This window comes from Gavia stellata, chromosome 6 (genome assembly GCF_030936135.1).
Source record: "Gavia stellata isolate bGavSte3 chromosome 6, bGavSte3.hap2, whole genome shotgun sequence".
NCBI classification, from domain to species: Eukaryota; Metazoa; Chordata; class Aves; order Gaviiformes; family Gaviidae; genus Gavia; species Gavia stellata.
Genome location: NC_082599.1, coordinates 18,274,735 through 18,346,823, shown reverse-complemented (window position 1 = coordinate 18,346,823; position 72,089 = coordinate 18,274,735). Strand labels below are relative to the sequence as shown.

The following is a 72,089-nucleotide window of genomic DNA, read 5'->3' as shown; positions in this document are numbered from 1 at the left end:
TGTCATCATGTTGCTCGTGAATCAGATTTAGCCTGACTGTCGTGGGATGTGAATGAATGTTGGGCTTGACTTCAGTGCCAGCTCTGCAGAACTTTGTAGCCATGAGAAAACATTTCTGCACTGATGGCCAGCCCTCTCCCACACCAGGTACTGCAAACACAGCAAAATCAGTGGGGACATGTAGATTTCCAGCCTGCCACGCACAGGGTGTGACTGCTTTGACTTGAAAAGATAGCTGTAACAAATGAAGCAGCTTTCCTTCATGACCGTATGCTTTCTGCTTTAATTTTTTGTGAGCAGTATTTTATATTTTCACATATATCCAGAGGCACATTCTAAAAGTCCCTTGGAAAAATGACACACATACTTTATTTCAGATTCAGTAATTTTATGTCACGCTACACAGAAACTTCAGTACTTTATAGCAACCGTATTTCTCTGGATACCTTTACCATTACTATTAGTAGGTTAGGGAAAGAAGAGTGAAGAAAGCTGGCAGGTGTAAGACTAAGAGGAATACATTTCAGAAGGTCTTTTTCGTACTACCAAGCAAAGTTGTTCTAGAAAACCTAATCTTCAGGCTAAAAAAGTCAGCATGAAAAAATTTCTCTCCCCTCACCTCCAACCTCCCCCAAAAAGCCCATCGTGGTAATTACTGCCTTTAACCTTACGGTCGGAGAGCTTTGACAAAGGGCAGCAGATTAATTTTAGATCTATCTACTCTGTCCTATCCAACAGCTCATAAAAAGTAGTTTCCTGTGAAAGCTCTTGTGCTCCCCAGCTCTTGGGCAGTTTTAGGAGGCAATATAACAAAAAGGACTAGGAGCACCTGTACTATTTCAGCAGTGATCGAGCCAGGTTTTCGGATAACCTGTTTGACTCACAACAAGAAACATGCCCTGAACCAAGCCAGAGCCCCTATGTTTAGCCTGATTGTCCACGTAAACTGATCTCACAACCGCAGAGCCACCCGGCATCTTCCAACCCGGGTGGCAACACAGGTTTTCTGCTGCAGCCTAACCCTTACAGCAGTGCCAGAGGAGCTGGAGCAGGCAGGCCTGCAGCATTCACACAGCGGCTGATTTATTATCCCCTGGGCACATACGCATGACTTCCACTGCTAATAATAGACACTGCTCACACAATGAGGGAGGATAGACTCCCAAACTGCTGCTGACATTCGCTTGCCTCCTGATCACTGTATCCCGCGTGCTTCTGTTGGTCTCCATCATATCCTGCTTAAGTGCTTTGCAGTCATTATGGGCTTGATTCTCCACTGCTTCTCACCTTGTGCAGTCATTTGCACCTATGTAAAGTGAGTGCAAAGTGAGTTTACATCTACTTTGCACAGGTGTAAATGATTACACTTCCATGGAAGCTAAGACTCTATATAGAAGCTGCTCTGGCCAGAACTTGCATCTCTGTTGAAGCATGAAGAATCCATAGAGGGCAGGTGATACAATTACTCAGTAGGGAGAATAATATATATGCCATGGAAAGAGAGTCCTTTTGTTTTAGTACGAGCTTGCCACATCTTACAGCACACAACCATAGTTCTCAGAGGTGCAATGGTAATACATAACATTGTATTTGATTTTTTTAAAGCAACTCTGACATTTGGTGTTTTGTTACAGGGGAAGGGAGGTCAAGCTGGAAATAAATTATGGCTAAAAGAGTTTATTGAATGAATTTCAATGGCTTGGAAGAATTTCTAGATAACACAGTTACTGCTAGCACACAGATGCATGTCACCTCATTTCGGAAAAGGACAGGTTCCGGCCTTGCCTCTGTTAGTGCTACAGAAAACAGGGTTTGACAGTTCTTTTTTGATGGGAAAAAAGTGAGTGGTAGTTCTATCAGCAACCAGTTGAATTTATAATGTAGATTAATTGATTTGAGGGAACCTCACATTGAGTTATGTAGGTGAAGAGGGCCTTTTAAAGACAATGTTATAAGTAAGTCTGCTGAATACTTACAGGCAAAGTTCATGTATGTTAATGATATTCTCGAAAGGTTTAAGTAAAAAACAAAAGTATTACCTTTTTGACCTGAGTGGTCACAACTCATAGTCCTGTAGGTAGGTGCTGTTAGGGAGAGAAATTGCTCACTAAATAATGTGGCTTTGAGTCTAGCCTCTTTATTCACAGTGATCATCCTAAGTTTTTTTCCTCAACACAGGAGGAAGGGGTCAGCAAGGGGTCAGCATTCTGCTCATAGTTCCTTGTCCCTTTTGCAGGACACTTGGCCAAAGACCTTTTTTTCTGAGCTTTTCACCAAGCTTGTTGGGTCAAGATACTTAATTTCTTGCTCTTCTGTTTCATTCTGTCCCTACTTCAGACACCCAAGTTTTACAAAATAAGACCAAGAGAGACTTTTCTTTCCATATGCACATATGTAGCGATGTCCATGTTTCATATGGAGGCTGTTGATGTTGAGTTCCACAAAAGGACTCAACTCCTTCCAGTTGAAAGGCAGCAGCTATGTTTAATCCATAAAAGCACCTTTGCTTCATTCTCACCAATGTCATGAATCTACAATGGCAGTAGTCTAAAGAGTATGTTCTAGACAAAAAGTAAAATAGTATCTATTATAGTCATATTTTAAGTAGTTATTGATAAATATTAAATTATTACATAATTATGCAACATCCTCTTGCCAGAGTGTTTTATTCCCATCCAAGCAGTAGTGAAGATATATAAATAAAACTGTTACCCCAAGGTGTGCTTCAGTAATACAATAAATCACCTCAGAGACCTGAAACTTTTGCTGCAATCAGAACACTTTCAAATCCTTTACGTTGCTGTAGCAATACTGTCTCTAATCTCTAAGTTCAGTATCTGTTAGCATCTGTTTCCTGTATGAAAGGCATTTTAAAATCCAGAAAAACAAACTGTGAATGGTCACAAGAGACTTTGTAACTCCACAAAGGCTAAATTGTGTTCTGGTGACCATTGCAATGGTTTTCTGTCACAAGCTCACCCAAGGTGTTGTGCAGTGACTGCAAGCTTAGAAGTAAACCTCTTGTTAGGAAACGAAGTCCTCCCTGATCCTGCACACCCAAGAGGAGTGGCTGTTTCTGGACAGCTCCAGTGTCACTGTGTCAGTGGAAATTCTTCCTTCACTCCCCATCTGCCCAAAACAAACTGCTTTTTTATTAGGAAATACTCTCTTTCTTTGGAGTTTTATTGCAGCCTGGCAGACTTAAGCTTGTCTCAGACCATCTGTAAACCCACCAGGTAGGGCCCATGGCTTTGGATGTGTGCAGCAGAACTGCCCCACCAAGGAGCCAGAGGAGATGGCTCCCTCAGGGCATGTCACCATTCCCAGGGTGATCTAGGATAGCCACAAGACAGATGCACCAGTGTCATGTGGAGATGCTTAAAAGCAGTTTGACTGTGTCTCTGCAGGGCTGTGCTTGAGGTATAACCCCTTGCCCCACGTCAGGGGGTAAGCAGCCGTATTCAGTGGCCACTGAGGGCTTCATTCTGCCACTGTGAAGCAGATCTTTCTACCGAGGTTCACAGCTGTTTGTCAGATCCAGAATGGAAAACTAGGCTGCAGTGTTCCTTGCAGCCTTGAACAGGACACGGGGCTGCCCTCCTTCCTCTGAACAACCAGTGAAGCCCAAGGTGATGTGAGAGCTCACTCTTGCCTTCCTGAAATTCCCAGCTGCACAGAATATCTCCTGCACTTGGCTTCAGTTAAGCAGTAAAGTGGCTGCTCCATGACCACCTTCCTATATTTTGGTCCTGTGCTGCTTTGGCAACGAGAGGGAGGACAACTCCAGGAACCTCAGCAGCAAAGGTTTGTAATCCATCCTCAGCACCAAATACCAAGCTCCCTGGATTTATCTCCACTCTCCTTTCCCTGATGGTTTTCTTCTCTATATTTACTACATATGTTTACTTCATTGTGCTTTCTGGCCCTCATTCCCTTTTTACCCCTTTTTATTTGGTCCTCATCAGAAATGTCTAGCACACAAGGGGGAACAGATTCCTGCTTCCAATATACCAACATGTGAGCAGCTAAAATCCCTTTGAGAACCTAGGTCTCAAAACAGGTTTCAGCCTCTGGGAAGTGATTTCTTTGGCTGGGAAGCTCCCATGGCATGTCACTTACAACAGTGCCATTCCCTGTTCTCTGCAAACCAGTTGTCTACAAATCAATTTGCTCACCTGTGCCACATATTTATAAAGAATTTTCACAGGCAGGGTCTATAAGACATGGTTTCCTGGCACTTACTCAGCTATTAGGCATAATGAAATCCAAACTGTTTATTAGCTCATCCGCTATCTGGGCTATCCAGAAATCTAGCTCAAATTCCAGATGTCCAATTTGCAAACCCAACTTTCCCAACTGTTGGACAAATGCACATTTCCCTGTCACTGTCTCCACTTGAGACCAATTAGTTGGTTTGCTTTTGGACGGTCTACTCCATACTGTTTTTAGCATGACTGCTCTATTAATGGTTATCCTTGAGGCAGTGTCCACTTTTTCCATGCATTTCACAGATACCAGCAGAAGATTTGTAGCCGGTCTCCTTCTGTTGTTCAAATGCGAGGATGTAAAGAAAAACCTGGGGCCTCATTTGCTTACCTCTGGGCTTCACTGACATAATGTGGTGTCCTTGCAACTCTCAGACGGGGAAAGAGGCTTTTTACTAGGCTCTTGTGACGTTTTGTTCTGGCCCAGCCTCCTATTATAACAAGTTGACGTTTTATAGCGAACTTTTACACTGTACCAGCACTTAAGTCAACTGCTTTCTTTAGTTTTTGCATTATTGCCAACTTCTCTTGTTTTACAAACCAAATCTATCACTTTTTCTAATTGTTCAAAAATGCCACAGACCAGACTAGAGTCACCTTTTCCATTTGACATATCTGTGCTTACGGGGCTCCTGGCAATTAATGTCCATCTTTCTTGCTAGCAGCTGCTTCCTTTCCTGGTTGGCTGCTGCAGAGAAAAACTCAAATGGTGGGGCAAATTCCCCAAGCCCTTGGGGTGTCTGATTTCCTTTTGCTGATTTGGCCCTGCAAGTTGAAGTCCAGCTAAATGTGTATAAGTTGTTCCACTGCCCATTTATCCTGGGAGTCCTCGTTTGCACCGGATTATGCCAAGAACAGGTCTTGATTGGTCCTCAGCCAGACCAGAGGATTCAGCTTTCCCCTTGCTGCTAATTCTCTGATCTGGCTCTTTCTGCCTGATGGCTGCCAGCATGCCACATCTCAACAGCTCCTGCAAACTCGGAGCGCTAGGTTGTCTGTCGTGGGCTGCTCTGCAGCACGGACAGAGCTGGCGTGCGGGGACTGGCTGCTGGAAACCTATTCCTCTTCCTAGCCACTCGCTTGGGTGAGACGCTGAGCAGAGCCAAGAAGCCTGTCAGGGAGTTTTCCCTCAAAGAAATCAAGTTTTGCATTATTTGAACTGGACAATCTCTCCTCTCCCTGATTGGCCTCTGAGGGTTACAAATGGAGTAGAAAATAGTTTTACTGAGGTCATTTGGCTCACCCACTTGTGCAGCCAGGTGGCTGAGTGAGGTGTGCTCTGACCTCTGCTTCTTTCATTGCTTTCTTGACACACTTTCTGAGATCTGTCATTCCTTGCTGCTGCTCACGTCTATTAGCAGGTTTTGGGTTGTCAAGACACCTTTAAGTCTCCCTGGCTCCATGGAAATCCTCCTCATTCAGAGCAGACAAGTCTCTGCTTCCAGCTATGGGGCTTCCCAGTCTGGCTAGACACTGTGTAGCTGTTGCTCCAAAAGCAATTTAATCTCCACCTACAAGTCATCTCTCCACCATTATCAAGAGACTTCTGGATGCTTCTCCCTTCTTTATTTGATGTTTTCTTCCTTAATGCTGCCTCACCCTGCTGACTGTAGGTCAAGGGAGACCTTTTTGCTGGGGGGAACTTGAATGAGCTCAAATGTGCTGGGGGTTGTCCCAGCCCTTTCCCAGCACCACGCCGGCAACACAGGTAACATTGACAGCCACATGGCTGACATGGAACAGCTCTGTCCTTCTGCCACTTGGAACTGTAGAATCAAGAGGAGTTGAGGGTCGAGGGGGAGAGGAACACTGGGGAGAGGAGGAGGCAGGAGTGCCACGGAGGGTGAGATGGAGGAGGGATGGAGGTAGAGCAAGGACTTTGGTTGCCCGCAGGATCTGCAGGATGCAGCTGCAGATCAGATGTAGCCTGTGAGGTCCATGCTTCCCACTTGGCTTTCAGATTTGCTTCCACCATGGCTGATTTTGGTGGCATCTCCATTACCCTATCTCTCTCGAGCTTGTGCACGTAGAGCTCCTCAGTTTCTCCTCCTGGAGCCTGGCTCTTGCTCCTGACATGCACAGTAATGCTTCGCACTCCAGGTTGCTCACCAAAACTCAGAGTGCTGTGGGCTGTGTTGATTAGGAGATCAAGGTGGTGATAGAGTCAGGCTTCTTTACTATGGTCCTCTGTCTACAAAGAATGTGCAGTGTGCAGTGTCCCCAGACACAGAAGGAATTAGGAGCTGTTTTTTCGTGTTACAATTGTTTTGTAATCAGCTTAGCCAAAATCTTTCTCTTCCCCCGCCCCACCTCTCTTCTTGGAGCCATAATCCTAATGTTTGTTTAGGCCCTGTCCTTGGCTTCTCTGTTCTGCTCTGCTTTCTTTCCATAAACACACAAACCCAATAACCAGTGAGATATGAGACACCTGTAAGTAGAGGTAATTTCTTGACACTATTTATGCAGAAATGCATGTCTCTATGTGGAGGCTGCTTTGTTTTTTCTGGTTCCACAAAGCATCTTGAAAGCTTTTGTTTCTTGCATTTATCCCAAAGGGATGGTGGCTCTTACAGTCCTCCTTGACTCCTCTGAGGACAATCTCAGGACTCGCCTGTCTGTGCAATTGCCATCTCACTTTAAAAGAAAAGCAGGGTTGTGGTTTTATAGGTTATTATCAGTCATTTAGCCTCAGTGTCACTAATTTGCTTTAGCACTAACTAAAAGGGCACAAGATTACTACAAAGTCAGGTATCTTCATAGTGGCCTTACTCTAGTCCAGTTAGACTGATGTCTGCAGACAAACCTCTGTCCTAGCTGAGAACCATCTTGGGACCATTACCAGAAAGTGACAGTCATGTGTAGGTCTGGGGGAAGGAGCACCCTCCTCAGCCTGTCTGAGACGGATTAGCACATCGCCGTCAGAAAGTCAGCTCAGCAGCTTCTTGTGCCTGCTGTGGACAGCAAATGGAGTCTTCAACCTCAAGAACAGTCTATCAAGGTACTTCTGCCAATGCTAAATTCAATCATTAGGAAAAAAGTACTCACTGGGGACCTGTTCAAGTGTGATGCAAAGCAGCATGGGTGGGGAAGAGAGGTAGGGAACCAAAGAGTGGTTGGACCAAAGCTCTGACTTTGTAATTCAAATGGAATGAGCTCAAACCCTTTGAAGGTTGTCCATTTGAAAATATTTCTGTTAACTTTTTTCCTCACATCAATTTGCTTATAGATTAATTTTTATAAGCTTTCCATGGGGGGAAAATTGATAATGTGACCCAAAATATTTCTCTTCCAAAAATGGCCAAGTTACAGTGGAAAAAAACAGTTCAGCCACATAAAGATGTGATAGTTATAAAAGCAATGTGAGGGACTTGCACAGCTCTCCACCTGCAGCAGCTAATTAAGAAGCAGTGGCTGAAGCCAGGTCTTTTCCCTTCCCCGGAAAGGACTCCTTCCTGTCCGCCAGCACGGCAAGATTTGGGGCTTGCTTCCGGGATTATCCACTGCCTCCAGCAGACAGCCAGCATGGAGGGACACTTAAAAGTCCTTTCCCAAAAACGACTGTTCTTTCCTGGAGGCAGCAAATAATTGCAGAATTAGGCCGTAATTCTGTCTTTCTTGTAGGGTTGCAGCTAGGTGAGTGATCAAAGCAGCAGCAGTCCTAGGAATGGGTTAGGTATTTATACAGCCAAATAAACTGGTCCAGCACCCACATGGATGCTGTTGTGTTAGGTCTTCTATTTCCATGTGGAGGGACAAAGCCAGAGCAGCTTGTCCTTGGCCATTGCCCTCTGGGGGTCGGTTCCTCCATCACAACTGCACTTTCTACAGCATCCATAGGGTACCACGTACCACAAGACCTTTCAACATCTCTGGCCACTGTCGATGGTGACCTCTCACTGACTCCCCTCCACATCTTGCTGGCCCTCTGTGCTCTGCCTACCCCATTGGGCCCATATCCTGGGACTCCCCAGGATCAGGCAAGGTAGAGAGGATGCTGAAATCTCCACTGAAGACTGGACAGCCACCAGTGGTGGGGTGCCAGCCATGCAGCTTGTCTCATTGCCTGGGGTACACGCCAACATAAGCCTGGAGCTTGACTAGCTGGGGGCCACAGCCTCTTCTGGGGTTCACGTTTGTGATCTCATTTTTGTAATGATTGATGCATGCTATATATTTGTTTATAGACCATGGTAGTGGTCAACATTTAATGATGCACAGACAGAGTGCTGGATTCAGAGACTGCAAGTGCAGAAGAGAAGAGCTGTGTGGCCCTCTTTAACTTTTCATTTACTGTACCTCCGTAGGCACGTGCTGGTGCCTCATACTAGTTTCTCACATGCCTTTAAGTTCCAAGCCAGAACAGGTCTGCATGTCTTTCCCCTTCTCGCCCTGCATAACGTACCTCAAGCTATAGCCTAAAGAAAGTCTCTGGGTACGATCACTGACTATGGAGTATGATGCATCTTCTTAACTCATTTCTCAGCCAGGGTGACTTGAAATAGCTGAGCTGAAAATACTTTCTAGCTCTGAGCACACCAAAACTTTGAGGAAAGTGTGCTAGTCCCAGGAGGAAGGCTGACTGCTCCTTCCCTCCCTGCTCTGGGTGTTAATATTATCTCTTGCTTCTGCAGCCAGCAGTCCTCAGAGGGCTGCTCAGCGCAGCCGGGCTTCCAGGGCTTCTCGTTGGTTTGAGCTGGGCAGTGCTGGCAATCCTCTGCCACAGGGCACTGGGCATGTCCTGTCCAGGGGACAGGAGAGGGCTGGGCAGAGCAGCCAGCGTGTGGCTGTGATCACAGTGATGCTGGAAACAGAGATCCTGCTGCCGCTGTGCTGTAGCTGTTATGTGTCTCTACGGGCAGGGTTTCACTTGGTGACAGACACCTAAATGGGGGTTTCTGAAGGTAGATGGCCACAGGTGTTTGAGGTAGAGGGGAGGTGTAGGCAGCGCAGCAAGGAAATTGTGCTTTAGGCAGGGCAGAATCTCTCTGCATGCTCCCCTGGCAGTTTCAATGAGATCTCCATCATGTCAGTGGGAGTTTAAGTGCCTGGCTCACATGGAAACCTGCATTTTGACTCCCAGATTTGGTGTCTCGAACTGAATCACGCCCGTAGGGGCTCAGCAGAATCTGTTCTCATGAAAAGATGCTCATGCACCTCTGCACTGGCTCATGGACATGTAAAAGCCAGGCTGCTCCCCACATCTTGCTGTCATCTTGCCTTTGTAACTCGGGATTGGGGTCTCTGCTGTCCCAGCTCCTTCTGGGCATGCTCCTAGGAAAAGCCCAAGGGAGCGTGCCTGGGTGGTGCTCTAGGCACTCAGTAAATGCCCTGTAATACCGGCTGCGGCGTCCCAGGGGCACCCCTACATGTTCCTGCGACTAAACACCATGGGAAGGCATCAGATCCGGGCTTGACCATTCCGCACAGGCTGCTCTACGTGGCAGACTAGTGCAGCTAAGACTAAAATCTGAGTCCTTTCCCTGCCTGAATCAAGCCACACATTTGAACCTGGCCTTCTACCGCCCGGCTATCTCCTGCAGCCATGAAACCCTGACATCAGTTACTACCTCTGTCCTCATCCCAAAGACACTCAGCTACCTTCAGATGGGGCCTCAAGAGGAAGATGCTAAGTGGTAGGCTCAGATATTAGGCTGAAGCTGAGTAATGTCCCACAGAGACAGCTTCAGCAGCTCGTCTCAGGGCTAAGTGTTGGGGCTGTCGCCAGCCTCTGCCTGGTGGCAGGAGAAATCCAAGTGACAGCTTCCTCCTTCCCCTTTTGGGGTTGAGCCTCAAGTTCACAACACACCCCTGAACTTAGAAAGAGAAGGTATTCCTTGAAAGTCCCAACTCAGCTGCAACAGCTGGGCATGAAACCAGTTGTCCTTGCTGGTCACTGTGGTCCGAGCCCGCAGCACTAGCGCAGGTTTGTTCTTCACTCCCTGCACACACTCTCCCAGTGCCTTCTGGTGCCTCGCACAAAACTAGGCATGACCTCTGCCCGAAGGAATTCAACCAGGCAGCGAGATGTCTAGCTGCTAGAAAATCACCTGCAATTATTCACACCCTCAAAATTGCAGGAGCAAAACGAGAGCCTGCTTTTCAAAATCAGGTCCATTATGTGTCTGCAAAGTATATAATCTCCACATAATTCATCAACACCATTAATCTAAACTCCTAGGTACTGAGCTCAATAGCGCATGTGTTTTCCATGTGTGTGTAATATCAAACAAACCTGTGTTTAACTTGTCAGAATATAATCAACTTCCATTAATTACTTCAGTATGAAGTCTCCAATACCAATGTTCTTCATATAATCACTCAAAAAGCTTTTATTGGGGAGCTAAACAGCTCAATAACACTAATTAATTGTGTTTCTTGGACAACTGAGATTGTATAAGTGGAAAGGTGGTTTTGGTACATTTCCCACTACATTGATTTTCACATTTCTGGAACGCATTTCCCCATAATAGTCATTAGTGCACAGAGAGAAGAGTTGGAAAGGTGCGGTAGAAGCACGGCATTCCTGAAATATGATTTGAGATTTGTACTGGATCTGCACTGTTTGCCAGAAATTCAAACCCTGGCAAATAACTTAGCCTTTCTAGGCTGTTTGCCCAATAGGCTGAGTGAAAAAAACAGCAAACCTAAAAATCTGCCAATATTTATGTACCAGTGTGTGATTCAATTGTTTTATTGCAGAGTAAAAGTGACAGAAGAAAGAGAGGACGAGGATGGAAACTCTGTGAGTCTGGGGGAAAAATATGAAGCATTTGAATGTTAGTGTTAAAGAATTTTAAGACCTTTAATTAAACCACCCCAAAACTCACAAGCTCAACAAAACTGAAAAAGAAAGAGAAAGAGAGCAATTGCTCTCCTGGGGCTTTCAGGGCTTTACTTCTACACATATTTTTCTAATTCCACATAGAGGAACAAAGAATGTGCTTTTCCCACCTGAGAAGCGTTGTTTGGTGATTCATGAAGCTTTCTCCCTTGTCTGAAGCAGAGATTTCTCAGTTACGTACCCCAGGGCTGCACCGTTGCTGAGCGGAAGAGAGTTGGCTGGGAGGGGGTTGCCAGTGGGGAGGGTGTGAGGCCTGCAGAGCATTTTGGATCAGCAGGCTATTACTTAGTGTCGTGTATGTATGTATTTATATATCGGGAGTAAATGAATTGTTGCACTCAATGGCATGGAAAGTAAATAAAAAGCCTCTCTCGGCTGGATAATGAATGCTGGTTGTGGGTTTGGATTCATGTTTCAAGGCTCCATTCACTGCTGCTTTTTATGTTTTCAGGCCCTCTGTGCAGTTCCAGTGTTATCTCAAAAGCACCATCTTTTTGTGTATACAAATACTCTGCCGCACTCAAAATACAAATCTTACCCACATGTTCATAGCTTCTTACCTCTGAAGTCCTGTTTCCCCCCCCCATCACAAAATACAGATTCTACTCAATGGAATTTTATGGGACAGCCACTGTCTTGGTAAATCAACATCAAAGTGTGCTTAAACCCTATGAGATTTTTTGTATTTAGTAGCTTATTCTTCGTTAGTAGTAAACATTGTCACAAAGAAGTCATCATTTAGTCCTCTGTCCTATTGAGCCAGGCTCTGTAAGTCAACCCATCCCTGGAAAAGCTTTGTCTACAAGATGGCAAAGATGTATTGGGAAGTGCGAGGGGGGAGGGAGAAAAGTTGTAGACAAATGTATTGTGATGGTTTAGGGCTTTTCATTTTTCATTGGTTTAAAGGGCAGAGTTTATTCCAACCTGTAATTAACTGAGGAATGAAGTCTGCACTTTAATTCAGTAGTTTGAAGAAAGTAATTAAATAATTAATAATAATAATGATTGTCAGGAACTGGAACATATACTCTGTGTTGCTTTTGCTGGTAATTTGAAAAATAGGTGGTCCAGCAATTCTAAGAAATAGAGAAAAACCTTGTCATTACATACGCCCAGACTGTAATTTCTTAAAAGATCAGTTATAAATTCTTGATGTTTCATGCTCTTTCATTCTGCCTATGGACTTAATACTATATTCTCCAGGCAGACCTGTCAAAGGCCATTTGATAAAAAGCCGGTGCCAAGAGACAGACAACAGTATCAGTATTATGTGTTGCTCCTGCGAGGATCTCATGAGACATTTCTGCCATTTCTGTAAGTAAGTATGTTTTCATAAGTTGGTTTTTGCAACTCTTGTTAAAGGAGCAGAATTTTAATACAAGAAAATGGATGTTGGCCTAAATAAAGAACTAGACTTGTAGTCTCACTGAAATATTGGCAAGTCACAATCAGGGTCTCTTTAATCCCTGGCACCAGGTGGAGGTAGAGGGAGGAATCCATGTTCTGTCGCTAACAGGTAATGTCCCATGTTGATCAGATCTTTCAGATCTAGGACATTTCACTGGTTTCCATCCTCCAGTGATCGGTAGTTTAGTTTGATAACTAGCTCCCATTAGCAGTATCTGTGATATGCCTCTTTCCTACCTTGAAAGCCAAAGCCTATTTCTATCATGCTGCACTTGGATCAGTTTCAGGTTTCATCATCCTCCTGAACATTTCTGACCACTTATGTGAGTCCTTCACATCAAGAATAGCTCATTCGGCACACACAAACACTTGGATTGTCAGTCTTTCCAGCGAACACCTTGTGAATCATGTAGCTGGCAAAGAAAGTGGATTGAAATTGCTATAGTCACTGGATCTGATACAATGGTAATAAAATTCTTGTCTCTTTTGTATCAAAAGTGATTGTGTGTCTCTTTGGCTAATGGAATTGCTGGTGCTTGCAAAAAAAAGATCTCTTATCATAATGAATATATGCAAGACTCTTAAATTCTGATTTACTTTCCCCCTTTCTATTTCTGGCTCAGTCTCCATCTTTGTGCATAGCTTGACTTTGCTTTGCCTTCTACTCCCGCCTCCCCATTTCCCTATCCACTTGTTTCTTTCTGAAGTGAGCTGCTCATACCCAGAAACATATTCAAAGTGTCCCTTTGAGTCAATATACCTAGTCTTTTCACTCCCAGCAGAGCCTTCCTTCTGAATGATCCATCTTGTCACATAAGGAACATTCCTGATATTTTTTTACACATCCTGCCAGCCTGCACACTCTCGCAGAGCAGCTCTGGGGATTCTCCGGCAGCAATTTCCTCGGCTTTGTGGCGCAGAGTGCGATTCCCCACTCGGACTACGGGCATTTGTTTTCCTGTTAGTTAGCCACATTGACCACAAACCAGCCTGTCAAAAAGGGTGTCGGCTAACATGTTCAGCAACCCCTTTTGAAGCTTGAGGCAAACTGTGAAATGATTTCTTCCCCTGTTGGCATCTTTTGTGAAACTAGAATTTCTCAGCAATCACCAGAGGCTCTGGAGCAAGTGTTATTTGAAGCAGCTTATAGGATCTGTTCCCGTGTTTTTCTTTGTGGTCTGTCTGCCTGTGTCAGGCTCCAGAACACAGTGAAAATGTTCAGTCTCCCATGACACTGAGTAGAGGGAATATAGGCTAATCCTGCAACGCAGCCTTCAGAAAGCTCGGTGCAGGAACTCCAGATTCTGCTCAAAACAAACATACCTTCTGGAGGGTTTCTGCCCAAGTATTTTCTATGGAGGCCAAAAGCACTTACAGAGCGCAGAGATCCTTCAGGAGTCATTCCATTGCACCTCACTGGAAATTTCCTTGCTTTCTTCTTCTGGCAATTTTAGCTTTCATGTTAAATGTACATCCCTCTCTGTCAGCTTCCATGTTTTTCAAGTCTGTTGTCTTCCATCTGGGAGCCACCTTTGTCCTTTATGTTAGGCTCTGAAAGGCTGGGAAAGTTAAACAGCCTCTGATGGATGGCTGCCCGGTCTCCTCCACTGGCTGGCTGGTGGGATCAGAACTCTCTGTCCTTCCCCTCCACTCTTACGTCTGGAATGTAAACACACCTCCCAAAAACAGAGGAATAAACCAGCTGCTATTCACTCTTTTAACCATCTATTGAGCAACAGACCTCCATGCCATGTTTATAAGGCAGACTGCTGAAATGGAAAATAAGGGTGGGAAGGCAACCTTGAGAGGCCATCCTGCCCCAAAGTAGGATCAATTACACCTATTTAATTCATGATTAATATGTCTCTAACTTGTTCTTAAAAAATCTTCAGTGATGGAAAGTCTACCACCCACACAGTCAAGATATTCCAGTGCTTCCGCATCTGATCCCCCTTCTTCTGTTGGCATGTTCTACCCAGTAACTCACCATCTCCTTTGCTGCAGTTAAAACCCATTATTACTTAACTGTACTATGGTACAAAGAACAGATTATTTCCTTCGTCTGTCTGCTGGCCACAAATACCTTAAGGTTGTTATCTTCCCTACACTTAATAACTCTAGATCAAGCAGTCTTTCCTTCCAGATCATGTTTGTCCCGATCTCCTTTAAGTGCAGCCTCAACAGAGCCCAGCAGAGCAGAAGACATGCACTTACATGTCAGATAGTCCAACACCTAAATATACAACCCAGTGTGTAATTTCTTTTTTTATAATAGCAGGATGGGTTTGGATCATCTTTACCTTGTGATCAGCTGCCATCTTCTCCTGCAGAATTCCTAGCTACCTCACCTCTGTGCAATTCATCACTTTTGTTCACAGGTCCTTGCAATACAGTTGATTAATTCTGTTATTTTTCAGGCCATTGCTCCAATGCATTAAGGTAATTTTGAATTCTAACCCTGGCCTCTGATGTACTTGCAAGGAGCACCAAGTTGACAACAAAAATGTAACAATATTCTGAACTATAACAGCTCCACTTTTTACTGCTCAAGACCACCATGAATAACTGCAGAGGCAGAGGGAGCACGCCCTGGCAGCAGCCGCCAGAGGCCTTTTCTGGGCTATATGCCCCCTAGGAACTAGTTGTATAAAACTAATAGCACATATCTCACAGCTGGGGAACCTCTGCTTTATTCCTTTAGCCAAGCTATTGATGAAAATACTGAACACAAACAGCCAAGGACAGACCTCTGTGGAAGTCCTCAATGCATACTTCCATTTTGACAATGAGTCCCTGATAACTTCTCTGAGTGAGTTTTCAACTTGTTTTATACACTCTTGATAGTAATTTCAGCTCCATGATATTTTCTCTGCTTATTTATGAGAATGTCATTTAAGACATTGCTAAAAGCCTAACTAGAGTCCCAGTAGCTGTCTAATCTACTGCAAATCTTGCATCCACACAGTTTGCTGTAGTGTTGCTGCAGAAAATCAAATTGGCTTGTTGCAATTTGTTTATGAGGAGTCCATGCTGACTGTTACTTCTAGCACCTTGCTGTCCTCTAGGTGCTTATGCACAGCTTGGCTTGGCTGTGGTTCCCTGAGATGTCAGCCAACTGCCTGGACTTCCCCAGTTCGTCCCTTATGCAGATGAGGAGCACATGTTTTGGAGAAGCAGTGGACACCCTTGTACAGTGCAAACAGCCAGATATGGGGCTACTTATCCTGCCCTACAGGATCAAGATCAGCTATGTCTCTTACTGCCCCACTACATGCATTACAAAGAAGGTGTGGGCAGGATCTGGGTGCAGGTGAGCCTCAAACATTTGTTCTGGTGTTTTCCTGGTTGATCTGCAGGGTCCAGAGAAGTAGGCGGAACACAGATGAGGGGGATATGGCTGCATCTCAGAGCACTTTGCCTGTGATCTCCCCTTCCTGTCTGGGTTGGTCCAGCAGTGCCTCAGGCTGGAGCAGTGTTGAATCACCAGTACCCAAGGGCTTGCTGCTCAGCATATCTCTGAGCTACAGCTTCTCTGAAGTGTACTTCCTACCTGAACAATGGGAGCCACCAAAACAAACTGCTGAAAGCAAGGCATCAAAGTACATTGCAATGATTCTCAGTAAGAGGTGAAGAATGGAGTCTCTGGGATCTTTCATGCTCAAGTGGAAACCAATATCAAAGCTCCATTGGTTTTGATGAAAGCAGAATTCAGTCCAGGGGCTGTGACATTTAAGACTTCACAGACGAAAAAGTAACGAGTGCTCCTGGTTCTACATGGGACTGTTTTTCTTTTCATTCTCAAAGAACAGGTTTAAAAAATTACACTTGGCGTTTGGTTTCCATGCTACCATTTTGTTGCTGTTGAGGGAATGCAGCAAGAGGTAGCGAAGTATTAGTTTACATAATAATGTTTCCATATGCCTGTATTTAATTTCCAGTTGTAAATCCAGGTTCCACCAAATCCTGCTCTCATGCTGGTACATGTCCTTGTGAAACAGATACAGGGAATATTTCATGTTATAAATTGGGTATAGAGTTCCCACCTCAGCTGCCCATTAGGAAATTGCAAAAAGATTGCAACCTTCTTGTATTTTTGATCCTGAAAGGGAATCTGATCGATGCTTCTTAGAAGATGTTTGATAATGACTTCATTATATGGAGATGCATATATAGTTATTTTCATAGTAAACAATTTTATGGCAAGTAGCCTTGTTTGAGACAGCAGTAACAGAAATGTGGTTTTCTGGGAACTAAGACCGTAAAGGAAAGTTTTTATTTAAAAGGTGAGAGAGGGTGGGTAAATATAAGTTGTAACTGTATAACACTTTACACACTTCAAAGTGACAAGAGCACCAGACTTCCCAGTCAGTCTCCTCCAGTTTGGCCCTGGGCATGGCCTGATGGGGTTACGCCAGCCTGGGCAGGCGGCTCTCAAGGAGACCTTTCTGCTGCCCACCTACAGGCACCCTTCTCAGCAGATGTCAGCTTCAGGAGTATAGTCAGGGGTTTAGAGGACTAGTAGTGACTAAGATTTTCTTTGCTCTACGTCTTGAAGCATGGAGAGACGCTGTTGGCTGATTGGTTTTTTTGTCACATTTTTTTTGCATGTGGTTTCACTGCCAGTGAAGTGTTGCAGCAGATCTTGGAACACTTTGAGTTTTCTGGTTGCCATTACATTGCTTACTGAGAAATGCATTTGTTATTGCTATTGCAGTCTCTTTTTAAGTGGTGGGGATGCCATCTTCAATCTGACACCCTTGCTTTCTCTAGCTTTCTCTATTATTTGTAATCAACAGGCACGAACTAACATCACAGAGGTTCTTCCATTACCAGAGCAGGTGTCTGCTCTCCAAGGATGAGGAGTACTAGCAAATGCTATACCCACTGTCGTCATTTTCCAGTCAAATGCAAATTCTTTTCATCTGGCCAGACAGCAGCAGAAGTCTCATGGTTTCCCTTAAACCCTGTTTTTTTGAAGGCAACAGGACAGTGCAGGTGACCTACAGCAAAAGCAGCATTGTGCTTGCTGAAATGATTCACCATAAAACCTAGTACTCTCAAAATGAAGTACTGAGATATAAACTTTTATATCCACAGATCACCATGCAAAAGTGTTCTCATTTTCAAAACACTGAGCATTAAAAAGTCTTCCATGCAACTCTGGGGGGTGTATTTTTCCATCCTCTGGAAATTTTTGAAATGTTAAAAATTTGTTTTAAAATGGGTTGGAAAGTATAAATATATAAACAAGTGGATAGGAATAACCAAAAGAACATTTTTAAAAAGTCAGTAAACATAATTTGGTAACCTCAATATTTTGGTAAGTTTCAATGATTTCTATTTTGGCTTTGATTCCAACCTTTTTTGCTACAATTATGTTACATTTCAAGACAAAAAAATTAATCTGGAAAACTAGACTTCATTTAAAAAAAAAAAAAATTTGGGGGTTTGATCATCTCCAAGCTTTCTTAAAAGAAATCCAAAGAAATTAAACACAGTTGTCCTGTTCCACACAATGTTTTCATTTTGCTGACCTCGCATTTAATTTGTAAAGATCTAGCTGAAATGCTGCTGACCACTTTTCACAACTACACTGGCTGCCATTGAGTACTTGGAACATTTTAAAATTCTGGCCACATATTTTGTGGCCATTTCACAAGATCCCCAAAGTTAGATTCACATTTTAACTGCTGTCCAAAGCATTTAGCCATGTATTTCAGTTATACACCCTCACTCCTCCCTGTGAATAGAAGGCTGGCTTCATTTTTCTCTGTATGTGGACAGCAAACGTGAATGGGAAGTTTACCATTGAAGAGGAATCAATCTGTGCAGTGCAGTGAAGACAATGAAGCCCCCAGCATGGTGTCTATGGGCCTGCCGTCCTCTCCCACCATGCTAGCACAGGGCAGGGTTGTCTCTTGTTGCATGACTTCTGGATTTCTTCTGAATGTGATGAGTACATTCCACAGTTTTCAGGTCTGGCTGACAATTTCTTAAAAGAGCACAAAAAAAGAGCTTAAAAGCCCTTAGCGTGAAGATTCTCATTCTCACACCAGTTAATATGAGGAAGATTGAACAGCTTTGCTGAACATCCCCAAGTCACAGGGATGGTCCTGAGTGAAACATCTTATCTTACACCTGAACTTCTACATCTACAAATTCCTGGACTGCAAGAAGTCTTTTTTAAGCTGGAAAGACACATTTCCCCCTTCCTAGGATGAGGTTTTCCAGGTGCTTCAGTGTGCTCCTCAGTTGATGTTGCAAAGGAAGGTAGGTAGTGGTGGCCTAAGCCCACCAGGTCTCTTCATGGTATAAGACCTAATGTCTTGTTTCTCAAGGTGTGGTTTGTCTTCCCTGACTTCAGCTGTGTCAAGTTTGGGCATCTGGTCTCAGTTAGTAGCTTATTCTCCTGTTGCAGTCAGTGAAGAGATGGAAGTGCTGCTGAAGGTGATGCCTGCTCTGGGACATGTGCCTGAGATGCAATCTTTAATTACGCTTAACATCAGATACCTACAGTCCCTTAAGTGCATCGAACTGAGTGTGCCACTTACAAAACAGCACTGGTGTCTCCTACCTTCAGAGCCTCATAGCAGCAGGGTGAGCAGTGAGGGACATCTTGTAGAATGGGATCCTCACCCCACATTCCCTGGTGCTTAGAGCATCCCAAGCAGGGAGAGACAGCTCCTTTGCATGGACCAAACCTGGGACAAGGCTTGCCTGGGCTCACACAGGAAGCCTGTGGCAGAAAAGGGCCTGCACTCCAGTTCTTCACCAACAAACGATCTTTCTTATGCTCAAGATAATGTGCCTTTACCGTAAAGAAAGAAATGTCCCTAATTTGTGGTTATTTACAGCACTGTAAATCAGGCACATGCCACGAAGTACCAATAAAAATTGTTTAAAATCAGCCTTAAATAGCTAAACTCTCAACAGCAGCTCATAAAATGAGACTTGGCAGTTCTTAGGTAGTTATGGTTAAATTGACAGTCCTTTTGGGAGTTAAGATAGCCAAAAGCAGTAGTAGTTAGGAGTGAAGTGATAGATGGTGGAGCTTGTTGGTTGAAGAGCCTCTATTGCACACACCTGAGACTTCATATATCCACTGGCCCTGGGCTGGGAGAAGGGAGATACCAGACTTTGTCACTGAACACCAGTTTGTTGAATTATACATCCTTCACCTATATGGCCCTAGAAACTGCAAAGCCAGAAGAATGAGCTTTGGTATGAAGGATCCCATTGCTGTCTGCATGTAACAGGAGACTTTTCAGACAGAAAGAAGGATAGGAGAACCAAGTCCAAAACAGGCTGAAAGGAAAGTTGAGGAAATCTGAAGAAGGGACCAACACCACGAATGAAAAAAAGTCCATCCATAAAGAAACCAGATCTCAGCTCCTTTTAAAAAGTCAGGTGTGCGAGTTACATTAGCCTCAAGCCAGGTCTGACTTCCGCTGCCAATAACCACTTCCACTGCCAATAACCCAAGCTGACATAACAGCAACATTAAGGAGGTTTGGGATTTTTTTTTTCTGTTGCATTAGGCATTCATGTCTCTTTTCCACTTCTTTTTTTTTTTTTTTTGTTCTTTTTTTCACAAGGTACTTGTGTTTTAGCCAACCTCCTCCCTTCTTGTTAAACAAGAGGAGTTTCAAGATGGGGCCCAAAACTAAACACTGGCTCAGCAACCCAGCAATGTTGAAGCTGTGGGTTTGGGTCTCAATTCTGCTGCTAATGGGGATCAAGCACACCCAGACACTGGCAAACTCTCATACAACATGAACTCACATCCAGGCTGGATTCCTGTAGCCTCCCTTGCAGTGTGTCAAAGCAGTGCTCTCAGGCAATTCATCTCTTTGCGTCATGCTTCATCTCGCTTTCCTGCCCTAGCTAACTAGGCTATGTAGGTATTTCACCAGAGCAGCTCCCAACTATCAGGGTCCTTCTACACAAAACAGCTCAGCCATGCAGAGCAGTATTATTGTCCTCTTTGAAATGCTGCACCAAAGCACAGAGAAATTTGAGGACATTGCTGTGGACAAGTGAAGGCATAGAACTAGCAATGTTCCAAAAGCTGCACTGACATATTTGTACCGTGCTGAGTCCAGTCCATGCTCTGCTGGGGACCTTGATGGAGCAGCTCAGGCTTGATGCCAAACTTGGTTACCCAGTTTCTGAACTAGACCACCTTTCTGTCCAGCCGGCTCAGAGCAGGCATGCAACTGTCTGCACTTGGCCATGGAAACAAGCCTTGGCCCTCGGACCTTCAGAAATGCTTGGATTTGTCAGGTTAGGAGCCTGGATCCCTTTGAAGTTCTTTCTGATTCTCCAAGAGTCTCACAGATTGTTCATAGTAACACAGGAAAAAAAACAGGGGTCTGTCACGCTTGAAGCTGTCACTGTGACCACTGAATTTGTGTCCACTGGACTTCAGAGCTGCTTGTGGAGTACTGGAGGGTCTGGTGCATTTTCCTGCAAGTAACAGGCCAGGGTTTAAGAAAGCATAGTCACATTAAGGACTGAGTGGAAACACAACTTGAGTTGAAGGCTTCATAGCAGAATGTGAGATTTCACAGCAAAAAATGTTGGTATGTGTGAGAAAGTCAGCCATGATAGAAGACAGCTGCACCCTTCCCTTTGCCACATAGTAAGTGGGCATCTGAGGCAGTACCCAGCCCAAGGAGTAGCAACAAGCTTTGCTGTTTTAACTGCTTTCTCTCCTGGCAGTACTGGGATCCCGGCTCTGCCATGGCTGCTCTGAGGTCCCCAGCGCTCTTCTGAATGCGGAAATTAGGAATAAGACTTGTATAGCCCTGGTGGAGCTCAACTTACAGGAGCTTTTTTGCAGCTTTGGGAGGTTGGATGACTGGTCACGCTTGCTCTCATCTTCCACCCACACAGGTGACTTACCAGCACATACACCCATCTTCTCCAGCCCTTAGAAGCCATGCAGGGGAATATGGCCCAGGGCTTCCTCAAGACCTAAAGAAACAGAGGCATCACTGAGCCTGAAAACCTCTGGAAGGATTCCTGAAAGAGGGTCTGAGCTTGGTGGCTGCAGCCTCGCTGCTTGGCAGGGCCTTGGTAGGCAGGGTGTGGTGTGCCCCACCATCACAACACCCCATAGTCTTGACTGGCCCTGAGTGATTCCTCATGCCAGTATTCACTCACTGTGGCGAAGCAGGGAGAGAAGGCAGTTCCCTGGTACTCCAGAGCATCCCCAGGGTAGCCACAAATTCCTTTTCCTGGTGCATGTCCCCTTTTGACTGATGCAGAACGATTCTCACACTCTTTCCCACTGCTGAGGATGTTGCAGAGGGTACAAAGAAGGACCTTTTGGGCATTAAGAGTACGGTGAGTTCCAGAAGCTCATGATTATCAGAGTTCCCACTCATTTTTATAATCAAGGCTGCTTCCTTTAATAGAATCTCACATTTGGTGTTGTGGATCTCCACTGATGGATAGTTTAGGTGGATAAAAACACCATTCATCAAAGACAGGGCACATAATGAAGAACTAGCTAAGTAAAGTAATAATGAAGAAACAGGTTTAAGCTCATATAGCCTTTCCGCTAACCTAAGCTAAAACCATTCTTCCTTGCACAGTACAGACGTGCTATCAACCTCCCTTCCCCATCTTCTCCTTCTATCCCACCATGCAGTGGTTACTTCATGCACTTGCACATGGGCATCCAAGTCTAGCTGCCATCCTTTGCCAAACTTCAAGTTAAAACTTAAGCCACCAAGTTATCAAATGTCCTCAAAATGGCCTATGTGTTGTCCTGGGACTTGCTCTCAGTCTCCCTGGTGGAACTGCTTCACCTGGTGTACATATTTATAGATTAGGCCACGAACTGAGAACATGAGGCCACAAAGTGAGAACTATAGCTCAGTGGTTGTAGCTGTTGTATGATGCTGGAAGAGGAGACTGTAGTCCTAATCCCAATGTATATTCTAGCTACTGAGCAACCTTGGCAAAATTGGAGCTTCCCTTACTCTCAATGGTTTGTAAGAAGTTGGGAGTGCTCGGCTCTTGCAAATGATTTGACAGAGTAGGTGGGAGCAGAATGCGTTGGTTTCTTCATGTCAGACTCGGGTACAAAGTAGATGCCAAGAAGCTCAGCATCATTAGGACGTGGGTGTTTCTACACATTCCCAACAGCAAAAGTCAGGCTGTACATAGTCCCTCAGGAACTCGCCTATCAACTGAATATCCAAATCTCCACTGACATGTTGGATGGCCACAGATGTTACAGCGGTATACATATATCACCAATAAGCAGGACATAAAACCTGAAAGTGCCAATTGCCCACCAAAACCTTAGTTATCACCCCTCCCATGCAACTGGAGGAACTTTGCTGAGGCACAGAAATTAGGAGACCAGTTGCACTGGGCTCTCATTACTATAAGCATTGAACTTCTAGATGAGCTGATTGCATCTCCTCCACCAAGGACCCACAGCCAGAGTGTATCCATTCATGGTACTGTAGAAAAATGTAGCCTGTACTCATAAAAAACCCTGAATAACCAAAGTCTTTCCCAGCTCATGGACCTTCTCCAGTGACTCAGGACAGTGATCAGCTATGACTTCCCCCTGCACTCCTCCAACGTAGAGGATTTATAAGCATCATGGCATATCGTCATTAGCAGTCATTAGCCTAAACTTGCTGAACAGTCATTTTTATCAGGGATGTGCTAAACTACTTCACATAACTGTGCACCACAAGGTGTATTAATCAAAAGACTAGCATTCCTGTTTTGTCTTTGCCTATCACATGCTTGTATCCCAGTATAGAGAAACCCTGGCTATAACAGGAAACCAGAAATGCAAATGACTAAGGACAGATAAATGAATATTTAATTCAAACCAGCAAGATGTTGTTTGCAGTTATTTATTTTACTAAAATGGTTACATATGTTGAAACAAAGAAGAGCAATAGTAATAATGTTTGTTTTTCCAATATCATAAATAATTATTGAGTCTTCATTAGCTGTTGGCTCAGCACTGATCATGATTTTTGTTATTTAAAAAAAGACACACACATAATTCATTAGAATTTGTGTTTTCAGAAAACTCTAAAGCAGCAGTAGAAAAAAAATAAATTAAAGGAAATGGTAACAAGAAATTATGCCAAGTATTTCTTAAATTTAAAACCCACTTGACGTGTTTTACAGATTATTCTTTGTGCTTTGATCATTTAAAAAATGAACCACGAACAAGTTGTTTATACAATGGCTTGTCTTCTCCAGTTTTACTCCAGAGAAGTCCCCAAAAGTACCTTTTTTACATGACAAATTTTGTTGTCATTTATACGGACAAAAACACCATGAATATTTCTAACAGAAAAGTTTGTCAAAACCATCAATTTATTGTCAAAAAATATTTAATACCAGAATAACTTATAATAGTATGAACAAAAGTGAAGTATTAACTCTCTGCTATTAGTTATAAACTCACATTATTATGTCAAAATCCAGTAAAGTATCAAAAATTAATGTCATGGAATCTTAGACACATAATGATGCAAGTCAGTAAAACATAGATACTTCAACTGTTCATACAGTCATGACATACATTTCTTGCTTGGCACTTTAAGTCAATGCAAATCAGCAATTTAGAAAACAAAGTAAAAATATATATGTACAAAATATTTTCATATCAAATCATTTTCATTGTACACTAAATAAACCCAACAACATGTTATGTTACATCAAGAAGTTTTCTAAGAAGTCACACCAAGGCTGATATTTGCAATGTATCTTGACTATTTTAGTGCAACTGGAACAGCCTCTACTTGCAAATTAGTTTCATCATTAGCAGTCCTGCTTCCACTGAAGTGGGAGTTCTGCCATTAAACTCAGTGGGAGCAGGACTAAAGTCTTGTCTTGTTCATTGATGGCTCACCAAAAAGAGAAATGAGAAAAGGGATAAGTAGGAAAAAACCTGACAGGATACCCACAGGAAAAAAATCAAATCCTAGCAACAATCAGCTCTTTTCCAGTTTTCTGTAACTGATTCAGTATAAATAATTTTTGGCTTTGCCACTGTTTATTCAAGCACTGTAAACCTCATTAGACTATTGTTATATGACTTAAGAATAACTTGTACACCTCCCAATAAAACTTAAAAATAAACCCGGTTTTATGATAGTTATTACACTCAATAGCAGTCAAGTTTAGAGACATGATGTTTAATACATGGTTTAGTATCGACTTAAAACCCTCCCACCTTAAATGCTGAGATTTTTCAATGTTTCATTTCCCATTTATGTTTCTAGTTTGGGCTTTGATAGTTTATATTATAGCTTTTTCTCACTGAAATGTGAACTGTCAATCAACTGTCCTCATTTATGCAGTACCTACAAAATAAAAATGTTTAAACCACGCTGAAGTAATAATTTCCACCATGGAAACTTTTTTAAGCTCCACTGCAAATAACAAATGGCACTATAGATTTAGTTTTGTACAAGAAGAGATCCGTTTTGTTTATTTCTATCAAAACTTCAGTAAGTCACTAGCAAAGCTTTAAAATTATAGAAATTCAACTTGAATTTACAGCTAGTCTGGCTAGAACCTTCTCAACTAGAAATCTTTAATGAGCAACACAGCTGGGAGCATATGTATAAGTTCAAAATAATCTGAACAATTAACTTATTTCCTAAATTTCTGTGTTCTAGAGTATTGCACTTTTCAAAGGAATGATTTTGGTATTTTAATATACTGCATATACAGGTAAGAAACATGCATAACAACCTCATTGTCACTTTGACAAAACATACTGTACAATTTTTATAACACTGTTGATTAAAAAAAAGAGAGAGACAATGATGTAACAATTTCATTAAGACTCGTCAATTTGTACAAGTCAAATAAGCACAACTCTCCACAGCCTCCAGCAGTAATGTGTTTAGCCCTAGGCTGCTTAAGCCCACTTGGAATAATATACAAAGTTTAAGCATTATGGCATTGTCATTTTGAGGCATAATACTGTTGTACTATGCCCACGTTATAGCTTATTTTTTGAAAGCAAGGCACTTACTGTAATAGCAATGCAAACATCTTATGCGCACTTTGATTAACATAAAATAAGTTAATGTTTTGATAAAAACAGGGGGTTTTATAATTTACATGCCTTTTACAGAAGCAATTGAACATTTCTTTTAATACAATGAAAATGTCTGAGTCAGAAGGAACATTATTTTTTTAAACTGACCATACTGTAAAAGGGGGCCTATTTTCCACATTTGCCTCATATCTGTGAATCTGATTTTGCTGAAAACCAATCCTGTGAGGAAAATGTCCGTCTGACAGGAAAAAGAAAGAGGACCCATCTCTTAAAACTGCTGAACTAATGGCACTTTAACAGTCTTTACTTCTGATATATGTGATGATTTCTGAATGATGCAGCTGGTAGTTCCCTGCAGTTTATCCTTCCCCTGGGCAAGGTTCGTTAGGGCCATAGCTGCGTTGATCTCCTTCCAGTATGTTTCATCTTTGCTGGTTCCTTTTCTGTTAGCTGCGCTAGATTCAAGCAATAACAAATATTTACACGTACAGCTTACATAGCTATGTGATGTCAGGAAACCCGTAATAATAATAATTTTAGAAAACAGTGAAGTCCCTTACTCACCTTTCACACTTATTTGGTCCATTCTCCAGATTTTCTGAAAACAGAAAAAAAAAAAGATGTCTATTTTCTTTTAACATATTTTAAAACAAGCAAGTTCATGGAATAGGCATATGAAAAAATAACCCAAGATTAATTCCAAAACTGATACCAGATTTCCGAATAAAATCTTTGTTTCAACATATATAAAGGGCCAGCTTCATGCAAGCGTCTGCCTGGAGAAATCGACACTGAGCTTGGAGCAGGGCACGTGTCAAAGAACATGCTGTGGGGAGGTTCCTGAGACATGGCCTTACAGAAATAGGCTTTAGTGAGGCAGAACCTCACCGAGCCCCACCAGAACCGCACTGGCAGAACTGGTGCTGAACCCTGTCCAGCGCATCCCACACCAGCCTATGTCCAGGAAAAGGTAATAGTGAGAATAAAGCTGGTCTTGGAGGTTCACCTACATTTTGCAGGGTGATAGAGCTAGTTTTTCAAAACATAAATCCCAAGGACATAAGGAATTGCAAAACCTAAAAATAAAAACCAGCTTCACTGCCCTTCGGTGAATGCCTTCTTGTATGCACTAAAAATAGGACTTTCACCCATGCACGCATGATGTGTGTGGTTTTTAATGCGCCCCTTGCCCAGGCTGCAACCCAGTCACAGAGGCAGGCTGAGAAGGATACAAGTAACAAGCACACCTGGTTAACAGCCTTCAAAGATGAAACTGCATCACAGGCATAAGCTACACTTCCCCATCAAGAGTCACATTTGTTCATTCACTAGGTCCTCACGTCACAGAGAAGCCAGAAATATTTACCAGGCAGAAATGTATAAGCTTTATTCAGTGGGCTTGCTATCCTGACACAGAAACACATTATAGAGGAGCGAGGAGCTGATGCCCAACTGCAATACCTATGAAGAACCAGTCAAACAAAAGAAACAGCAATGGCATGAGCACTAATGGCTACAGGACCCAAAAAGCCCCTAATGACCGCATAAATCTCATAAAGTAATAGTCATGCACTTCTTTATGAGGCTGGATTCCCAACTAAAAATCAATCCTGTCGCTAGATTTCCATCAGATTATTAATTAAAAGTTGATGTTTTCTTTAAACAGAGCTTCCAGCGGCAGAGGTCCCAAAGCACATCACAACCCTTGACAGCTCTTTATTTACAAGAGACTTTGCCCACCACTGACCAGCAGCCCGTTTGCTCATACAACGCCAACCCGCCTCGAACAACTCAGCCCAGCCGCACTCCCCAGCACTTGGAGGTGACCGCTGAAGACCACAGTCTCACCAAAGAAATGCAGGGACACCAGCTGTAAATTCAGATGTTTGCCAAGCTGTTTGATTTAGCAGGCCTCCATCCTTTCGCAAAACAGCTTTATAAACAAATGTCCACAAGTGACCAAGGTTTACATCTTGTTCCAAAAGAGCACATCTTAAATCAGTATCTCTTAAGCTCTCCTAGATCAGTGCTTGAATGGGATTCAAGAGGGGGGACTTCAACCTATGCAGAGGAGAGGGAAACACGGAAAAAAGAAACATTTGATCCAGACAGAGGTACTGAATGACACCAAAAGTCTCCTTCCTCATGCTGTACTTGGCTACACATAATTTTTCAGCTCTGCTTCATTTTTTTTTTAATAGAGACAATTTTAAAGAGGAGGTTTAGGACTGAATAGGTCAGTAGGTATAGAAATGGAAATGGCAAGTAATAGAGAAAGTCGTTGCCAGAGCAAACCTGGATATAAATACACCTCTCTCAAGCATCTGTCAGTTTCTTTTGCTGTTGGAAAATATTTCCTATGAACAAAAAAATTGCTTGTACAAACTTCTGAGGAAAGTAGGTGTGAATGGTGACACACATTCCAATTCCAGCGTTTATTTGAAGGAGTATTTGCAAATATTTTTTACTGGTGTTTAGCCAGTTCTAAAAGAAAGCGGCTTGCCTGTGGTATATACAAGCAGTAGCAAAGCTAAAAAATACAATCCAGGTACAAAGAGCTACCCATTCTTTAACTTTGCTGAAGATTTTTCCTGAACTACAAGTCTTTTTTTATTCCATTTAGATTTTCTGTTTTTTCAAACAAATAATTTATGTCAAAGAAACTCGAAACTGGGTTACAATAAAACCATCATTGATAATTTGCAAAGCTCTTGCTAGTAACTGCTGTAAAAGCATGTTAGTACAATGAAGTCTGAAAATCCATCATTTCAAACACAGGCCCCCTTTTTCTTGCCAAAAATCCTTTTCTGCTATACCAAACCTCTGACAGCATATCCCAGTTTGCACTACCACAGCATCCAAGCAGCTCACATCTGTCTGAACAGCCCGTAGTGAAGAAAATAAGTATTACCACCATTTTGGGATGGGGATAACCACATTCAGGGAGACAAAGACTGCTCCCCTTGACATCTTGCCGGTCAAACCAACTTGATCCAACTCAAAAGGAAGAGTAGGGTTCACCTCACTCGCCATGAACCTGCCATCTAAGTCATGTATCTTTATCCAGGCTAGTTGTCCAGGCTCCATTCACAAACAACACAGACGTCTTCCAAGAAGTGGTTTCAGCCCACCCGTCTAACACCGCAGTCCAACACCCCTGACTACTGATACAAAACCAGACCGCGGAGCCCTCATCTATGGTTACCTCCTCCCACTGTTTCCCTTTGGGCAGCATTATCATCCATGTGGATATGCTATGAGCTGGATATGGGGAGGACCATATCTCTCCTTTGGAGATTAAACTGGTGGTGTAACTACAGCCTTAACTGCTTAGCTCAGCCTGGAAGAATCACAGTCTGGCCATGTCTGGCTCTTCGCTGACAAGAGGGGGAACATAGATGACAAAATTTTATCAAACTTAAAAAAAAAAGGGGGGGAATCTTGCCTGACATTTTGCTTTTTCTTCATCTTTTGCAATCTTCCTGCTCTACCCCTGACTACTAATTAAAGCTTTTGATAATTAAAGCTTTTGATATTTGACATATCTGCACAACTGCAAAGTATATTTCAACTGTAAAAACAACATTTTGGTGAGACTGTTTCATGAATACAATCGAAGAACAGCATTCTCAGTATGGAAAGCGTTTGGTTTCTTGACCGTTGCACAACGTGTTCCTAGATTTCTTCTCTGAGGCAATGAGAAAATGGCACTAGAACTGGGTAACATCTCTGGAAACGGTGACGGAAGAAATAGAAAAATGAGGTAGCATACTGAATCTCACCAAGTAGCCTCAGCTAAAGATTACTGACAGGCAGACCTCGCACTTCACTCATGAACCCTCTCTCACTAGATGAGCAGCAGCACTTTATAGAAGGTACCAAGGATGCACTATAGCTGCCCTCTCCAAGTGCTGTGGTTAACTTTAATCTAACATGCCTTAAGTAGCAGCCACCATCTCTCCTGAAAAAGTGTGGTCCTCTCACTAGCTGGATCAAGGCAGGCTGTCACACAAATTTCAACCCCTACAGACTTGTCAAGCTTAGATCAATGTGCCAAGTGACTCCAGAGAAAGCCAATGCTGATGCATTATTATATTCCACACTGTTCCCAAGACTTATTTGATAGGGTGTACACTGAAGTTTATCAACAGCATACCACTGGCCAGCACAAATAACTTTCCTAAACAAACTACAGTTGTGCTCAATAGCATATTTATTATTTGAAACCCAAAAAGAAGCTGCAGCTGAGGGTGGTTTGTTCTGTCTCAGAAAGCAATATGCTTCTTGTGAAAGGATGTTGGTAGGCTTTCAGCATATATTGAGATCCCATAGTAAGTCTATTTAATATTAAACATCAGAAACATCTTTTTGTGACAAGTTTGGAAATCACTTAAAACAGTGGTCATTTGCTCTACAACTGGAAAGTTTTAAGCACTATGAAAATGGAAACTCAGTCATTTATAATTAGGGATTGTCATTTATATCTCGCTTTCTGGTGCTTCATTCTGCTCCCAGTTGCAAGCATCCAGAGAATCAACTTTTGCCTGGCCAGGAATGTCTCATTCTGCTCTCACCATCCACCCAAAGAAACCAGCAAGGCGCGATATTTGTTCCCTCCTGTTTGTAATAGGAAGTCACTATAAATCACTTACCAATGGAATCCTGTATACCTTTCCATTAGTGTGAGTTTTCAGTATACAGTTTACTGTAGCATGCAGTGCCAAGAGTGTAGTCACTGGACAATACCAGCTTTGTGATACAGTATGGTATTTTTCAGGACTCACATAATTATTAATAATATATGTAGCATTTATTTTTTTTTTCACCATGAAATTTCTTCATAAATATTCACTGGCTGATCATGACAGCTCTCTTGCAAGGTAGCCTGCAGTCCTGTTTTAGCAGAGATGGAAATGAGTCTCAGAAGTCCAAAGACAACATGCCGAGGCAATACTTTGACCATTTCAAAAGCATTTAAGAGCAGAATTTTCCAGGATTTCTCCTATATTTAAAATGTTTTCTTTTGTTCTTCTGTTATCAGAAAGAAAATAAACCCCAGGGTTCTTGTAGGCAAACCATCCTTCAGCTGGACAACAGCATCGCTTATCTCCAGTACATTGCCATTCCACCTGACTGTTGTCAAAATAATATACAGATAATTCCCAAGAAGACATACATCTAAGGGCATACACAGTGCCCTTTTAAATACTGCATCCAGTATTAGAGAAGAAAGCCAGGGCGTAAATACCGTAGCACATATGCCTACTCCAATTTACAACATACAGAGGCTCTCTGGCTACATGGTGCTTGCAGCACATTCAAATATTTCAGAAAAATTCAGACCCCTACCATTTGCCGAGTCCAGACTAATAACTTTTATGTACTTGGATTACTTCAGGGGTGTGCTAAATAGTGTTAATTACAGTTACATTTTATTCTTTGGATCTAAGAATTCTGACCTAAGAATATCACACGTGTGTGGTGATGAACTGACTTCACCTAAAGGCCCTGCTGGGAACAGCAAAGGAAAGACCGACCACTTACGTAGGACCAAGAAGCATCCATGTTACTCCCCTGCTCGGTGTTATACACAGCTCAAGCCAAACTGCAACAACTGGCTTAAAACCCTGCTTTGTGTTATCAGGTAACACTGACAAAGCAAAGATGGCTTGAAACCAATAGAGGAAAGAACGTGTGAATGAGGGAATGAGACAGAGAGGGAAGGGTACAGAACGTTATGTAGTGGGGAAAAAGTGGACATGGAAGTCAAGACACAGTCAGTCCCACACGACTGTCATATTTCTTGAAGCTACTTGAACAAGTACAGATTCCTGACGAATCACACACCTTCTATTCTAGCTCAAAACGGAGGAGAAAAAAGACCTGCTGGCCCCAAATGGTGAACACTATAAAATATTTGTTGGTTCAGTAAAAGGTCCCATATAACTTATCTTCATTTTAGAATTGGCAATGTTTTTCAGCTGTTTCTCTCTCTGCCTCTCGTGAACTTTCTTTTGTTGGTTTTGGAGACGCTGGCTTAACATGCGTTGACCAGCATTTTCAAAACAAGCAAGAGGAGGAAAAAGAGGGAGGAACAGGAAATAAATTGGGGCAGCTGAATGAAAAATGAAGTTTACATATGTGACTAAATTAGTGGTGATATGAGCTATTTCTGAAGGTCACACACACCCCCCTTGACTCTAGCATTTTCCAAACCTCAATTTGGGGGCACATATGACTTTCAGATCTCTGGTTCTCCAAGAACAAAACTGGGTTAACTGGAGTTAATATTCCTGTACTCTTCTGCATTGACACATCTCCTTTCCTCCCGAAGGATCCCAAACTAAACCATGAATCATATAACATCACTAGTGTTTACCCACATCTGGGGAGGGAAGGTGGCTTAGCACAGGCTGCTCAGCAGCGCAAGGGAGGGGAAACTGTAGCCCACAGCACCAGGCCTGGCCCTTTCCTCTTAAAAGAAATGTCATTTAATCTTGGTGCAAAGACTGTAGCACCTTTTCAAAAACACAAGCATAGCAAACCTCAGCTCCTCTAGCTTGAACTGGAGGAAGCAGAAGTTGGCCTTCCCATGCTAACACTTGCAGTGCTCCCATTTTGAGCCTGATGTGAACAGACAAACGAGTTTCTGAACACAGATACCGCTCAGCCAGAGACCCAGACTACTAAAGGCTTTCTAGACATAGACAGGACTCAACCGATCCAGCACAGCAACTCTTAAAACCCTTTTCCATTTGCACTATCTTCCCAGGCTTCCTCAGGGACATCAGACCTATTAAGGATGAATTACGGAGAAGCACAGACAAGAAAGCTTGTGCTGGAAGAGACTCCAAACTGCAGAGTCTCTTACAGAAAATGTTCCCCAAACTCGCCCTGGTGGCTGACCTCCTGCAGACCCTGGGCCACCTCCACACCGGATCCGCTCAGCGTTGTCCCTCGTGAAGCCACTCCTGCCCGGAGCAGGTCCTGGACTGGGCAGGTCCATGTGAAACCGCCCAGTTGGGGCTGGCAGTGCTCATGCAGCAGAGCCTTTCAATGGAGGGACGAAAGTCCCCGTTTGAGTTTCAGATGACCTGCGGCTGCAGACGCAGCAAGGCACTGCGACCTGAGAGGGCATGTGATACCAGCCGCAGCTGGTCCGATCTCAGGGGAGTACCAGATTTCTACTGAAAAAGATGTATTACCATGTCCTTTTGTTGGGTGGCAGGAGGAAAGCTGTCAGACACTTGCAGGAATGAGGTCTGAGCCCAGACTCTAGAGAAAACTCATTTTCAGCAAAGCTTTCATTTACCACTGCTCTCTCCTTCTTCCAGGCGGAGGTTATGGAGCAGCTTGTAATGGAAGTCACCCCCACAACCCCGTTACCTCACTCCTTTGGCTTCACAGTGACACCAAGCATAACAACGGAACTGTCATCAGCTGTTATGTCCTTTCAGATGAACAAACTGCATAATGACAATTTATGTTCACAATGACAGCTACAGTGAATATTTTTCCCTGTTCTCCCAGTGTTTTTTTTCCAGGAACAGCTTTAGCCCTGGGCTGACCTCTTCTATTAAGACCCACAGGTTGGGTCTTGCCAACGTTGGAACTATCACTTTGCCATCACAGCTCAGACCAAGACTTTTCAGGGAAATCTTTCTTTGAAATGTGCTTCTTGCACCAAAACATCAGATAATAAGCTTTAACTGTGAGAGACTGGTATCACTCAAGTTTTTTTCCTGAATACCTGAAAACTTGAAGACTTTTTTTCCCTGTGCAGCCTGGAGCCTGCTGAAGTGGGAGTAGGCATCTAGTTACATTTTAATACATGTGATTTTTATAAAATAGGTGTACGTGCCCACCGAGACTGGGATAGGTGTATTTTATAAACCATAAAAGAGAATTGAGTTTGCAGGGCTATATTAACATTTGCATTAATAAGTGCACTGAAAGCCCCACATAATAGTAGGCATGGTGCAAATGGTCTGACAGTCTTGGGCTATGCACCTGCATGTAAGAATTTATGAGTTAGCAAACTAGATACAAACCTGGTGTAAATCACTTCATTGTTCGGGCTGTCACGGTTGGCTCTAAATTTCCCATGACCAGTGACAGTGTGTTCTCCTTGGTGAGATGCAGGGCACTGTGTGAGACCTGTTCTCTTAGCCAGATTTTAGAAGAGCTTATAATGGGAGTCAGGGCTGTGTAGTGTTGGAGACGAGCTGTTAACGAACTGACGGTTATATGGTATTATTTTCTTTTCAAGTTTGCTGCAAACCTGACTGAAATCAAATCTTTCCTCATTGAGTTGGCATGTAATCAATAGTGTAAGGTTGTCAGATTCCTTGGTGATAGTCTCCCACATGCATTTCACAATGGATAAACAATTATCTGACCTCAGCTTCATTTTTTTTGATGTTATTTAGAAAGGGATTTACAGCACGTGCTGTGCTGACTGGAAGGATGAAGTAGTTAGCCCTCCTATTGCAAACCATTATGGGTTAACAGTGAAAACCAAGTTAGGCAGCAGGGAAGGGGGAGGGTGATATAAAGAAAACAGGAGAAAGGAGAAGAGGAAGAAAAAAAAGAAATAAAAGAAAGGGTATGGGAGATGTTAAAAAAAAAGGAAATGAGAAAATGGCAAATGAAGATTCATTAGGAAAAGGAAGAGTAAGGAGTATGAAGGGAGAAAACATACCACTGTGTTAATTTTCTTTATTTTTAGTACAAAAATATCCTTTTCCCACCCAGGAATCTCACTGTTGTGCAGGCAGGCACGTTCAGGCTTTCACTCTGGATCTAAAAATTTTAATTGGGAGCTCTTAAAGCCTAAAATAAGGCTTTGAAAGTAAAATGCTAAAGTCAAATGCAGCCAGGGTAAGCACTATTACACTCCAGCCCGATTGTTTTTCATTAAAAAAGCGGGGTGAAAGGGAGGGTTTCAAAGCCGTATTTCAACCCTAGGCTGACACTACAGCAGTAAAATCTGATTTTGTTATGCTAGTTGGCTGTGGGTTTGGGAGCAGACCCTACATATGCGGTGTAACGTTATGATATGAATGCGCGCACACAGGATATTTTCAGATGCCTCCTGCAGAATTTGCAGAAATGTGCTCCCGGTTCCCGCGGCCCTGCTCGCAGAAGCCGGCTCCTCTCCTGCCCCTGGGAGCCAGGCGGGCTCAGACATGGCATATGCTGCACAAAGGCAATTTAAATTACAAGGTGCTGTATTTTCAGGCAAGTGGAGGAACTTCTAAGTGAATGCCAGAACTGATTTCCAGGGTGTGTTTAGCCAGCAGCATGGAGTAAAGAATGGATAAGTCTGTCAGGGAGAGGAAATCCAGTGCTTCTTTCACTCACGTCTAAGATACAGAGGAGACTGACGAATACGGTCTTTTAACACACGGCTTCTTCCATCCACTGCATGGGGTACTGGGATGTGCACGATACTTACGTCCAAATACTAAACCGCGGGTACCTAAGTTATGTCCCAAACTTACTGCACTCTGTGCGATCACAAGCATAAAAATTCAAGCAGCTTGTAAGAAAGTGCACAAGCACATACAAGGCTCCAACAGTCAAACAGCCATAAAAATGACTGTAAAGAGCTTAATGGCAACCCCAGACAACTGTTGCACAACAGATCCTACCAATGAAGGGATTGCATGTGAAATTTTAAAAATTATTTGTAACTATTAGGAGATACAGATATATTCATATACATACATATCTGTATCTGCTTCTCTGTGACGGGTGCATAAAAATGGGAATGCCTAAGCAGTCTGCCTTCCCACCAAGCATACTGTGAGATACAGCAGCACAATCACATATGGTATTTTCTGTGGTCTGTCTCCCCGAAGGTGCAGGACGGACCTGCTCCAGGGCCAAACCCAGAGCAGTAGGTGAGACCTTTCCCTGCACAACCTCAGCGCCACGGCACAGCAGCTGCAAGGCTGTTGCAGGAGGAGAACACAAGAACATAAAAGATAGTCACATGGATTTAACAACGCCAAGTAAATCATGTTAGTGATTGAGCGTCTCTCTGCTCCTGCTACAGGTTTGTGTGTGGGGCTGGATGAGCTGTTTTAACCAACCTTTTCAGAGATGCTACACACAGTACGTTCCCCAGTCTCTGGACTCTGATTCGAGAGCCCGGGCTCTCATCTTCAGCAGTGCTGAGCGCTCGCTGGTGCAAATGAGGTCAACGAGCACTGTGCTTTGAATGTATAAAGAGCCATGAAATCATGAGCATCCATAAGGTCTTAAGTATCTAAAATGACTTCAAATTGTAATTGTTTGGTGCCTCAGCTCCCCATTTGTGAAATCCTACAGACGTCTTACGAAAACAACTTTAATAAAGTTTCTGAAGGACCAGATGGAGCGTATCAAATGGCACATCATTCAATTAATCATCCTGTCCTCAGAGATGCTTAGCTGCATCCACATTAGTGCTTTGCCAGTAGAGAAGCAGCAATGAGCACCCAGTGAGGACATGAGCTGGGTTTTGAGGCTTCTTGCAAACTAGGTTGGTTCACATACATCAGAAAACTATCTCTTTCCTCATCTAGCTAGAAATGTGATGGGAACCCCTTTATTCAGCACCCCAAGGAATTACAGGAACCTACACAGAAAGCTGTAGTCACACACCTCCCTGACTGTATGCAGAATAACCAGCAGAAAGAAACATTGCTGAGTGAACAACAGGCAGAATAGTTGCCCATGGATTATACTCACCTTCAACTGCACAAAAATTATTTTAATGTTTGACTGCTTTTTTTTTTTGAGTCAAGTTTTTAGTTCTGCTCCCTTTGCTTTCCCTTGTGAAGCTACTGCAGTCTTCATGCTTCTGCTCACCACAACTTGCACTGTTATTATTTCCATTACAGGATTTCTTCCCAAACCTAAATATTCCCAGACACCTTCTGAACAGGCCCTCAGGGATTCTAGTAAACTGGGAGGTATCTCAAGAAGGGCTGTGTTTTCAGTTTTCCTATTCACCAAGCAAGTGAGAGGCAGCGCAGCAAACCAGGCAACGGGGGAAGGCTCTTGGAGCAGAAGAATCGTGTGCCCAGAATTATTCAGGAAGTTGTAACCATTTGCCAAGAGGTTTTGAAGAAGCAGAAATACCTCCTTCTTCTCCAAACGTCATCTTGTATTTACAAATGGTTTGAGTCCTAGCACAGTGCAATTTCAATGACTCTGCAGGAGAATTGTACTTAGAAGAGCTCAAAGACTATCCTGACTATCATGGAGATTGGTGCAGCGTAATAAATCAGCCAGACTGAGCTTGAATCCTCAAGGAGCAGCAAAACCTTAACACTGCAGATGCTCCCTAATTGAAAGTTGTAAGAGCCCTTCACAGCCAAGTCTTTGCGTAAGATAGATGAGGCTCCTGCGCTCCAAAGGAGCACGTGTGGGAGGTTCTGAAACAGTAGTAGGCCGGTATGTAACATTGCAAAGGCCTTGGATGTGAACAGCTTTGTGGAAGAAGACAGAATTGCTCTTTTGGCAAAACATGTGAAACTGTCTGTGATAACGGGAATGAGAGCAAGGATGACTGAATAAATATTTGCACTGAATGCCTTGTCAGGACAGGGGAATTGCTACTGATGTGATCTTTACTTTCAATGTTACTGCTTCTGACAGTCTTACAGACTTTGCAGATGGTTATTGGCCACTAAATCATTCTTCAAGAATGTTGGCTCCATTCCCAAACCTGAAGAGTCTGAATGTGAAGGGGTTTGTTATTCAACACACACTGCTGCTTTTGGAGACAGTGATTTTCAAGAAACCAGCAGGGAAGCATCGTCAACTGATAACAACACGGGACTGAATTCAGACTTCTCAGCACTCAGGGCCTCAGACACGAGGCACACTTGAGTAAATGTGCACCATGTAGCAGGGCATCGTGTATCCATGTAGCATAGCACTCTGCCTGAGCCGTGAGAGCAATGCTATGCCACATTGATGGACCTATATCATAGCAAAGATTGCTGCAGAGAGACAAGGCTTACTAGCTCATCCTGACCTCGATATATGCTTGCAGTTCTTGGTATAGCACAATTGCATGAATTTTGGGGCCTCTGTAAAACTCACTCCATGACGCTGCAGAGATTATTACCGTTCCGTTCAGCTCCTCTAACTGTAGGACACACTGCATAACAACGAGGCGTATTCAAACCCTCTGCCATTCATCCCAGGAAGAGCAGTTTGCAAAGACGCAATTGCTGAGCTGTAGAGGACTCTAAGCCACAAGATTTCAAGCCAAACAGATTTGCTTTCAAATAGAGAGTATCCGAACCACGGGCAATATGCCCAGGCTGTTTCTTTGAGTGAAGATGCCGATTCTCTGAGATCATTGCAAACAGCTCTCACCTGAAAAAGCTACACTGGCCACTGGAAACTATACCTAAATAGCAACTACACCAAAATAGTAGTAATAATAATTGTGACAGTAATAACACATATCTTTTAAATAATGAGTGATAAAAAGTAATCCATGCCTTTGTACTAATGAAACGACAAATTATTGAAGCACAATGTATTATTACCACAGAAAAATATATTATCCAGAACTATTAAACATACTTCTCCCAAAAAGGGACTGATTACCTTGATGAGTGTAGCCCAAGTCACAATAGCGGACATGATCTAACAGCAGTTAAAGCCAATAGCCTTCTCTAAAACCTAACTGAATTGCTTGGCTATCAGCCTCCAAGACCAAAGACAATGTTATCTAAAGCAGCCCCTCGTAACATTTTTCCCCCAAATAGGGTGAATGCTGTTTGTTTAAAAATGCCAGGTTGGTGCAGAGATAGGGTGCTTCGAAAGTATGTAAGACAGGTGCAGAAGGCAATAATGTCATATTTACTACATATTTGTTTTACATTAGCTCATACATGTTTTCCTGGAAGTCAGGAGATTTCTATTAGAGAATTCTCTCCTGCAACAGTTTGCTATATCAGACTTAAAACACACATACATATTTATGGTAAAGCCATATGGTATTTATGGTTAAATCAACTGACATACTTCAAAAAATATCAATTTGGAATAATTTGAAAGATCTGTAGATCAAAAACAACTCAGAAGCTTTATCAGCATGTATAAATAACCAGTCTTCCTTCCTGTTACCACAAATCAAAACAACTCCTTCACCCAGCAGGGTTTGCAATCAGGGGAAACTGGGCTATATATATATGCATAAAAATACGGAAAATATCTGCATTCATAGAAAGCAATTCCTCACACAGATGCAGTTGGAAATCACTGTGGACTTTTTGCTCAAGAAGCCACCAAACTAATTTTATCTCGGAGTAACTCACACTTCTGTACTTTGCTTATGTGTCTTCCCTGACCTGCTGAGAGATGCTTTCCTAAGGGTGAGCAACATCTGCAACAATCATGTATTTGTATAGATAGCCTTGTATCCTCATCTCTTTTTTAAGACTTAAGATCCTGAATTTCCACTTCTATAGAGAAAAGCAATAAGACAGGAAGCCATGGTTCCAGACATAAATAACATTCATATTTTTTACGGAATAACTATGGTAAAAAAACCTGAGATCCTTTGATCTCTCCAACACAGTCCAACTCTAGGCTTTGAGCCTTTGGATGGAGGATGAGAGGAGGACTCTGAGCAGCCACGCAAGCCAGGGAGCTACAACACAAAGGCTTTAAGCTCTATGAACTGAAATAGTGCATATTCTCTAATTAACTCGCTGCTACTATTAATAGTACTTCTGTTTCCACTTTTAAAACAATAAAAGCTTTTTCTTTTATTTTGCAAGAGTTTTTACTTTTACTTTTGCCCAAAGCTTTCTCGTAGAGCAATAGCTTATACATCACAGTTTGCAAAGTTTATGTAGACCTGCAAACAGTCTGCAAAGCAGACACAGCAAATCCCACGTGCGGACAACACCTGCTTTCCTCACCACCCTCCTTCTGCAACAGCGGGCAAACAGACTGTGTGCCACCAGCAAACGTTGTATGTGAGGGTACAGATTCATCACGGTGCACAAAGCACTCACACAATCTACCTAGTTGGCTGCCACCAACCATTTTACTTCAGATGAGCAAACTAGCAAGGTGTTGGCAAAACCAGCCCCTTGGAGCACTGCTGAGAGAGTGACACACCCACAGGCAGGACTCGGCTAGCACTGGCATACGCTACCAATCCCAACTGCAACTCAAGGTTAAGCATAACTTTTTAAAATACTTTCCTGATAGCACTTCCTAGGCAACCACCATCTCAGGCAGGAGCATCTTGAGGGTTGCTCAACGCACCCTGAAGGCTGTTGACCACCCATAGCCCCTGTCCGCAGCGAGGCTCTCCCCTTCCTCTTGCAACTTGAACACAGCCAGCTGCCACAAGCTGTTATAACTCAGCGGAGGCTGAGAGGAGACCTTATCGCTCTCTACAATTACCTGAAAGGGGGTTGCAGAGAGGTGGGTGTTGGTCTCCTCTCCCAAGTGACAAGTGTCAGGACAGGAGGAAATGGCCTCAAGTTGTGCCAGGGGAAGTTTAGGCTGGATATTAAGAAAAATTTCTTTACTGAGAGAGTGGTGAAGCACTGGAACAGGCTGCCCAGGGAGGTGACAGAGTCACCATCACTGGAGGTGTTCAAGGAACATGTGGACGTGGCACTGTGGGACACGGTTTAATGGGCATGGTGGTGTTAGTTGATGGTTGGACTTGATGATCTTACAGGTCTTTTCCAACTTTAGTGATTCTGTGAACTCAAGGCAAGTCCTGCCCGATGTTCCTAAATTTTGCAATTAGTACCTGCTTTGCACCCTCCAAACACCCAGGGGCCCACTCCATGGGCTTAGATGACACCTGGCACATTCTGGTTTTATTTTTATTTTTACAAGCCTCATTAGCCTTTGTGGTGAAGCAGAAATCCTAGAATAAGAACCAGGATGATGGCACTGTGAGTATCTGTACGCTTAGCCTCCAAGGAGGAGCTGCCCAGAGGAAACAACAAAGTGTCTAAAAACCCTGGCATCAAGGCCTTTTCCGGATGATTTTGGTTAATGTTAAGAAGCCGCATTGCTCCGCCAGGCCTGGGAGCGGTGTCTCCTGCTTTGTTTCTGAAATCTTCACTTCAGTACAGAGAACAAAGTATAGGAACATATGGGAATGTATAGGGATATCCATTGTTTGCAATTCTCAATTAAAATAGCCTCCCAGTCATGTTGTCCTCTTTTCTATCATCTTTCTCCTCCACCTCCTCCCCATTTCCAACTGCATCCTCATTTTACTTTTGCTACTATGATAGGGGAAGACAAAACTGAAGCAAGAAGAGACTTCTGCTGCAGTTCTTTCAAAAAACATCCAAGACTACCTGCTGGGATGGTACTTGGCTTGCAAAGCCAAAGCCATGCTGTAGCAACCCATCAAGTACAAGGTGCTGTCTATGCTTGGCTGCTGGCATTAAACTATTGTTGCTGTAAGAATTTGTTAGAAATTTTGAAATGGTAATTGCTGCCCCAAAAAAAGGCAGATTGGGAAGTATGACTTGTGGATACAGGGCCCAAGGATTTTGGGAAAGTTTCCCCTGGCCAAAATGCTGTGATTTGATGCATAAGTTGGTTTGTATACAGCACTTCAAATGAAAAAAATATCCCTTCAAAAGAAGTGCCTTGAAACAGAGATATTGGCCATAGATGAGACTCACTTGCTATAATTATGGAAAGACAAATTTTTGAGCAAGACTCCTGTCTGACTTCTGTCCAAAGCCTCCTCAAGACTCCAAATGCTGTGGCCTTTAAAATCAAGAGATCAAAATGATTGGTAATGGAAAAGCAGAAAATTTGCATATTAAAATTAAGGTTTAAATTGTTTGTCACTGTTTGTCAGTAAACTCAGACTCATTTCTTTTTGTGTCTCAGAGAAAAATAGGATCTGTAGAAAATGTTTAGTAGGACACTAAGTTTTAGAAAAATGGGCAAAATTTACAAATGGAAGTACTACTTTTTCAAGGATGATGAAAACAGTATCTAGATATGTAGTAGTATAAAATCTACTGCCTAAATGCTACATTTACTTGCACAGCACATTTAAAAAAAAAATTCTATTTCAAGGAAAGAGTACAAAATTTTCTCCAATTATATAATGAAGCTTCAGATGAGTTTACGGCTCTTTCTCTAACTGTTGTTCTTGTTCTCATAGACATGTGCAAGACATGTTCCTTTACAAAACATTCCTACTTTCTAAGCAGCAGAAAGGATGCCCTCCTTTGGGCAAATACACACTTTTCATTTATTTGGAGAAAAAAATATTAAAATTAAAGAGAACAAATTTCCAATCAACACTTGTTAATTTGAAACACTAAAAATTCTCCCATATTGAAAGCAGATTGCTCTGAAGAAATGCTCATTTTCAAGGTCATAACAGCGCTGGCAAAACTCAAAAAAGTTGTAGTCCAACTTGCTTGTGTTCAGCTGTGTTTACTTAGTCTCAATTTGACAAAAGTCTGCCTCTGATTATACATAGCAGTCATCTGCCCACAGATAAATAGATATTACACAAACGTTTGGAGGGAATGACATTTGGCTATCATTATTTTTGGAATAATTTACTCTACATCCTGAACTTAAAACACCAAAATGATTCATAATGTTTTTTGGACCCAAGTATTTCCATTTAATAAATAAATTGATCTCTATGACCTTTGTAGACTTTCTATTGTACATGCTAGTGGATTAAAAAAAGGTGATTTATTGTTAAATATTCTGTATGCCTGGGAAAAGTGGATTTATACAGAATTGAGACCAAAGCCAGTGGCACATCCGGTGCACTCACTGCAGCAGGTCAGAGCCCAGCACCTGCACTGCAAAGGGCTCAGGGTGCTGCTGGAGAGGGGGCTCTAACTCAGCTCCACAAGACACCCCACCCCATCACAACCTGCAAGCACATGTATACCACTCAGCTCTCTGCAGAGCATGCACCTGCAGTTAAAGTCCACACTAGCAGAAAACCTAACGGCAGTGCCTGAAATACAATGGTGTTTTCTCTTTCAAATGCACCTATTTCAGATGTAAACTTAACAGTTTTCTGCCTATTATTTGTAGGAGGAAAAATGAATACATATTGGATGCCAAAGTGAAATTTTGCCTTATCCAAGGTAGTTGTTTCATGACATTTATAAAATAGCTTATATTTTAAAGCAGACCTGCAGTATTTCGCTGATGTGGATAGAAATTTTGTCCAGTCAAAAACAGTACTTAGCCTAAGGCATTTTGCATTATAAATTATCCAGGAATAAGGTAAAAACATATGAATAAATTATAGTCACTACTCCCATTCTTTCCCTCTTCCTAATTTTCTCCTCTTTAAGCCCCTGTCAGCTCCCCAACATCAACCACCCCAAACAGCACTTCCATGTCAAGCACTGGAAGTATCGAGGGCAATTCAAAGTCCATGAGGGATATTGTTACTGTTGTATGTTTGAAGTGGAAGATGTTTCCAGAGTATGGTGATAGATGGAAGAATAAAACCTACACCAGACAGAGGGTCAGACAGATTAGTTTCTGTAAAGTTAGCATGCTTTCAAAAATGTCTTTTCAATTAGAATACCAAAATTAAGAAAGCCTCTGATGCAATAGGAACCATATGTGTTTGACATATCCAGCTTCTCTATCTTTGACATCTAAATACTCAGTTTAAAGAAAATTAAGACATTTGTTTACAAAGAAATAGTTTATGTGTTTACAAGACTAAGCTGAATGTTTTTAGATGGAACGATTATATACTAGTCATTTCCCCTCATTTTCCCTTGTTTCAGGAAGGAATATTACTGTGAAGAAGGAATGTGTTTTCAATGTGGACAGCTGGAGGTACAGAAAACAGATTTCTGTCACGTGGAACAAATGCAGCAAATTCCTTCTTTATGGGCTGTTTTCTTACAGAGACTAAGTATTGGGAGCTCATTACACTATGATGCAAAACCCCACTCATTCAGAAGTGTACTAACGATTGCGACCCAAAGAAGAGTTAATTCAGATGGAATCCAGGAAAATGAGGCAGCACAGAAACCTCATCAGCAGTCCAATCACATGACAAAACACGAGGCATCTCCAAAGCCACTGCCTGCCAAAAAAAGAAAGGCTGCTGCAAGAAAAATACTTTCACAGCTTGATATCTGGGTCTTGTGACTGCTATCCAAACAAGGAGTAAAAGTGGTACTATATAATGTGGCAGGGTAAACAGAACCACCCACTCGTCATCACCAATCATGTTTTTAATTCAGATAAATTCTGTTTCTTTAAAAAATGATGGGGGAAAAAGAAACAAAACCTTTTGTTGAACTTGAAAATTATATGTATAATCTGATCTGGCATGACATATTTTAGGTTCATATATATCATGAACTATATAGGAATGCATGATTTGCCATGCAGGATCAGCCTATCGGTCCATCGCGGGTGATGTCCTTCCTATTCTACTGACCGCCGCTCATCTCGGAGGAGCACAAAGATGTTGCCCTCAGCCAACTATGGAATAGGTTAAGAAGATTTTCTGCCTGCAACTTACAGATGAAGACTTGAAAAATTTTCAAACAGGAGATCTGATCAGCAAAGTTTACGGAAAGGAGTAGACCTGGGAGAAGTTAAAACTTTCAGGAAAGCTGGGTCAGAGAAGCCTCCATATTTGGCCAAACTGTCTTACAGTAGCCTGAAAACGAGTTACAGTTTTCGAAACAGGTCTTAGTAGGATTCGCCAAAGTCTGGGTTGGGTATGATTAAGGCAAAGTATGAAAACTCTTCTATACTTTTGGATGCACCAAGAAACTGGGAAATTAGTCAGGCTTTGTGGATGCACCAAGAAACTGGGAAATTAATAACCACACACCTCACACAAACAGACCCCACCACCACCACTGCCACCAGAACTAGACTATTTCCCAGTCCCAGACTAAGTTCTGTTTTTTCCCTGAGTTATGAGCAACAGTTTGGATTAATTTGCTTTGTATTCTAAGCAAGGTCATACCCTTTTCTGGAAGTGTATTTGCTCTTAGCCTGTGTAACATGGAAAAGAAAGCCAAGACATAGTAATTAGATTCAAAGGTGCCTTCCAAGAGTGGTAAAATATCTTGAACGCTTATCTACCCTTGTTTCTCAAACACTTTGAAAGGCAGAAATGTCAAACTTCTCATTTTTAATTGCGAAAAATGCTAATATCTCCTATGCTTCCCTAATTTATTCTAGAGACCTTCCCGGTTACACTGCAGATCCCTACCAGTATTTCCATCATACCTGCTTGCCCAGTATTTTCTCTTCTTACCTTCATTCCCTTGACCTCTTTTCTTTCCTCCATCGCTCCCCCTTTTCCTCTTCCTTTTTGTTCTTGTCCTCAATTCTGCATTCCTCTTTCCTTGTCCTCTCTCAGCACTCTCCTCTCTTTACAATCTTCCAAAAGTTTCTGTTCTTTATTTTCCCACCTGTATTTATTTCCTGGCTGTGAGTTTTCCTTTTTCCCTTCATCCCCGTCCTTTCTTCTGTCTGTTGCCTCCTAGAGCTAAAATGATACTCCAGCCACAACCTACCCGAGAAGCGAGGTGCATCTTTTAAGTCCATTGTCATTACCAAAGGGATGGAAAGTGTCTCAAAAAGAGGTAAATGACTATTCCAGTCACTGCCCTGGACAAACAAGTGTAGCTTCCATTGACAGCTGGAGGAGTTCAGCGCCTGAGTCAAGTTATTCCCCATTTGCTACCAACCATTGTTTTGCATGAGAGTCCTGCTATAACAATCTGTCCCCACATCAGTGCACAGAGAGACAGACAGAATTTCTTGCAGTGGCAGTGGGGTGTTGGTGATGAGAAAAACAACTCAGATAGCGTAAGTCGTTTCTTCACTCTTAACTGAGAACGGCACCTAACGTAAGCGAAAACTTTGCTGAAACTTAAAAGACCAAGGAAGAGGTCTGTGTAAATACGGAGACAGTTATGCACTGCTTCACCCCCTGTGTTCTGCTGGATCTCTAAGAAAATACCAAAACATCGCAAGAAAAGTTCCTTGTATGGCATGCATCATGTGTTTAATATCACAACTAATGAAAATCTCTGTCTTGGCTTCAAGCGAAGTGGTTTAACATCCTGTGAAAGGACAGAATTACACCACACAAGCAATTAGGTCAAGAGGATAAAAAGACTAAGAAGCATTGATTCCCTGAACTTCTTGAGATCTGCCCATCAAAACAGTTAATGTTTGCTTTCCAAGATGAAACAAGCTAATAGAAACGTGCACTAGCAATCATCTTTATGGCCAACACTCCAGAGAAAATCCTGGGGAACACTATTGTTTTTCACGGTGAATGTATCGCCCCTGTAACATCCCCCAGTCAAAAGCCCAGCTCCCCCCTGCAGCTGGTGCTGCCTGGGCAAGCTAGAGCTGTCTATGCACAGCCCAATCCAACTTACACATCCAATCTTTCAAAGTTTTCTGTTTTCTTTGTCTCCCTCTTCTTATATTGCTTCTAGTGGTTTTTTGTGTGTGTTTTTGCTGCTGCTTGCTTCCCACCCTTAACCGCTTTCCAACTGCTTGCCAGGCAGGCACAGCAATTCCATGTAAGGAACGCAGGGAAGAGAAGCATTCCTTGATTTTTCTGTGCACAGTAACTTGCACGACATTTGATCATACACAGAGATTAAGTCATTCATGAATAGGGCCCAAAGGGAGGAACAACTCCAGAAAAACAACCCTTTTCGCTGGTAGTGCAGCATCCAGGACTCCACAGTCATTACTGCCACACTTACAGTTTGTAGCCGATCTGGCAAAGCAAGGAATCCAACTGCAGGCTCTGTGGTTTAAATAAAATGTATCTACAGCAGCTTGGATCAATGTTTAAAAATGTTCCATGTTATTCTAGTCCAAGGACAAGCTTTTAAAATTAAAAGAAAACTTTGGCTTTAATTACAGATTAAAAGTGAAAGTTGTTTAAAAATAATGCAGTTCTGAGAAGAACAGTAATAGAAATTATTTAAAATTTAAAACTCGTTCTTCTCTCTCCCAGCATGTCACAAGTCTCCTTGTAAATATTTAAAACAAAAGTTTGAAAGTGATTAATTTGTGGACAATATTTAGGGTGCTTCTGCCTTGCTGTTGTGGATCTTTGGCATAGCTCGACTTTTTCCTACATTTATGTTTTCAAGCTAAAATAAGTGTCAGATTTTGATGCGTGTTGCAATGGCCAAAAGAGAACCACAACTCTAACTTTTACCTCCTTTTCGCCTGAATTTTCTTACTACACTTGTGATGCAGCACATGTCACCACCTTATACATAAATGCAAAGGGTTTATTCCAGATCAGCTACGAGCAATGCGATCCCAAAGTGGTTAGGTGCTACAATGGAGAAGCTGCTGCTCTTGGGATGATTTTCAGCAACAATTGCCCATCTGAAAATCATTAGTGCATAGCAGTGGATTTTCCACATGTTCATATGCTGGACAAGCAGGTTGCCCTTGAAGTATGGTTCCCCAGGGGAAGAAGGAAAACCCAGAGAAAAGTATTCTATTGTCAGATCACGGTTTTGCTAGAGCCAGACAGAAATATGGTCAAGCATTCACTTGGCTGCTCTGCTGGCAAAACTATAGGGTACCGAAATGGAGACAGCTAATGAAGAAGGCAAAGAATGAAGCTCAGGAAGAAGAAGATCTTAAAGGAGTACAGGAAGAAGAAGATCTTAGAGCAATACAGATTTTTTTTCTTTCAAAAAATCAGAAATAGGGTTAAGTATGCAAATTTAATGACTTTCATATTGCTGACCTTCATTTTTGTAAGGCCAAAAAGGTTTAGAATGGGTAGTATCTTCGTGATAGTGTCTCATCTTTTAATTCAGCTATGTTTGAAGCACCAATGAGAAAGTACTGAACGAGCCTAAATAAAAAAGGGTATGAATATAACTAGGCAGTATTTGATATTTAATGCCCCATTAATCGATAATTTGGCTTGAAGGAGGAAAAAAGTTGGCAAAAGGGAATGGAATTCTTTAGCTCCTTGTTTTACTTAAGAAAAATTCCCAACGGGCTTCACTTAAACAAAGAACTTTAGTTTTCCACTGGAAAGACAAAAAGAAAATCTTGGTCTAGTATGTCCTGCCACATGCTTTAACTACACAGTAAAAGAGTATGTACTTGGATCCCAGTCACATTTCAAAAGTGTAGTATTTATTAGCTTCTCTGTTGCCAAGTTCCACTATTATCATTTTATTATAACTAAGGTATATTTTTACTAACTAAATTATATTTAGGTCTTTAGGTTAAGCATTTGAAGGTCTCGGAGTGTCACGTACAGATGACATACAATATATCACAGGAATTTGTTGATTTTCTCCCTCCTCCTCTCCTCTATAAACAGTTACCCTATATCTGTGATCTCGAGGCATTTGACTTTCCTAAACCCATAATCCAGTTGTAAAGATACGTGGGGACCGAGGGAGCGAAATCCTTGGATGGAGCAGAGCTCGCCAAGGATGAAGGTGAGCCGTGTTACCGGATAACCCACGGCATGCATGTCCCTTGCACCCCGAGGGGCAGCACAAACCCCCCTCTCCCCACTACCCCCTTCAGACACCTTGCTCCAACCCTCCTCTGCTGCCCGTCGCCCAGCTCACCCAGACCTGGCTTTTTGCCGAGACCTCCTGTTCCCAGCTGGGGCCGTGAGCTGGTTTTTCGTACACAGGAGGTGTTGCGTGGTGGAACACAGCCTCTCCATGGGCGAGGGTGGGCAGGGGCCAGCAGCTCAAGCCAAGTTTGCCCCATCAGAGCCATGTCCCACACCCCCCGTTAAAGGATTTTTGGTTCCGGGGAGAGGATGGAGCTGCTGCCTGGAGGCTGTCGGGATGGGACAGAAAAAGGATGCGGCCATAAGGCAGGAGAGGGTTTTGGTGGGCTCACATTGGGCTGGGTGTTGCCACTGCTCTGGGCAGGGAAGGGGTGTCTCCGAGTGGCCATAACACCCGCAGAGAGATGACAGAGCTCCTCAAACCTCAGCAAGTGCAGCAGTACCATGGGGCTGTATAAAGCCTTTATTTTTCCTATTTTGTGCAAGGAATGAAGGATGAGCAGTACTTAAGTATGAGCACTTACATTCTCCGAGGGTCACAGTCTTTGATCTGTGAGCAAAGATCCCACTGAAAGCAGCTGGAGCTCACCAAATGAAGTTTGGAAAGCTTTGCAAACACATGAACATTGTGTGTCAAACCATGTAGCATGCTTTGGGGCCAAAACACTCAAAAAACAGAGCAGATCTTGGCGCACTGGATTTTTGCTTTGTCCAACATCAAGCACTTCCAAAGGCTTGATTTTAAAACATCTGAGTGCCTGTCCATTGATTATCAGGTGAAGCTAAAGGCACTTTGAGTCAGACATCAGATATAACTATTAGCCCCTTTTGAAGTAACAGGGCAGAGAATCAGGGATGTGAATCTGCAAGTGAGTTGAATGAGGTACAGAGGACTGAGAAATATTAATGACCTTTTCTCTATATAGATTCACAACAAATGTAACAAACACAGATTAATGCTTATGTGCGCTTGTAGCCAGGAGACATTATCACTCACAGTCTCATTAGACGAGGAGTGAAAAGAGCAGCAAAAATGCTGGGAGACAGTACTAAAATGAAAACAGGCTTATAAAGACGCCTGCCATTTTTATTCATTTCAAATGTTTAAACAAGCATTTCTTCACTTTGGTTTAGCCAGAAAAAAGGCCTTTGCATAAAACAAAGGTTCACTGGGATCAATACCTGCAAGTCAGCCTCGTCTTCTCTACTGACCTCCATGAATAGGATTTTGGGCTTTGCTGGGCAAGCTGAAGTAAGCACCTCAGTGAGGTATGGCATTTGAAAGGGAGGTATCTCATAAAAAAAATTTGTGGATAATACAATTGGGAGCCTCTTTTCCTCTGTCTTTGCAAAGTTCACTGCCATGGTGAACTACTGCACAGCTCTGAGCTGAAGGAGTAAGTACAGCAAAATGGCAAGGCAGCAGGCTTGAATGCTACAGATATCATAATAGACAGCTGAGGAAGTATGGGCACGTGTGTGTGTGTGTATATATATATATATATATATATATAAAAGATTGTATGGTTTACAAACAGCACTACAGTATCCGGAGCTGGCCAGAGCAGGACAGCTTTTTTGCGGGTTCTCCCCCCTTCAAAAAGTGTCTCTAAACATCCAGGACTACTGAGATTCAATAATTAGAAAGCCCATAACAATTGCAATTCTGATATTGCGGAGAGGGAAGGGCCTCAGGCTTCATCCAGCACCCATGCTCTCCCAGCTGACAGTAGTCTCACAGGCTACGCTGGGCTCTTACTGACACTGCTTTCGCTGCCAGCACAAAGAGTGCTACAGCCACCCAGAGCTTTCCCTGATGAAGGAACAAAGGCCATTGCCTTCTGGAGGAAGCTCCTATTTGAAGATGATCCCGGGGAAATGAATTAGCAATGCAGTAACCAACAGCTACACCCGCTAAACAACATGAGAGGGAGAAAAGTAGGACAACGAATTTTAGTGTGTCCATGTAATGGGCTGTCCACAAGCCTTGCTGTGGAAAGCTGTCATAAATACTTGGGAGCAGACCGTGTAATCTGCACACCAGCTCCAGGACCTGCTCCCGAAGCAGCTGCCGGTCCAGGCTCCCCACGGCTTAGCCCACAGTGGGGCAAAGCCAGACCCCACTCCTCGGGGTGGGAAGAGCAATTAGAAGAGCAGGGACCTGGGATGAAAGTCTCCCTGAAGTCAACGGCCGAGACAAATTCTCCAGCACACCAAGATCTCATTAAAACTGCCCACAGTGTCTAGTCCACAAAGAACATCTAGTGCAAGGAGAGCAATCCTGCTGCTGTTTTGCAATGCATTACAAAATACCTTGGCTAGCAGAAAGAATTTGAGGCAATTTGCTCCTGAAGAGCCAGGTCGTGAAGAGCCTTCATTTTTCCAGCAAACTGGATTTAAGTTGACAAATAGTAACCGAGAGAGAAAAAGCCTGACAAAGTAAAGGGGAGATGGAGAAACCGACAACATTTAACTTGATCTTCGATGGTGTAAATCTGTCAATACCCACAAATGACCACAAGGCCATGTGCCAGTTTTCACTCTGAGATACCGTAACTAAGACATTTGGCTGGTACCTCACATTGGAAAGAAAGTTTTTACATTTAGAAATGTAAAACATTGTAACATTTAAGGAATTTTGGCTACAGCCCACTAGCCAGCCTTCCCCCAGCTTCAGCTAAGGGATTATTTTGAATGTTGCTTTGCTTTTCATGCATCTGTTGCCTAAATCAATGTGGAGGCATGAGGGAGGGACTGAAAATTGGCCCTAGAAATAGCGGTATATTTTAGTGTCATAACTGAGAGTCTTGGCAATCCCTGTTAACTTAAAATGTCAGTGCCATACCAAACTATCTGGTCATCATAACCTCAGCTTCTGGCCATCAGTGAAAGAACAGAGATAGAGTCTCCGACATCAGGTTTCAAGGCCACTGTGAAAAATTAAGGAAAACACATTTCATGGCTCGTTGGAATTTCGCTTTACCTATTTTTGTGTGTTTCTTTTCAGCTGTTCCAGCTCTAGCTGTTTATCTGATCTCTTTCTGTTTGAATTGTTTTTACTTTTTCCAGATTTTCTACAACGCAGTTTACTTCTCCAACTTACTTTCCTGCTTTAAACTCCTGCTCCTTTTTTTTGTAGCTCACATAAAACTCACTTATATTATACAAGCCTTCTGCGTGCTTTGACTGTTAGGACATATTTCTCCTTTAACAGATCTAAAGTAGCTATCTGATTCCAATTTAATGCCATAAAGCATGAAAGACCTCAAATGGTCTTTAGTATCACTGATAATTTCCACATCTACCCATTGTATCTCATACCCAAATTTTTAAGTTTGGAGTGAAGTGGATTAAATAAAACAGAATCCAACTCTGCTTCTCTGTTTCTGGATACTTAGAAATTAGAAATTGAACTTCACAGAGGAAGGGATGTTTTTCCAGAACAGGTATTTTTATGAGCACTCCCCTTCTTCCATCAGGATGGCAAAAATCTCATACACAAACAATACCCACAGGTTCCTCACATTTTCTAATACAATCAAGGAGTTTTCTGAGTAGCCAGGTATAAACTCATCCACAGCCTAACGTTAGTCCACGTAGAGATTCCAGGTTCCCCCTTCAATCCACTTCTCAAATTGTGCCAAAACCCTCCCGAAAGCTTCTCTGTGAATACACATGGAAGATCAGAAGTCTGGTCTCGCTAAACTGCTTTCATCATTATGCTTCTGGTATTCACATTATGGACAAATGACCTAAAAAATTTCAGTTAAACACATAATGGAGTTTTTTTAAGTTACAGAATGACTTTCAGAAACCACAAACCTGCAAAGGGAAATAGGATTTGCTGGATCAGATAAGATTACTAGTCTATCTGGTCAGGCACGTTCAGTGTGTAGCTTTTTAGAAAAGAAAATTAAATGGGAGGAAGTGATGGTGAATAAAACTAATTTTGCAGTTCAATACTGAATCAGTTTTGAAGATATTTTAAGAAGAATCCAATCAGAAATCCCACTCAAAAGAAAACAATCTGGTCCTTTTATTTCCCTATTTTTTTCTATTACGATCAACAGATAAACTCCACTGTTCGCACCAGCGTGAATACAATTTCTTACGCTACCTGGGAGTGATCAAACCCTGCTTGGGAGCAAGACCCTGCAGAGTTTCAAGCGTTTGCCACCCACATCAAAATATTGCCATGGTAAGGAAACCGCATGTGCTTGTGCATACAAGCAAACACAGAAAAACCCAAAACATTTTCTTTATTTACAGCTCTATGACTGAATACAAACAAGCTGCTTTCCACTAGTCTCACCACGGGCATAAAATATTTCAAACTCCAGGACTACTGAGAAGCTCACAGTTTTATTCAGCAGTCATCATGCTCCAAATTTACAAGCCTAACTCGGATGGTTATTACTGGGATGTACCTGCTTAAATCCCTTCCACAGATGGGAGAACGAACACTGCCCGTGCCAAGTTTCAGTCTGGATTGAATTTTTACAGCTGGGTCATAAATTTGCGGATTAAAAGGGTTCTAATGGAAACACAGATACAGCCCTAACTACAGCAACATGAGCAGCAGCACTGTAACACTGCGCAGGGGACAGTCTGCACTACAAGCAGAATATACCAGGATGTTACCCAAAGTAAAGTTATTTCTCCCCAGCAGTGGAAGGAGGCTGGGACATGCAGCAACCCCACACCAGGTATGAAGTTTCAATTCAGATGTTTTTCCAGAAAGAAGTGAAACCTTTACAGGCTCACCATTTCTTTAAATTTACTGCCCCAGAATGTGAAAAGTCCAGCCCTTGTCCCCCCTCCTGCCACCATCCCGTCCTGCCCGCGCCTGATTTTCCTGCACCCCCTCCCCTCCTGGTCACACTTTGCTGCACTGCACATAGATTACTGTGTTAGTAAGTGTCACGGAAGACAGTGCTTACTCATGAAGGGGATGATAGATTTCATATGTAAAAGTAACTCACTGGGCAAAAAGGAAGGGGTTTGCCCCTGTAATTTCTCTTTCTTCTCCACGCAGGTGCCACAGGCAGATGTCTCGGTGCAGGGGCAGAGCCAGCTGGAGACCCAGGTGAGTCCCGAGGAGCAGAACGGGCATGTTTCAGTGTCGGAGCCTATGCGAGTCTTGCTCGCAACTCAGCACCGGGGTGATCTGCCTCCAGCCATGGCTTTGCACTGAAAAGCACTTTCCGGTCAGTAATGTATAAAGTACGGTGTAATTTCAAAGTCGGTCCCGATGGCGTAACAGCACACGTTTCTGTGTCTCTGTCTTTGCAAGCAATTTTTGTTCCTCTTTTTCTTGTTTAAAATTGTGTCATGTTTTTCATGTTCATTGGCCTACATCCCCTCTTTGGCACAAACAGCTGATAATAGCATTTTGCTGCCAGGTTTCCCAGGTAGGGGAGAGATCAGACCTGTGCTCCCTCGTGCCCCCAAAAGTGTACCGGGGGAAAGTCACCATGGCAGGGTCCGTCAACACAGCGCAGGGTAGCCAGGCTACGGGGACAATCCACGGGATGCAAACCCACGCTCCTGCCCGATGCCACGCTGCTCCGTCCCCGGCTGCTGCACCAGGGCTGCAGCGCTCGGGCTTTCTGCTGCTCTGCTTGAGCCAGTGCATTTTCCCATTATCTTGTATCGTTATCTCCACACCCCCCCCACCCTCCTCATTTGAGTAGGGCTTTCTTTTGCAACGCACGCAATAGTTCGCAGTGGCAGTGGCTGCAGCCGGCCAGCGCTTGCAAGGCTGAGGATCCCCTGAATCAGTGCAAAAGCCAGGCCCGCTGATACGCTGCAAGGCAGTGCGGAAGCCCGATGTTTCTGGTGTAAGAGATCTGTGCAGGAATTTGGCTACCAGGGAAAATCCTGCTATGGTGGTGGAAGGGAAAAAGGAATCACATTCATTTCACTAAATCAGTTTTCCCAAGCTGTAGTTTCACACACTCTTTAAATACTCCTTAAATTAACTGCTAATTTTCTTACTAATTTCCCTATTATATTCATTACTAGCCCTGCAGTCTACAGCTAAAACTGGAAAACAGTCTGATTTATGATCATATGCTTTTCCATGCACATAATTTCCTGAAACATTCACATTTGGGCTGGCCCCAGGTTTTAAGACCGAGCATAATTCTGAAGACGTTTTGAACAATGGGAAAATGGGGATAAATATTCCTTTCTCTTTGAACACACACCTTCGCTAAATGAATGAGGCCCGAGGCTTGCCAGGGAACAGCCTTCGCTACAGCCTGGAGTATTGGCTAACTTTAAAGAGAAGTATTAAAATATATAGTTATTAGTGATCGGTGACAGCACCATACATTTTTCCTGCTGTGTCTGAGAGAGGTCTTGGGCAAGCGCAGGGGTCTGCTGCTTTTTTGGCCACTGCTGCCAATATTTGCACTGGGGAAATTTTAATGGTCTCAGAGAAACACAGGCAGGCTGCTGTACCGGCACGGGCAGCAGCAACCTGTGGCCATGGAAACATGGCTGATGCCCTGATTTTTTTAATCTCTCTGATTTTTTGGTCAGATGTTGCCATCTTTTCCATTTCAAATAATTCATGCAAGAACATCTCATTCTCTGCGATGATAAAGCTGTCAGGAGTCGTGAGACATGCTGCCCTGAAGAAAGCTGACTTGAAGAAAATCCTCTGCGGCCAAACTACTGGCTTGAGCTAGTTTTTACTGAAGTGCGTGGAAAATTTGCCATGACATTAAAGAAGCAAAACCAGCAGCAGAGCACCTCCTCTGCTCCATGGGGTCTCTGCAGCAATTGCACCCTAATTGTAGCCACAAACACACTGCTATTAGAAACACATCTGACCCACACTTAGCCCGGTCTCCAGAATCTTTAATATTTTGTTGGGTTTTTTTAAAAAAAAAAGAGCCCAAAGCATTCACAGCCATTTGCATCTGAAAACAAACAGATAAAACAAAGATGCACAGTGTTTGCACCCAGCACCTGTGAGAAAACAAGTACTCTCTTTTCCCACAAAACTGACCATTAAAAGCACGGAGTGGAGAGAAATGGCTCAGAAAAGCTAACGTAGCCAGGAGCTATGCTTCCCCTCCTGGTGGGGCTGGCTCCAGGCAAAGCTCTCCCCTGCCCGCTGGCAGCCCCTGGGTGCCCAGACTTTTGAGAGGGTGCTCTGCCCCCCGTGCTGTCGATGCTCCCAGCCCACCCAGAGCTCTCTTCCTCCGTTCGCCCACCTGAGAGAGGTTGAAATTGCTCTCTTTCCACAAAGAAAGATTCAGTTTTGATGAAGCACTGTTTTCCAGGGTCATGTGGAAATAATCCTGAGCCATTCCCCTTGCAGCTCAAATGTTGAGAAACTAAAGGGAATTAAAAACCAGCTTATTTGATGTTTGCTGTTCAAACTGAAAGAAATGCAAAAAGTGAACAACCAACCTAACTAGTGGGGAGCAGGCAGGATCTTTAAAATTCTCAAGTCTGGTCTATCACATCTGGTATATTAAACCTGACACTGTCCCTGTAGTAAAGCCGTTTGCTTTTAATCTTTCTTTAGAAAAAAAAAAGAACAAAATAGCAAATTAAACGCAATCCTCTCCTCAATTCTCAATTCCATGTTATTTCAGTGTTGATGAATCAGGTCATGTAATAATAAAATTCCTGCAGAAATATGATCTTAACTGTGTAACCTTCAAATTGCAGTTATGCTGCTGTGTGCATTTAATACCGTACTTGACATTCCCCTTTTCCATTTCACTTCTGGATGACATTAGGATCTGCAACAAGGACCTCCTTCAGCTCTCCCAGGTTACCATTTATTTTAAAGTATCCCCAAGGTCTCCAGCACCGTTTAGATCAAACTTGCAAAAGTCACTGGTACTAGTGGTTTTTGCGGGTCCCTTGAGTTGTTTCTGAAAACAGGTTCCATTGTGTTCATATTACGCTTTTAAATTTTATAGCTCATTTTTAAATTACATGTTAATTTCTAAAAATGTTAAATTGCGAGGAAAAGTTGGCAAGGACCACACAAAATCACAGCACTGTTCTGCAGTTTGTGCGTCTCTCTATAGTACTTATGTGCATGGCTATACCCTGACATTTAAGTGCTCTGTATGAATGTGGGCCTGATCCTGCAGCGTGCTGAGGGTCTCATCAGAGGTGCTCAGTGTGCTTCAGTAAACAACACAGGATCATGCTTTATAAATCACAAACTTTGCAGCATTCAAATGAAAGAAAGAAAGGAAGGCAAGAGTAAAGAAAAAGGCAGCAGTAATGAAAACATCAGAAACCGAACACACTCCTGAGTATAAACGTCTAAAAATAGAGATCAAACATCTTCAAAAATCAACCAGTCATTCAAGAGTTTTTTTGAAAAGCCACGCTCCTTTCCAGGCCTGCAAGTCTTTAGTTTCCTCACTATTTTTATTTGTTCTGGCTTTTCTACTGTGCTAAATATAAAGTGAAATCAATGAAAATCTACCTAGAGAAAAAAGCTAGAAAACTCCCTGTCCTGCCATTTCATCTCTCTTTCTCTCATTTTAATTTTTGCTTTCGTTCACCAAACACAGCTCACCAGACAGCGATATCCCAGAAAGCTGGGATTTTTCATTTCCTTGTGCTATAACGATGCACAACATTTTGTTCCCGCAGGTGGCTGATGATAGGGTACTCGCAGAGCGGTGCAGCGTGATTACAGAAAAAGTCAGCATTTTAGTGATCCGTAAACCAAAGACTGACGTTGCCGCTTTAGATTTATGTCCAGCCTCACTATAAACATTATTAGATCTTTTCCTTACAGATTTCTGGAGTGCTTGTTGCAGTTGGACTCTTGTTTCTGCCTGCGTTTGCACAACAAATACAGATAGGCAAGTCTGGTTTTAGTTATTCCTGTCACACAGCAAACCTGCTGTGAATGACAGCATGCCAAGGAGTTAATGAAAACTTGTTCTCCAATATGGATTTTTAACTAAACAAAAACACTGAACCAAGCCTTTCAGTGGTCAGTTTAAGACACATATTTGACCAATTATATATATTTATATATTATACCTGCACTAGGATTAATCCAAACTGAAATTTTCTGCCCTAAGTGAACACACTCACGTATGTCACGTTATACACATAAGCATATCAGCTTACGACAGAAACGCTTACATACATGACATATCCGAGTTCGGTTGCACTCTTTCCCGGCTGCTCCGTTCTCCCCGCGCTGGCCGCCCGCATCGCCTCCCGCAGCGGCTCCCCGGCTCCCCGAGCCGTGCAGCCGGAGCGGGACGGAGCAGCGCAGGCACCATACCTGCGAGAGACCTGGCTGGGTCGGGGTTTGCTGCTCCCACCCCAGCACTAAAGCCGCTTCCCACGAGCTCGCAATAACACTGCAGAGGTACAAAGCGATGCCGCTCTCCTGACAGGCGGTTATATAGCCTGTCCTTGATCTTTACACGGGATTTCCCGGTGGCATAAAGCTAGAGCAGCATATGGTCCAGTGTTTATAAGCATGTTAATGACTGAAATGGGAAACTGTACAACCCGTTTTCCTTATAAACTTTAAACTGTAATTTCTTGGTTTTGCCATTGGACGCTGGACTCGTTCCCTGTTAATTTGGCACAGGCTGTTGAGACACACGCGGCCACGCTGACCCCGGGCACTGGGCAAGCAAAGTCAGTCCGGACACACTGATGGACCTGAAATCAGGGTCTGGCCCATAACGTGAACCAAACACTGTGAGTTAGCTTTCTGCTCACGATCCGCTACAAAAAGTTGCTTTTCCACGGAAGCACAATAAAGAATTTGCTTCAACACCAATGACTGCCTGCTCTAAGGAGCACAGCAACCCTGCCAAATGTTTCTCAAAAATAAAACGTCAATCAGTTTTCACCCTGTGCTTTTTGAAATACTACTCAAAATGTCTTCCTAAACTAAAATATTTAGCCGGGACTTCACAATTCTGCTTCAACCCCTTTGTGTTAAAAATTAGCTGTTTCACTTAACAAAAAATTGCAGCGAGGAGCTCCTTGTAAGTGGCGATATCTCACTTAAAAATACACTTGCTGCTTTCGGGAAGGTATGAGTGGTACAGTCAGCCATACCCTGGTATTTTGCTTAACCAAAATGGATTACAGCTATTTTTGAGAAGGCAGATACAGGTCTGCTACACGACTGCACTGAGAACTGCCATCCCAGGTATTCAAATTACAGAGAAAAGTAATAAAAAAATAAAACGTTATTTACATCTTCCTGTCTATCAATCATTTGGATAATTTAATCTCTTTCTAAATGGATTTTCATGAATGGACGATAACTTAAAAAATAGCTGCTTTTTTCATGAAGGGCTCAATTTCTGCACGTTGTAACATCATCAGAAGATCGTTAATGGCACTGTAATCTTGTAGCTGAAAAAAGCCTATTTGTACCTATTATTTCCTGAATATGCACACATATATAGGAAAGATATACCAAATAATACAGTGTGTGCACATGATTTTTTCTTTCTATCAGCAGGCTACTGCTTGTCTGCTTTGGAAGTGTAAAAAGAATAAAATTATAACCTGAGAGATGCTGGTGTGTTCTCATCAAAGGCCACAGCCCTTCAAAACTTTAACAAAGATATTTAAGAACTGATTTAAATACAATTTCAAGAGGAGTTCCAGGAATGTCCGTTATGAACTTTGAGGACAAATATACCAGTTTTTAGTTATTCCAGCCCAGCTTCTGAACTCACACAGTTACAGTGTGCCTGTCTCGGCCTTCTCCTTAAAGACCATATTTTTCAGTGCAGCTTGAAACTTGGCAAGAACTTAATCCGGTAGCAAATTTATTACACTTTTTAAAAAAATAATTGTGTCCATTTTTAAGTTATGGTATAAAAGTACAGAAAAACAGAAGTTTACATATCTGAGCTGCTGCATCTGTTCTTGAGTAACTTTTCGCTTAAAAATAAAACTTGGCAGACAATACGCCCACAATGCAGACCAAATGCATTTGGTACGTTGAAAAAAAAAAGCTAAATGAACAGAGAGAGTTAATTTTGAAACTTATACATCGTGCATGCACTGTTCTTGCTCCCCGCAAGATCCCGTTTCTCTATGGAGCCCCCACTGCCCCCTCAGTCATCCCTGGATGATCTGCACGCACCAACGTCCTCCTAACCCCACCAGAGCACTCAGCCTCCTGAAATCCTTGTGGCCCCTCCACAGGGACAAAAAAAATCACATGAAATGTGCCAGGAAAGAGAGGGTAAAGGCTGCAAACTTGAGAGGGTGGAAAGGTGAGGGGCACCCGAACCTGCCTGCCAGGGAAGCCACGGGGAACCAAGTACAACATCTATATCTATATTAACTTTAGTGCAAAGCACTCCAGTACTTTTCATCAATATTCATCCACCCCAAAAGTGATGCTGCCTGCAGGGTGGTCCCTGGCAGGATAACCCCCTGAGAAGGGTCCCGGGACAACACGAAGGGCTGCTGTGATGGGTGGAAACCCTGAGATGCTGGCGGAGACCTCCAGAGCTTGGGATGCAAAACTTCATTTTTTTCAGAGGTAAGGGGACAGCCTTTGCCTTACGTCCCCAAAGAAATAGAGAACAAGCTTCACAAGAGGAGCCTTCCAGCACTCCCTGCCCCACAGGGACCTGAGCAGGTCCTCATCTTGCCCTGATTTACAGCAATTTACTGGCATGAACCAGGCAGTCCCATGCGCCTTCCTCTGGTAACACAATGGATGATAACAATCATGCTTTTATGTCTTTATTCATAAGATTAAAATAATAAATCGTGTGTAACTTTTAAAAAAAAACATTAAGCCAAGATATTTAATGACCAAGTCTGTGGCCCCTTAGCTCAGTGCACTGTGTCTGGAGAGTGATGCAGAAATTGGTCTAAACTAATCCATGTATTCCTAAGAGATGCATGAACACCAAAGGGCCACGCACTGGAGAAGGCACTCTGTGGACAGAAATGATGCTATGCAACAGGGGAAGGTGTTCATGTGCGCTCCACTGGGGGGCATATGGCTCATCTAAGTGCCACAGCCACCGTGAAATTTCAAAGCCCTCCTCTTCCTCCCAGCTGGGGCCATGGAGTACTTTAGTCCTCCTCTAGTCCTCCCTTAACTTCCTCCCCTTCTCATTCTTTAGGCTTGTCTTAGTGCTGACAAAAATGGCCTGTAAGTGTCATTTCAAAAATCAGCCCCATAGCTCCATTCAAAAAGCAAACCAGCTTCATTAGTGGTCAATAACAGCATTCAACTTCAATACTGCTGATACAACTCCTCCAGTGAATAAGAGGGTAGACAAGAGTTATCCACTCTCATACAAGAGGACAGACAGGAGTGATCTACTCTCATAAAAGGCACAAGCAGGTGACACTTATTCCATGTGACGCCATCCACCAAAGCTGGCTGTATTAGAAATGATGCAGAAAGAATCCCTTACCTGTCCGGTAGACAAAATTGCCTTCTGTCTCTGATGATGATGGAGACACCAATTCCTCTTCAAATTCATTGGAACTAAATGAACCAGAGTGATTCCTTTGCCTTGTTTTTTCCATCATAGCTGCATTAGTAGCCATGACATGTCTCAATGAGTCATTTAGGTAACGATTCAATAAGCTGCTTTTGTATTTGGGGGGTGACACGTAATCCTCATTGGCACTTGTTTCTGGTCTCACTCCTGTTTTTATCACTGAATTTTCAGTTTTAAGCACAGTGTGATGAACCGGTTTGTTATATCCCCCTTCATTCATATGGTTTCTTGGAGGATTTTCTCCATCTGAAAACAGAGGAAGAAAGATACAGTATTGCATTGAATAGCTAATATTTAACAAGATCCTTTCTCTACATGTTTTAAATTGCTATAAATATAACTAAACCTTTACAAATTATTTTAGACTTCAGCATCAGACAATGATTTTCATTTTCTTCTGTTCACACATTGCTCACAGCAATTCCCAGGGTTCTCAGATGTTCCAGCTATTCCAAATTAATTAACTGTAGAAAACAGTGTCTGAGCCTAATTTGTTCATGAGCAACACAAGGCAGGTAGAAAAAACCTGAGAAGTGCCCTAAATCAGTGATAAACAATTCAAAATCTGGGTGAATAAGCTGAATTCTTACTGTCATAACTTGAAATTTGCTTCTCCTAAGTACGATGATACATTTAAGCGTATTTGCTTAAACTGTACTCTTTTAATTGTCCTGCAACCAGTCTTTTAAAGGGAAATGCAAACCAAGTAAATGTGAGTACAAACTGAAATCAGAACAAAGAGAATTGAAACTTGAGTACAAATTGAAATACATTCTTCTAAAAATTCCCATACACATTTCTGACGATGTTCTGCAGCATTTGTTCCTGTCAATGTATTTCCATGTCACAACCAACTAAAAAAAGCACCCACAGACATAATACAAATGTTCTATTAAAAAATATAGGGTGCTATTTAAAAAATTCCTACATTTGTTAATTTGGATAAGAAAGAGAATTTCAGTGCACCTTTAAAGGAAAAAGTTTGCTGGTAAAATACAGTAAATAAGTAACAGCAATATTGAGTTTACCATATAATAAGCCCCATTGAAGTTAATCAGATTCTCTTGCTAATCAGATTCTCTTGTTAATGACATGATATTGCTATAGCCCTTCCATCAAGGAAAGTACCAGTCAAGAGGTTTCTCATTTCCTTAAACCAACAAATGTAATGATTTTTCTCCTTTAACGCAGATTAAAGCAATAGGCTTGTAGGATGTAATGCAGTAACAATTATCTTTCTAGTAACAATGCTATATGAAACAGGCAAATAACATGCAACCAGACTGCCAGCCCGATTAACCTACACAATCCTGCTCTGCAAGGCTGCCTAGTAGTTGGGAGCTAAAACTGGCACCTAATTCACAAAAACTAAAGGCGGATGCACGGAGGGTGTTTTGTGAGAAATCAGCGCTAACTTAGGGTTTCAGATACTTTATAAACATATTGTAATTGGTTTAAAATTGATAAAAAGAGTATCAACAAACCTTCAGAGCACGAGTCATCACTGCTCACGCTGAGTCGTTCAGCATTTCCTTGAACATATTTGTTGTACAGTTTTATTCGTAAAGCCCAGCTAAGATCTGGTTGCCTGACAGTATTCTTCAGGCGACGTCTTGCATTGGCAAACCAGTTTGATACCTGCATACAAATGAATGTGTTAGTTTCCCTTGAAAATGATGCAAATAAACAAATCTAACCCATACAGTTTTGATGAGGTTTATGTATCTCCTAATAAAATGGCAAACAAGGGAAACACAAATAGGAGTCCATGAAACTGTCACTGAGCAGTGCAGGAACCTCAGACAAGAAGCCAGGTTCAGGCTTTCCACCCTTCCCAAGTGTTAGCAAACTCTCATTGTTAACAAGGTTTTAATTAAGGTGTCCCAAAATACTAATTTTATATCCCTCTTTCTTTTTTTTTTAAAGATAATGCCCTGAACTTTCAATACAAACCTTCGCTACATTACTAACATCCTAAATGAAAACTAATAGCTAATGTTAGGTAATTTGCCTTTGACATTTATGTAGGCTACAATAAGGCTGTTGAACAGAAAAACCCATTCTGAATTTGGTTATATAAAAGCCCAGATTCTCCCTCGTGCCTTATCAGTACTCTGACAGGCAGTGAGTACCAGGGAAGTCTTACACAGAATATAACCTGCTTTGAGTCACTGCAGAAATCAACTATTTGCTCTACAGAGCAGCAGCTTCTATGAACTCTTTCTGTTAGGGAAACCCTAAAAAGCAGTGAAGATGCAGATTCCTCACACAGGGACTACTAAACAAGAGACTGGCTTGTCTTTGTTCTTCTCAGCTGCAGGGCATTTCCCAGTTTGACATTACAAAATGGGTACATGTTACTATCCTTCCAGCATACAGTCACCCCAAAGTCAGGCTCCAACGCAAGGATTTCACAGTGCTTTGGGTACCAAAGGAGCAAAAGGGCACGGCATAGTCTTCTGTGCCAGCAGTGCTAATCAAGCCACCAAATGGGCTGCAAGTACTTGCAGTCACTTTGCGTGAAAGCATACCTGAGAAAACGCTGGCCTTGATTCTACTGTAACTTAAAAATACATAAAATAGGAAGTACTGATACTGACAGAATGACCTTACCATAACCTTACTACAAGCAAGAGCAGAGGCAAACTACCTACACTCTAACAATATTTGTATAATGATAAATCAGGTCTTAAAAACACTATTTACTCCTTGCAGTACTAAGTGTCTTTTAACATGACCTCTGCAAGAAGGAGGAAGAGTAGCATTACTTGCAAAGGAGAATGTAAAGAATGTCGGGAGAGCCTATAGCCCTGCTCACGTCTTTGTGTTGTGAAAGTGCACACAGAGAAAGCTGAGACTACTTGCAGTCATATTCTGACCTGGGAACAATCATACCATTTAATTTATGTTAACCTGCAAAGCAAGCTAACACGTTTGATCAATGCGTGCTACCCCCCCTACTAGAGAGCCGAAGTGTAGACCTCAGTGTTGGATTTTGGCCCTAGTTTTGTCATCTGCCTATTGTAGCTAAGGTTGCATAAACTGCGCAGAAGTATTTGGCTAATTATTCTGGATTGATAATCTCTTCTAGGGTGATACCGAGAAAAATAAACACTATCTGCTTAAAGGAAGAACAAAACTTTGGTTCAGAGTCCCACCCAGAACTTAGCAGTGGCGCCTTAAGCCTGTCACTTTGATTTTACTTAAAATCACGTTTACATGAAACAGGGTTCCACCGAAAATACAGTGAGCCCTGGATCAGCCCTCAGATGCCAAACACAGAACTTCACAAACCATGTAGTTTGCTATGACAGGTTAGAAGACCAAAACTGTAGCTGGCAGGAAAGAGTAAGCAATTTTCATTCTCTTCCAAGGCTACTTGTTTATATCCATCATATTGACACAGCAATCATAGTAAACCAGAAAGGGTGGGCTGGAATCCATCCACTTTCTAACGCCATTAACAAACTCACTCCAGACTGCTCAGCTGCAGCGGCAGTCACCTGGCTGTTGCATGATTTAGTATAACTCTGAAATCAAGTATGTAACGATAGAGATGGATCAATCCAGGGTCCCACTGAACATTATAGCAGTTACTGCAGCATCTTAGAAAACTGACAGCTTTCCAACATCTCACTAGAAAGAGGTTCATTATGCTCCATTTCATTACATATTGAAATATTTCATCAGTGAAATGCCACATACAGAAAAGAAAGATAGGGTAGTATTAGTGTGACTCATACATTAAAAGCAATTAAATTTAGCAGAAGTGATTTTTGCATGGTACTCTTGGTTTATTTTGGGCTCATTCTTTCCATGCCAAAGCTTCGCTTTCTGCATATCAATATGAAAAGATGAGTCATATTTTAAGTCTTCTGCTATGAGAGGAGGAAACAGTAGTATTTGATCATTATGAAAGTACCTTAAGTCAGCATTTACAAGAGGAGCTAGCTCTCTGCTAAAGCACAAACCAGCCAACTCTCACTCCAGAAACTTCTCCCAAATGCAATTACAACAAGGCCCGTTAAAGCTGAAGGCAAATCCACTTAAAAGATTTTTAGGTTAGATCTACAGTGTAGTATCTCGGGGTGCTTTCCTGCTTTTGGGCACTGGTGTATGTTGCTGGAAAATCTTCATCTTTAAGACATCAAGAGATTCAACATCTCTCCCACTCTTCAGTCCTGGGCAACCTCCAGGTGTGTGGACTGGAAGAGGCTGCATGGCCACAGGCTGTGCGAGACAGCGCGCTCACCCTGAACGCCAGCCAGGGGCTGGGTTATTGCAGGCTGTGCCTGGCTCCTTTAAAGCCAAGGGCAGTTTTGTCACTAATTTCAACCAGCCGCAACCGTTAACCTTGTGTGTCCATGTGGTCTTCAAAAAGTTGCATGCCTACTGCTGCAGGTCCCACTCACTACAAGTGCCTGTTTGCACCACGCTTACTTAAGCTATTACAAAAAGAAACAACCTAAGCTGCCAGAAGCCAGCCATCCTTTATGATGGCCCCAAGTTACACTACTGTGACCTCCAAAAATAATAAAAAACCCAAACCAAATGATTTACATACAAGCCAGTGGGAAAATCTTTGTCTCAGAAACCTCCCAAAGAACTAAGCATCTTGAAAAAACACATTATGAAACTCACTATTCTTGTAAAGTAATAATCATGTAGCTCTTCAAGAAGTAAAAAGACAAAACCCAAGAAGAACGATAATAGATGTGCTTTCCAGCATTCATATTTTACAGCAGCTCAGTCATTCCCAAAGAGCATCAGGTACTTATATCGGCATCATGAAATATTGACCCTCTGGCTTTGCTTCTGAAGAGACTCCTCAATTTTATTGTAATTCGTTCTGCTTCACTGCTTAAGAGTGGCCAAAGTTTCAGAAAGGGAACAGAAATCAAACGATTCTCTTCCTCCAGTAATCCAGATATGCCTTTATGAATCTGAATACTAGTAGATCCATAGCAACACATGACCAATATATTAATCCTAGTATTGCAAAAAACTTCTCGTCCACAATACTGCCATACATATTTCTTTCTGGAAGGAATATACAGCCATTTTTCTTTTTTATTTCACAAGAACATCTAAACCAAAATTTAAAATAAAATGAATCAAGCACTGTGGTAATAATACAAATGAAAATGTAGCATATTAATAGCATATTGATAGGACAAATTATTGGATTCTGAATTGGAATCTAATTGGAGTAAAACACAAAATGCCTTTTCAAACTATATTGCTTTTTTGGTTTCCTGCTTTGGCAGTTGGGAAAGTAAAAAACTTTGGACTGTTGGACTGAAAGCTGCAATAACATTTGCCTCGAGGACTCTCGAAGACCTTGTTGGTCTGCTCAGGAATAAGTCAGCTCAGAATTTGACCCAGGTTTTGCTACTACTTATTAAGAAACAAGATGATTTATGATTCCTGCGAAATCCTACCTCCTTGAAAGAGTTTGACTTTCCTTTTGCAGTACTGTCGTACACGTACCTGGAACAGCCCCCTTGCTGTCCCACTGCACCCAGGAACAGGGGACTAAGCCAAACTATTAGTGAGGCAGAATAAATTAATTTAAAATCAGCCAACTGGCTGATAGCAAAACATGAAAATAAAACAGTGGAAGATTTGACATGCAGATACTGTCCTAATAATAACAGTAGAAAACAGGGCTGGATGTTAACCTCCTTGCCTCACAGAAGGATTGGCTACATCTATGCCACAGCCCTGCAAAAAGTCCTTTACATAGATGAAAGAAAAGCACATGGAGAAGAGTTACGGCCATATTATCAATATTACTGTGACCAGCATCGTCTTCCAGACAGCTGCTGAAGAGCTTTTCCAAGGTCAGCAGCCAGGTGAAAAACAAAAAAAACCCCAACCGTTCATTCCCTAAATGACATTTTGGCAGAAACTCAAAGGGATTTTCAACAGTATCCTTTGTCTTCCCTAGGGCCTCCAACGACAAGGTGTCAGCACACGAGGGAGGCTGGGACAAGGTAATAGCTGTCAGCAGACAACAGCCTCCACAGGACTGGAAAGCTGTGGGGGCAAGCGTACGATCCCACCAAGAGCAAACACCATGGGACAGCACCGAGAAATGGAAGACGAATAGGAAATACGAGACAGGTCAGCCAACGTGAAGGCGTGTAACCTGGAGAAAACATCATACACTGATTCCTGTTTCTCCAACAACGTCTGGTGTTACTAGATTAGAAAAGCAGTCACAAGAGACCCTGGTTGATGCTTTTGCAAAGTGCTCCTCCTGGGAGAGAAGCAAAGCTTACCAACAGATACCGAAGCCCAGTCCCGAGCCTGCTCTTGGTTATACCACTCAGCTGAAAGAGCACAGCCTTCGGGGAAGCTATTTCAGATGTACCCAGTGTGACTGGGATCACAGCCTGGTGCTTTCTCTCTCACTCTCAGAGAACAAGAATTTTGGTCTGGATTAGTGTCTTGTTCTTTCTGGGCATCTGAAACGTAGATGTGGGGCGCATGTTTTGTTCTTCCAGGCTCAGGAATTACTGCTGGTCCCAGACGTGTGTATTTACCTCTCGTACAGATGCTAAGGTATTCCTGGATTAAAAGAGCATTGCACCCAAATGATGGAAGAAACATCTGGGGTTTCTTTTTGATGGTGTGCTTCTGTAAATGAAGATAGATGTGCTGGTTTGCACAACTCTTTCAAATATTACAGTTCATAGAAATAAGGCTGGTCAAATTCAGCTTCAGTGTAAATCCACTAGAGTCACGGGGGTCTAACAGAGATAAATGCAGCCTGATCCTTTTTAATTTTATTCTCCACCTTATGTAGATCGTAAAACTCTATGGAGTAGTGGCCATGGCTCACTTGACGCTTTTATAGAGGCTAACACAGCATATCCCCATCAGGATTTATCAAAGCTGCCACGAGAGAAATACTGCAAAAACCCAGCAGTTTTTTCCCTTATCTGTTCGTTCCGAGGCATTCATAAAAGAACAGGAGAAGAACTCCTCAAAATGTCATTAATGTGAAAGTCTCCCAACATGTACTCTGGATGTATGTTTTAAATCTCATGTAAAAATACAGGAATATTCTGAAAGCCATAGTCCAATAAACTACTCCTATTGAATTGCAGCATTGAATGGACAGTGTTTATGTAATCGTATTTTTAAAAGTCTGAGCAAACCTTTCATGTATATTTTTTAAAAGCAAGAGAAGTTTTTTTAACTGTATCTTCCAGTTATAACTGGCATTTTCTGAGACATTAATATTATTTTTGTCAAAGCTATAGTGTTTTTTCTAGTGCAATAGTTTCACAGTGAGGTACTAAAGTGTAAGTTTCCCATTTTGCTGTTACTCAGATTGAAGTTCATAGCACTGGCTTTTTTGAAGGAGTACTCAAAATAATAATGCTGAATTACCACCTTCTTTTTCTAATACTTCATGTTATTTTGATATCTTCATGTCCTCTGTAAAGTGACACATAATGTGTTAGGCAGAGTGCTGAGGACCCGATCCTGCAGACACATGTGTTTCTTTTTATGCACCTAGCAGTAGCTCCCAGTAAGGAAATTAGATTATTCACAATGCATAAATCTTTGCAGCATCCAGACCTGAGAGAGCATCACTCAGCAACCGATAGCATTTAACCACATATTTCAATAGAGTGCCAGATGGCAAAGAGAACAAAGAAGGAAGATTTAGAAACATTTGCAGCCAACTTCATACCTCTTACTGCAACACAACTGCCAGTCATTTCAGGGGAGTTTTACCTGAGAGCAAAACAATTACTCCCCATGTCTAATTATGCTATAACGATAACGCCTGTAAGACTGTGAAGCACGGTCACTGCATGCTGAGCTGCTGCACAGAGTGTGTATGGTAACACTAACGTCTGTGCAACAGGTGATGATTATTGTCAGAACAATAGAACCATTTTCCTTCTAGCCCATTTTCAAAAGGGAAAAGAGTAGCTCCCTACAACTTCCTCACCAACTCCTATTCTGTGCTGAAATCTCCCATTACCGATTTTTTTTACCTGAAGATTTTTAAAGACTGAGCAAAAATATTTCCACTGTATTTATGAAGGAGATGAAAGGATGGGGCATCTTTTCCTAGGAGGGAATGCACACACCTTTTGCCAATTGCCTTTAGCACTTTCCCAGCCAGGACAGCCCAGATGTGGGGATTCCTGTTTGGGGGGGGATACAGTCCTGCTGGAGGAGGGCAGAGGGAAGGATGAGCACAGGACCCCTGGCCTCGCTGGCTGCACTGATGCCCCCCCGAAACCCAGTGCTGCCTCTTGCTCAGCTCACAGAGGGGCTTTGGCTGATGCTGTCCCTGTCCCTCCCCTCCATGAAACGCCCCAGAGCAGCCGCCGGAGGTGGGGGTAGGCGGTTCCCTTACCTGCACCAGGGTCATCTGGGAGCCGAGGGCCAGCAGGATCTTCTCCGTCTTGGTGGGGTAGGGGTTGTCGCGGTGCTTGTAGAGCCACTGCTTGAGCGGCCGCGCCATGTCCTGCAGCGCCTGCCGCTTGTGCCGCACCTTCCCGCCGCTCTGCCGCGCCCTGCCGCGGAGAAGGGGCGCTGAGGGCCGCGGCCGGGGCTGCAGGCACCTGCCCGGCGCCCCCCCCCCGGCCCCGAGCTCCCCTGCGCGGCCGGCGTTACGGGTGCGGGAGGCGTGCAGGGATGCGCGCCCATCCGCGGGGCGCCCTGCCCTAGGCGGGACCCCGATCGGGGGGGGCTGCCCCAGCCCCGGGGTGCGCCGTGCCAGGGTCTGGCCCTGCCCGAGGGGGTGCGCCCTGCCCGGGGGGAGCCAAGCCCCGTCCCCGCGGCTGCTCGGGGGGTCTTTCCACGGCCGCAGCCCTCGCCCCGGGCCGGCTGCCCAGGAGAAGGCGATGCCCGCAGCTCCCCCAAACTCCCCGCTCGAGGGTCTGGGGGAGCGGACCGAGAGGGAGGGCGCGGGGCCGGCTTCGCCCGCCGCGGACGCTGCCCGTGATGATGCTGCGAGCCCGGGCGGCTTCACCGCGTGGGTTTCTGCGGGGCCAGGGCTCCGCCGGTGCAGGCTTTGAGCGTCCCGATGCTTTCGGCGCTCGGCATCTGCCAGGCGTGTGGTGGGTCCGTTTACGGAGGGGCTTTCCAGAGGGGCCAGGGCCCGCCTCGCACGGCCCCGGCCGCGCACCCCAGCGCGGCGCAGCCGGGAGCACAGGGCTGCGGTGCGGGCTGCGCCGCGGGGCCAACCGAGCCTGCCCCCCGCCCGAATTTATTTGCCAGTTATATTCAGAGATACCCGCGGCGTCGAGCACCTCCCGGGTCGTTTCCCTGCTCGGAGCCAGCGGCGAGGAGTGCTGCCGGGGCAGCCGGCGTGCCGCTCCCTAACGCCGCCGGCAGCGACGCGAAGCAGCCCCCAAAGCCCCACGCCTGCCGGGGAAAAAGGTGAAACCGGGGGGGAATGAAACTCAGCTCCCGTTAAGACAAAAAAAAAGGAAAAGGTGCTTGTTTGTAAAAATAAAAAGCGAGTGAACAAAACCGGGGGAACCAGAAGGAAAACCCAGAGGCGGGCTGGGGCCGGCGGCGCGCCCGGTGGGCAGCGCTGCGCGGAGGCTCCGGGCGGCGGCAGCTCTCGGCGACGGCGGCAGGGGGCGCCACGGGGCCGTGCCGGGCCGGGCCGGGCCGGGCCGGGCCCCGCCGAGCCGGGCCGCGCCGGGCGGCCGCGGGCGCTGCCTCGTCCAGGGCTCCCTCGGCAGCCCACCTCCGCCGCGATCGGCTGGTAATGATATTTCGATGAAACATAACCTGCGTCCTACTAACCAGCACCGCCGTTAAAAGTACGAGCTGATGCAATCGTTAAGGTGGAAATTCGGCAGTAAAAACAGCTCCTCGGGGTTTCTCGGTTTCGGTGCCTCCTGACTGTGCTCCTTAGTCTTTACTTTGTAAAGCTGACCCGAAATGTCTGGTCCGCGCTCGCCGGTTCAACCCTTCGAGCTACGGCTGACAACGCGCCGGAGCTAACACGTCCTCTCATCACCTCCTATTTCACCTGTTCCAGCACAAAAACAAACCAGCCGCAGACGGCTCGGCCTCACCTGCCCTGTTAGCAAAACCGATCCTAACATCACCCTGCCCAGCCCCTGACTGGCAGCGAGCTAGTCCGTTTTAGATCTCACCCCAGGGAATGCAGCGACAACGCAGCTCCTTCCCGTCCGCTCGCTCAGCGCGCTGCGAACCGGCCGGGACGGCGGAACAAGTGCTGGGGGCCGCGCAGGGCCCGCCCGCCTCAGCCGCGGCCGCGAACCGGCTGCCCCGGCACCGCCGGCGGGGGTCGGCCCCGCGGCCGCCCCGTCCCACAGGTTTCACACGTTCCGCCCTGCGCCTCTGTTTTGGGGGCTTAAATTCCATGAAGCGCCCGACCAAAGCGGACGAGCCCGGGTTTCCCCGGTTTGTTTGTGTTTGGAGGCAGAGAGGGGGAGGTCAAACACTGCAGGACAGGAGCGCTCTGTCTGGCACATTCCAGCCCAGTCGGTCGCCTCTGCATCACCTATTACAGGAATTTCCCACCGTAGCTGTGGAATGAGAGTCCCAGAGAGTATGGACCGGGGGCGCGGGGGAGGACCCATCTAGAAACCCATCTCGCAACCCCAAACCGGCTGCGCGGCGGCCGGCAGCGCCGGCAGCGGCGCGCGGGGCCGCCCCGCGGGGCCGGTGCGCGGCGCGGAGACGAGCGCACGGCATACCCCGTCCGCCGGTTGCGCAGGCTGAGACTCTCCTTGATGGACGGGCTGTCGGGGAGCAGCACCTCGGCGTGGTGCGGCCCCTCCACCACCCCCACGTAGGGCCGGCCGCTCCGCTCCCGCTCCTTGGCGTCCTCCTCGAAAAGCACCTGGCCGCTGAGCTTGCTGAAGACGATGGTGTTCATGGTGGCGGGCTGGGGGCCGCCGTCGGGCTGGCCGCCGGCTCCGAGGTGCGGGCTCTCGCTCTGCGCTGCGGGGAGGCGGCAGCGGTCACCGGGCAGCCGCGCCGAACCGCCGAGACCCGCCCGGCGCGAGGGCAGCGCGGAGGCACCGGGCGCCGCCTGCCCACCCACGGACGGGGGGGGCAGCCGCCCCTCCCACGGCCCGGCCCGCTCCCACGCCCCCCCCCCCCCAAACCCGGTCCGCTCCCGCGGCCCGGCTCGCTCCCACGGCCCCCTCGGCCCGGCCCGCTCCCACGTCCCGTCCGGCTCCCACGGCCCGACCCGCTTCCACTCGCACCTCGCCGCCAGCCTCCGCCGCGCTCCTCGCTCCGTGTCGCAATAGTTCGGAGCGCGGGTTTTCTGTTGGTTTGGTGTTTCTCTCTCGCTCTCTCTCCTTTTTTTTCCCCTTTCCCTTCCCCTCCCCTCCCCCGGAATGATTTTCCCCTTCCCCCTCCCCAAACGGGGAGGGAAACAAATTGTTTTTAACGACCACCAAATGCG

The 72,089-nt window shown here is 43.7% G+C and overlaps 1 protein-coding gene across 1 annotated transcript; it reads right to left on the bottom strand.

Annotated features, from left to right (window-relative positions):
* Positions 1 to 25,841: 25,841 nt before the first annotated feature.
* MKX (mohawk homeobox) lies at positions 25,842 to 71,552 on the bottom strand. Its single transcript, XM_059819012.1, has 6 exons — positions 71,371 to 71,552; positions 69,045 to 69,204; positions 62,143 to 62,296; positions 60,569 to 60,904; positions 26,138 to 26,171; positions 25,842 to 26,028 (listed from the first exon to the last, which is right to left on the bottom strand). Exons 1-6 carry the CDS (start codon positions 71,550 to 71,552, stop codon positions 25,842 to 25,844), a joined length of 1,053 nt encoding a protein of 350 aa, XP_059674995.1.
* Between the last annotated feature and the right edge of the window lie 537 nt (positions 71,553 to 72,089).

What these genes read in the sequence shown, in the direction of transcription:
- MKX (XM_059819012.1), bottom strand. Translation starts at nt 71,552, where the DNA reads ATGAACACCATCGTCTTCAGCAAGCTCAGCGGCCAGGTGCTTTTCGAG. An exon ending in CAATTTTGTCTACCGGACAG is followed by an intron (nt 26,172 to 60,568) that starts GTAAGGGATTCT and finishes TTCTGTTTTCAG; the next exon opens with AAAATCTGGAGAATGGACCA. An exon ending in GGACCAAATAAGTGTGAAAG is followed by an intron (nt 26,029 to 26,137) that starts GTGAGTAAGGGA and finishes GCTTGAATCTAG; the next exon opens with CGCAGCTAACAGAAAAGGAA.